This window comes from Oncorhynchus keta, chromosome 16 (assembly GCF_023373465.1).
Source record: "Oncorhynchus keta strain PuntledgeMale-10-30-2019 chromosome 16, Oket_V2, whole genome shotgun sequence".
Lineage (NCBI taxonomy): Eukaryota > Metazoa > Chordata > Actinopteri > Salmoniformes > Salmonidae > Oncorhynchus > Oncorhynchus keta.
The window spans coordinates 16505563-16577651 of NC_068436.1; the positions used below are offsets into that span (position 1 = coordinate 16505563).

Consider the following 72089-nt stretch of genomic DNA (forward strand, 5'->3'; position numbering starts at 1 on the left):
AGTCCACTCTCTCTACTGTAGTGTATAGTGTATAGTCCACTCTCTCTACTGTAGTGTATAGTCCTCTCTCTACTATAGTGTATAGTGTATAGTCCACTCTCTACTATAGTGTATAGTCCACTCTCTCTACTATAGTGTATAGTCCACTCTCTCTACTATAGTGTATAGTCCATTCTCTCTACTGTAGTGTATTGTCCACTCTCTCTACTGTAGTGTATTGTCCCTCTCTCTACTGTAGTGTATTGTCCACTCTCTCTACTGTAGTGTATAGTCCACTCTCTCTACTGTAGTGTATTGTCCACTCTCTCTACTGTAGTGTATAGTCCACTCTCTACTGTAGTGTATTGTCCACTCTCTCTACTGTAGTGTATAGTCCACTCTCTCTACTTTAGTGTATTGTCCACTCTCTCTACTGTAGTGTATATGTGTCCACTCTCTCTACTGTAGTGTATAGTGTATGTCCACTCTCTCTACTGTAGTGTATTGTCCACTCTCTCTACTATAGTGTATAGTCCACTCTCTCTACTGTAGTGTATAGTCCATTCTCTCTACTGTAGTGTATATTGTCCACTCTCTCTACTGTAGTGTATAGTGTATTGTCCACTCTCTCTACTGTAGTGTATTATGTCCACTCTCTCTCTACTGTAGTGTATTGTCATTACTACTGTAGTGTATAGTCCATTCTCTACTGTAGTGTATTGTCCACTCTCTCTACTGTAGTGTATAGTGTATTCTCTCTACTGTAGTGTATAGTGTATAGTCCACTCTCTCTACTGTAGTGTATAGTCCATTCTCTCTACTGTAGTGTATAGTCCACTCTCTCTACTGTAGTGTATAGTCCATTCTCTCTACTGTAGTGTATTGTCCACTCTCTCTACTGTAGTGTATAGTCCACTCTCTCTACTGTAGTGTATAGTCCACTCTCTCTACTGTAGTGTATAGTCCACTCTCTCTACTGTAGTGTATAGTCCACTCTCTCTACTGTAGTGTAGTGTATAGTCCACTCTCTCTACTGTAGTGTAGTGTATAGTCCACTCTCTCTACTGTAGTGTATAGTCCACTCTCTCTACTGTATAGTGTATAGTCCACTCTCTCTACTGTAGTGTATAGTCCACTCTCTCTACTGTAGTGTATAGTCCACTCTCTCTACTGTAGTGTATAGTCCACTCTCTCTACTGTAGTGTATAGTCCACTCTCTCTACTGTAGTGTATAGTCCACTCTCTCTACTTTAGTGTATAGTCCACTCTCTCTACTGTAGTGTATAGTCCATTCTCTCTACTGTAGTGTATTGTCCACTCTCTCTACTGTAGTAGTGTATTGTCCACTCTCTCTACTGTAGTGTATTGTCCATTCTCTACTGTAGTGTATTGTCCACTCTCTCTACTGTAGTGTATAGTCCATTCTCTCTCTACTGTAGTGTATTGTCCATTCTCTCTACTGTAGTGTATAGTCCACTCTCTCTACTGTAGTGTATTGTCCACTCTCTCTCTACTGTAGTGTATTGTCCACTCTCTCTACTGTAGTGTATAGTCCACTCTCTCTACTGTAGTGTATAGTCCACTCTCTCTACTGTAGTGTATTGTCCACTCTCTCTACTGTAGTGTATTGTCCATTCTCTCTACTGTAGTGTATTGTCCACTCTCTCTACTGTAGTGTATAGTCCACTCTCTCTACTGTAGTGTATAGTCCACTCTCTCTACTGTAGTGTATTGTCCACTCTCTACTGCAGTGTATAGTCCACTCTCTCTACTGCAGTGTATAGTCCACTCTCTACTGTAGTGTATAGTCCACTCTCTCTCTACTGTGTAGTGTATAGTCCACTCTCTCTACTGTAGTGTATAGTCCACTCTCTCTACTGTAGTGTATAGTCCACTCTCTCTACTGTAGTGTATAGTCCACTCTCTCTACTGTAGTGTATTGTCCACTCTCTACTGCAGTGTATAGTCCACTCTCTCTACTGTAGTGTATAGTCCACTCTCTCTACTGTAGTGTATAGTCCACTCTCTCTACTGTAGTGTATTGTCCACTCTCTCTACTGCAGTGTATAGTCCACTCTCTCTACTGTAGTGTATAGTCCACTCTCTACTGTAGTGTATAGTGTATAGTGTACTCTCTCTCTACTGTAGTGTATTGTCCACTCTCTCTACTGTAGTGTATAGTCCATTCTCTATACTGTAGTGTATAGTCCACTCTCTCTACTGTAGTGTATAGTGTATTGTCCACTCTCTCTACTGTAGTGTATAGTGTCCTTCTGTAGCTCAGTTGGTAGAGCATGGCGCTTGTAACGCCAGGGTAGTGGGTCGATTCCGGGACCACCCATACGTAGAATGTATGCACACATGACTGTAAGTCGCTTTGGATAAAAGTGTCTGCTAAATGGCATTATTATTATTATAGTGTATAGTGTATAGTCCACTCTCTCTACTGTAGTGTGTAGTGTATAGTCCTTCTCTACTGTAGTGTATAGTGTATAGTCCACTCTCTCTCTACTGTAGTGTATAGTGTATAGTCCACTCTCTCTACTGTAGTGTATAGTGTATTGTCCACTCTCTCTACTGTAGTGTATTGTCCACTTTTACTGTAGTGTATTGTCCACTCTCTCTACTGTAGTGTATTGTCCACTTCTCTACTGTAGTGTATAGTGTATTGTCCACTCTCTCTCTACTGTAGTGTATAGTCCACTCTCTCTACTGTAGTGTATAGTGTATTGTCCACTCTCTCTACTGTAGTGTATAGTGTATTGTCCACTCTCTCTACTGTAGTGTATAGTGTATTGTCCACTCTCTCTACTGTAGTGTATAGTCCACTTCTCTCTACTGTAGTGTGTAGTGTATAGTCCACTCTCTCTACTGTAGTGTATAGTCCACTTCTCTACTGTAGTGTATAGTGTATTGTCCACTCTCTCTACTGTAGTGTATAGTGTATTGTCCACTCTCTCTACTGTAGTGTATAGTGTATTGTCCACTCTCTCTACTGTAGTGTATAGTCCACTCTCTCTACTGTAGTGTATAGTCCACTCTCTCTACTGTAGTGTATAGTGTATAGTCCACTCTTCTACTGTAGTGTATAGTCCACTCTCTCTACTGTAGTGTATAGTCCACTCTCTCTACTGTAGTGTATAGTGTATAGTCCACTCTCTCTACTGTAGTGTATAGTCCACTCTCTCTACTGTAGTGTATAGTCCACTCTCTCTACTGTAGTGTATAGTGTATAGTCCACTCTCTCTACTGTAGTGTATTGTCCACTCTCTCTACTGTAGTGTATTGTCCACTCTCTCTACTGTAGTGTATTGTCCACTCTCTCTACTGTAGTGTATTGTCCACTCTCTCTACTGTGGTGTATTGTCCACTCTCTCTACTGTAGTGTATTGTCCACTCTCTCTACTGTAGTGTATAGTCCACTCTCTCTACTGTAGTGTATAGTCCACTCTCTCTACTGTAGTGTATAGTGTATAGTCCACTCTCTACTATAGTGTAGTGTATAGTCCACTCTCTCTACTTTAGTGTATAGTGTATAGTCCACTCTCTCTACTATAGTGTATAGTCCACTCTCTCTACTGTAGTGTATAGTGTATAGTCTCTCTACTTTAGTGTATAGTGTACAGTCCACTCTCTCTACTTTAGTGTATAGTGTATAGTCCACTCTCTCTACTATAGTGTATAGTCCACTCTCTCTACTGTAGTGTATATAGTCCACTCTCTCTACTTTAGTGTATAGTCCACTCTCTCTACTGTAGTGTATAGTGTATAGTCCACTCTCTCTACTGTAGTGTATAGTGTATAGTCCACTCTCTCTACTGTAGTGTATAGTGTATAGTCCACTCTCTCTACTGTAGTGTATAGTGTATAGTCCACTCTCTCTACTGTATAGTGTATAGTCCACTCTCTCTACTGTAGTGTATAGTCCCTCTCTCTACTTTAGTGTATAGTGTATAGTCCACTCTCTCTACTATAGTGTATAGTCCACTCTCTCTACTATAGTGTATAGTCCACTCTCTACTATAGTGTATAGTCCATCTCTCTACTGTAGTGTATTGTCCACTCTCTCTACTGTAGTGTATAGTGTATTGTCCACTCTCTCTACTGTAGTGTATTGTCCACTCTCTCTACTGTAGTGTATAGTCCACTCTCTACTGTAGTGTATTGTCCACTCTCTCTACTGTAGTGTATATAGTCTCTACTGTAGTGTATTGTCCACTCTCTACTGTAGTGTATAGTCCACTCTCTACTTTAGTGTATTGTCCACTCTCTCTACTGTAGTGTATTGTCCACTCTCTCTACTGTAGTGTATAGTGTATTGTCCACTCTCTCTACTGTAGTGTATTGTCCACTCTCTCTACTATAGTGTATAGTCCACTCTCTCTACTGTAGTGTATAGTCCATTCTCTCTACTGTAGTGTATTGTCCACTCTCTACTGTAGTGTATAGTGTATTGTCCACTCTCTCTACTGTAGTGTATTGTCCACTCTCTACTGTAGTGTATTGTCTACTACTGTAGTGTATAGTCCATTCTCTCTACTGTAGTGTATTGTCCACTCTCTCTACTGTAGTGTATAGTCCATTCTCTCTACTGTAGTGTATATATAGTCCACTCTCTCTACTGTAGTGTATAGTCCATTCTCTCTACTGTAGTGTATAGTCCATTCTCTCTACTGTAGTGTATTGTCCACTTCTCTACTGTAGTGTATAGTCCATTCTCTCTACTGTAGTGTATTGTCCACTCTCTCTACTGTAGTGTATAGTCCACTCTACTGTAGTGTATAGTGTATAGTCCACTCTCTCTACTGTAGTGTATAGTCCACTCTCTCTACTGTAGTGTATAGTCCACTCTCTCTACTGTAGTGTATAGTCCACTCTCTCTACTGTATAGTGTATAGTCCACTCCTCTCTACTGTAGTGTATAGTCCACTCTCTCGTAGTGTATAGTGTATAGTCCACTCTACTGTAGTGTATAGTGTATAGTCCATTCTCTACTGTACTGTATAGTCCATTCTCTACTGTAGTGTATAGTCCACTCTCTCTACTGTAGTGTATAGTCCACTCTCTCTACTGTAGTGTATTGTCCACTCTCTCTACTGTAGTGTATAGTCCTCTCTACTATAGTGTATAGTGTATAGTCCACTCTCTCTACTGTAGTGTATTGTCCACTCTCTCTACTGTAGTGTATTGTCCACTCTACTGTAGTGTATAGTCCACTCTCTACTTTAGTGTATAGTGTATAGTCCACTCTCTCTACTGTAGTGTATAGTCCACTCTCTCTACTGTAGTGTATAGTCTCTCTACTATAGTGTATAGTGTATAGTCCACTCTCTACTATAGTGTATAGTCCACTCTCTACTATAGTGTATAGTCCACTCTCTCTACTATAGTGTATAGTCCACTCTCTCTACTATAGTGTATAGTCCACTCTCTCTACTATAGTGTATAGTCCACTCTCTCTACTGTAGTGTATTGTCCACTCTCTCTACTGTAGTGTATAGTCCACTCTACTGTAGTGTATAGTGTATAGTCCACTCTCTACTTTAGTGTACTTTAGTGTATTGTCCACTCTCTCTACTGTACTGTAGTGTATTGTCCACTCTCTCTACTGTATAGTGTATTGTCCACTCTCTCTACTGTAGTGTATAGTCCACTCTCTCTACTATAGTGTATAGTCCACTCTCTCTACTATAGTGTATAGTCCACTCTCTCTACTGTAGTGTATAGTCCATTCTCTCTACTGTGTATTGTCCACTCTCTCTACTGTAGTGTATTGTCCATTCTCTCTACTGTGGTGTGGTATTGTCCATTCTCTCTACTGTAGTGTATTGTCCATTCTCTCTACTGTAGTATAGTCCATTCTCTCTACTGTAGTGTATAGTCCATCTCTCTACTGTAGTGTATAGTCCATTCTCTCTACTGTAGTGTATTGTCCATTCTCTCTACTGTAGTGTATTGTCCACTCTCTCTACTGTAGTGTATAGTCCATTCTCTCTACTGTAGTGTATTGTCCACTCTCTCTACTGTAGTGTATTGTCCACTCTCTCTCTACTGTAGTGTATAGTCCACTCTCTCTACTGTAGTGCATAGTCCACTCTCTCACTGTAGTGTATTGTCCACTCTCTACTGTAGTGTATAGTCCACTCTCTCTACTGTAGTGTATAGTCCACTCTCTACTGTAGTGTATAGTCCACTCTCTCTACTGTAGTGTATAGTCCACTCTCTACTGTAGTGTATTGTCCACTCTCTCTACTGCAGTGTATAGTCCACTCTCTCTACTGTAGTGTATAGTCCACTCTCTCTACTATAGTGTATAGTCCACTCTCTCTACTGTAGTGTATAGTCCACTCTCTCTACTGTAGTAGTATAGTCCACTCTCTACTATAGTGTATAGTCCACTCTCTCTACTATAGTGTATAGTCCACTCTCTCTACTGTAGTGTATAGTCCACTCTCTCTACTGTAGTGTATAGTCCACTCTCTCTACTGTAGTGTATAGTCCACTCTCTCTACTGTAGTGTATAGTCCACTCTCTACTGTAGTGTATAGTCCACTCTCTCTACTGTAGTGTATAGTCCACTCTCTCTACTGTAGTGTATAGTGTATAGTCCACTCTCTCTACTGTAGTGTATAGTCCCTCTCTACTGTAGTGTATAGTCCACTCTCTCTACTGCAGTGTATAGTCCACTCTCTCTACTGTAGTGTATAGTCCACTCTCTCTACTGTAGTGTATTGTCCACTCTCTCTACTGCAGTGTATAGTCTACTGTAGTGTATAGTCCACTCTCTCTACTGTAGTGTATAGTGTATAGTGTATAGTCCACTCTCTCTACTGTAGTGTATTGTCCACTCTCTACTGTAGTGTATAGTCCATTCTCTAATAGAGTGTATAGTCCACTCTCTCTACTGTAGTGTATAGTGTATTGTCCACTCTCTCTACTGTAGTGTATAGTGTCCTTCTGTAGCTCAGTTGGTAGAGCATGGCGCTTGTAACGCCAGGGTAGTGGGTTCGATTCCGGGACCACCCATACGTAGAATGTATGCACACATGACTGTAAGTCGCTTTGGATAAAAGCGTCTGCTAAATGGCATATATTATTATTATTATAGTGTATAGTGTATAGTCCACTCTCTCTACTGTAGTGTGTAGTGTATAGTCCACTCTCTCTACTGTAGTGTATAGTGTATAGTCCACTCTCTCTACTGTAGTGTATAGTGTATAGTCCACTCTCTCTACTGTAGTGTATAGTGTATTGTCCACTCTCTACTGTAGTGTATTGTCCACTCTCTTTACTGTAGTGTATTGTCCACTTTCTCTACTGTAGTGTATAGTGTATTGTCCACTCTCTCTACTGTAGTGTATAGTCCACTCTCTACTGTAGTGTATAGTGTATTGTCCACTCTCTCTACTGTAGTGTATAGTGTATTGTCCACTCTCTCTACTGTAGTGTATAGTGTATTGTCCACTTTCTCTACTGTAGTGTATAGTCCACTCTCTCTGCTGTAGTGTAGTGTATAGTCCACTCTCTCTACTGTAGTGTATAGTCCACTCTCTCTACTGTAGTGTATAGTGTATTGTCCACTCTCTCTACTGTAGTGTATATTGTCCACTCTCTCTACTGTAGTGTATAGTGTATTGTCCACTCTCTCTACTGTAGTGTATAGTCCACTCTCTCTACTGTACTGTAGTGTATAGTCCACTCTCTCTACTGTATAGTGTATAGTCCACTCTCTCTACTGTAGTGTATAGTCCACTCTCTCTACTGTAGTGTATAGTCCACTCTCTCTACTGTAGTGTATAGTGTATAGTCCACTCTCTCTACTGTAGTGTATAGTCCACTCTCTCTACTGTAGTGTATAGTCCACTCTCTACTGTACTGTATAGTGTATAGTCCCTCTCTCTACTGTAGTGTATAGTGTATAGTCCACTCTCTCTACTGTAGTGTATTGTACTGTAGTGTATTGTCCACTCTCTCTACTGTAGTGTATTGTCCACTCTCTCTACTGTAGTGTATTGTCCACTCTCTCTACTGTAGTGTATTGTCCACTCTCTCTACTGTAGTGTATTGTCCACTCTCTCTACTGTAGTGTATTGTCCACTCTCTCTACTGTAGTGTATAGTCCACTCTCTCTACTGTAGTGTATAGTCCACTTCTCTCTACTGTAGTGTATAGTGTATTGTCCACTCTCTCTACTGTAGTGTATAGTGTATAGTCCTCTCTCTCTCTACTGTAGTGTATTGTCCACTCTCTTTACTGTAGTGTATTGTCCACTCTCTCTCTCCGTCTCTCTCTCTCACACACAGATCAGGCACTGCCTTTCTTATCACCTCTCTATCACTCTGCACGCTGCTGCACAGAGGAATGTACCCCCCCCACACTCAGACAATCACGTGGACACACACTCACAGAGATGATTCACCCTCTACATAAACCAAGATAAGAGCAGGAACGTCCCTCGTCAAGCCCCGAGAGTCACACTGTCATTACCCAGAGACCACAGTCGCGTGGTCGGGGGTGTGTGGGAGAGAGATAGTATGTTTACAGTCTGTGTGTGCACATGAATGTGTGTGTATGCTTGCGTGTGTGTTTGTTCACAGTTTAGCATGCCACCAGCGTCCCCCACCATGTGAGCTCACCAGTGTCTATGTCAGAGAGAGAGGTGTTAAACACCTTTCCTCCCACTCTGCAAAACACAACGCCACTTCCTGTGATAAACATATAGCCACAGCATACGGATCTGACAGTGACTTAACAATGTGATTATTACAACACCCAACCCATGAAGTGCCAACAGCTACTGACTGTATTGACACATTGAAATTCCCTCCCAATCAACTCCAGGAGTCGCTATGAGTAGAAACCACACAGCCATCCCAGCCCTGTTGATGTGTGTAGAACTCTGTCTCACCCCTCGCCCCTGATCCTTGACAAAACCCACGCCCATTCAAGTGACAAACTACAAAGCGCTTCTCGTCAAGACGCTAGTTCTCCGCTGTGCTACTGTGCCGTGTCCCGCCAAATCTAATTACAGACTAGTGAATTTCCGGGATCACTTTCAGATCCAGTCTCCTTAATTCTGGAAGCCCTGCTCCCAGTATCCCCCCAGGTTAGGAGGTTCGTCACATTTGGATTTCTCTCACATTCCCGAGGTTTAAAGCACAGGGAATCCTAGAGAGGCTTTGTCTCACTCATTGCCTTTCAGTGAGGCTTGTCGAGGAGTCAGTTAGAAGACAATTATACCATAGAAAGTGTTGTTCGGCTCGACCTGTGAAAGGGTGTGTGTGTGTGTGTGTGTGTGTTTGTGTGTGTGCGTTAGATCTCGTTACTTATGCGTTATTCACAAGTCTTTTAGCAGCCTTAGTCCTTGGTGTGTATCCACCAAAATCTGCCAGTAGTGACATTGAGAACTCAACATGCTTGTATTCACGTTACAAGGCTCAATCTATGATTGATTAAAGACATGCAAAACAAACCCAACACACACAGAGACACATTATGTATGTGGGTATGTGCTGGGGCGTGAGCAAGTCAAAAACCATGATCTCATCAAAGATGTTTAAAGTCTCCCAAGAGTGAGTATTCCTCTTTTGTGGATTGACTGTTCCTCTCAGTTCCCACTGGCGGTGTAACGCTGGAATGTCTCCCCCTCCCCCCCGTCATTCCATAGCATTGTGACTGCATCACTTAGTTCCCTCTGAGTTGAGGGAGCAGCCTTAGAGAAATATGTTTGGGCCAGAAGTCTGTGCTGTTATCAGAGATGGAGACGCGTCCACCTTCCCCTTTAAGGGCATGTTTAGCCAATCTCACTTCTGGCCCCGCTTTTAAGTCAAAACAGGTGTTGCGCTGCTAATGCTACGCTAACCGCCATCAGCAAGCACTTCACCCCAAAGTCCTCTTCTCATTGTTTTCTTTTCAGATTCCACCATGTTGTTTGACTAAGGGGCTGAAACTATAAACTCCTCTGTTGATTTGAGAGTTGTTGAAGTGAGTTTTTTTAAAGATCTTAAGTGTATTGATAAGAGATGTCTCTTCACAGTAGCAGTCTAAAGTGCTGTTGTTTTGTGAGGGACCTTTAGGGGCCTGGCTTGGTTCTACAGCGTGGCTCTTTAGGTTCCCCGTGGGCGTACATAGAAGACGTTACGATGACGTTGTTCGTGTCTTCAGACACCTGAAGACGTTACGATGTGCCACGGGCCGGTTTAAGTTCACAGGCAACAAATGCACCGTGGGAGAGAGGGAGCGAGTGTCTGGACTCAGGGCTGCATGTTACACACATGTGGGGAACACCCTGTGAGCGCTGGGTTCAATTTGAAGCCAGAGCCCCGATAAGAACTGATCACCATTTATGTGTGTGTGTGTGTGTGTGTGTGTGTGTGTGTGTGTGTGTGTGTGTGTGTGTGTGTGCGTCTGAGAGAAAGTGCAGCCTGGCTGTAAAAGTGATATAAAGCAAAAATCTATCCGGCACGCTAACCCACCCGGTCCCCGGTCCCCTCTCTCCTCCTCCTTGTCTGAGCATAGACAGATTAAAGGAGCGGCCGTGTATGAACAGTGAAAAGACACCATCTCTCAGGGATGAGGAGTGCCAAGCTCCACACCCCGGCCAGACTCTAGTCGTCCAATCTCTGTCTCACTCACCTCTCTTTCACTACCTCTATGACCGTCTCTCTTTCTCTCTCCCTCTGTCCCCCTCCTGTCTCCCCCTTGGTACATGCCCTCCTCAACCCCCAAGCTCTCCCATCCATCCAGGTCCTGAGCTGAGCTTCCTGGCCCCATCCCCAGGACCCTGGTCCCCAGCCCAAATGGGAGGCCTCCAGTTAGCCCCCCTTGAGAGCCCATTTGGCCCCCATCCACATCCCAGGCCTCAGCCCACTCATAAGCCCACATTACACCTTGATTTACTGTTATTCCTCCTGGAGGTATGTGCGGCGACATCAAAAAGCCTGAGCCCCCCCCCCCCCTCTAACCACGTCCAAGTCTTACATAGAAAAGAAGGAAAAGATTAAATAACTAAAAACAAAAGACCAGGGCTTAAGACTTCCATACTGAGTCTGTGTGTGTGTATATGCATGCCTGTCTGGGAGTCCATCTCTCTGGACAGAAACACGTCCTCTGGGTCGGCCGGTCCGACGGACTTGGAAACAGTAGAGACGAATGTGACACGGCGGTGGAAATTTATACGGCAGGTTTAGGGAGCGTTGTCTCATGGACAGTAAATCTGGAGCGGGGAACACCGTTACCTCTCTTCTCTCCTCCATCTCTTTTCTCTGTGTTTTTAATCTCTGCTTTTCTTAAGCCTTTGTTGTAGTCGTGATATGACTGACACCTCTCACCTCACTGCTGACCCCACTGCAGACAGAGAGAGAGAGAGAGAGAGAGAGAGAGAGAGAGAGAGAGAGAGAGAGAGAGAGAGAGAGAGAGAGAGAGAGAGAGAGAGAGAGAGAGAGAGAGAGAGATATTGTGTGTGTGCAGCAGCATGTGTGTGATTCACTAGTTTGTGTGTGAGGCGATAGTGTTAAGAGAGAGAGACTGGAAGTGTGTCATGATGCCTGCCCTCATAATGTTTTACAAGTTGTAATGATTTGGCATTGGCGAGCAATAATGAAAAACAAATGAAAGGCAGTGAAACATTTATTACAAATACAATTATCTTTCCAGTAAAACAAAAATAACTGGAAAAGATATGCTTTGATAAAGTATGTGAACTCAACACACATAATGAAGTGACCCTGCCTATGCGCTTCACAAAGTGTGTTGTGATTGAGGCTATCCACCACGGGTGTCATGTGACTTTAGCTGTATAGCTAATGTGCTCTGCGCTTGCCTATCTAAATCAGCATGGCTTGTGTTTGTGATCCGAGGTGAGGCGCCAGTGGTTTAGTGTTGCTGTAGATTATAAATGTCTTCAATGGCACTGCCTTCATTAATAATGCAGTAACCCCCACCCCCTCCTCACCCCCTCCTGATGTGGAGTGAGTGGCCCCGTCAGTCCAGTGAGGGCTGATGGGAGTGACAGGTAAAATTAGCCACCATACTGGATCCATTTCCCTGTGTCCGCCCCAGGTCACCCCAGCCACTGAGAGGACAGGAGAGAGGAGAGCGTGGAGCAGGGCAGGTACTGGAAGGGCAAGACAGGGAGAGGTGGAAAGAGAGAATGGAAGGAAGAAAGGGATTGGAGGAGGGTTTGGACAGTCAACCTCCACCTGCCCGTTGCCCATAATTCATGTCCCGACAGTGAACACCAGTAAGATGACAGGGCTGTGTGTGTGTGTGTGTGTGTGTGTGTGTGTGTGTGTGTGTGCCTTGCGTTTATGTCACTGTGTGTAACATGATGACAGCCCTATACGTCAGCTGGGTCAGATAAGGAGTGTGCATCTCAGGTTTGTTGGCCAGGGTAGTGTGTGTGTGTGTGTTTGTTGGCCAGGGTAGTGTGTGTGTTGGCCGGGGTAGTGTGTGTGTGTGTGTGTTGGGGGGGTAGTGTGTGTGTGTTGGCCGGGGCAGTGTGTGTGTGTGTGTTGGCCGGGTAGTGTGTGTGTTTGTTGGGGGTGACAGGTGAAGGGTGAAGATAGCGTCTTGTACAGTAATCAACGCTGCTCATCTCGCCACTTCATCGGCAAGTCGTGGGGACATCTGGTCTGTGTTTCTCCCACCAGCGCTGCTGCACACCAAATGAGAGCCGACAGATGCCGGGGCCACCGGGGCCTCTCTCTTTCTCTCTCCACCCCAAGTTAAATGACTTACATTGTCTCAATTCCATTCAGTAGAACTTTATTAACAATAAGGCATCAATACTAATAGTAGTTAAATGATTACTATCAACACATAAGGCATGTCAGTAAGTGGAAATGGGATTACTATCAACAGCAATAAGGCATCAATACTAATAGTAGTAGTGGAAATGGGATTACTATCAACAGCAATAAGGCATCAATACTAATAGTAGTAGTGGAAATGGGATTACTATCAACAGCAGGCATCAATTAATGAGAATGGGATTACTATCAACAGCAATAAGGCATCAATACTAATAGTAGTAGTGGAAATGGGATTACTATCAACAGCAATAAGGCATCAATACTAATAGTAGTAGTGGAAATGGGATTACTATCAACAGCAATAAGGCATCAATACTAATAGTAGTAGTGGAAATGGGATTACTATCAACAGCAACATTAATGAGAATAACTATACATTAAAACAATAGTAGTAGACCAGTCTCAACCTGACTGAGAAGACACATGACATGAAAGACAAAACCTAAAAGAGAAATATTATTGACATTACATCTCTCTCTCTCTCTCTCTCTCTCTCTCTCTCTCTCTCTCTCTCTCTCTCTCTCTCTCTCTCTCTCTCTCTCTCTCTCTCTCTCTCTCTCTCTCTCTCTCTCTCTCTCTCTCTCTCTCTCTCTCTCTCTCTCTCTCTCTCTCTCTCTCTCTCTCTCTCTCTCTCTCTGTGTGTGTGTCAGAATCAGGCCTGCGTCTTGCTGTCACATCTGGGTGATAGAGAGAAGGAGAGGAGTGCATCCAGAGCTTGTGTTTTCTTTCTTTTTGTTACAGTGAAAAAGGAGTGAGCCTCTCTTTGAGGGAGGGAGAGAGAGAGGGACTCGACACGTGTGAGTGTGTGATCTGTCACAGCGCTACAGAGAGCCGCTGCTAGGGTAAAGCCCCTTTAGGGTGACAGCATGATGAGAGGGGTATGAGTGTTACCAACGAGGGGTACCAACGCACCCCTCCCTGCTCTGCCTCTCCTTTCCGCTCCAGCTCTCATTAACCCCGAACACTGATTGCCCCGAGGACTCCCTTCCACTAATTAGAGGAGAGAAATATGTCTGTCTCCGCACACACACACTGTGATGCTGACAGACAGCTTGCTATAGGTGTGACAGAGAATGAAAGCCTTGTCTACTGTATGTCTACTGTTGTTCAGTTCAGACATGTTAGCATCCGCCGGGAGAGGCCCAGCAGGCGACAGCTAACAGCTAGCAAGACTGACACAACCATCACACAACCATGATCATCCTTTTAATGGAGACAGTCCATTTACCACCCCCTTTTAATGGAGACAGTCCATTACCACCCCCTTTTAATGGAGACAGTCCATTACCACCCCCTTTTAATGGAGACAGTCCATTACCACCCCTTTTAATGGAGACAGTCCATTCCCACCCCCTTTTAATGGAGACAGTCCATTCCACCCCCTTTAATGGAGACAGTCCATTACCCACCCCTTTAATGGAGACAGTCCATTACCACCCCCTTTTAATGGAGACAGTCCATTACCACCCCTTTTAATGGAGACAGTCCATTACCCACCCCTTTTAATGGAGACAGTCCATTCCCACCCCTTTAATGGAGACAGTCCATTCCCACCCCCTTTTAATGGAGACAGTCCATTCCCACCCCCTTTTAATGGAGACAGTCCATTACCACCCCTTTTAATGACAGTCCATTACCACCCCTTTTAATGGAGACAGTCCATTACCACCCCCTTTTAATGGAGACAGTCCATTCCCACCCCTTTTAATGGAGACAGTCCACCACCCCTTTTAATGGAGACAGTCCATTACCACCCCCTTTTCATGGAGACAGTCCATTACCACCCCCTTTTAATGGAGACAGTCCATTACCACCCCCTTTTAATGGAGACAGTCCATTACCACCCCCTTTTAATGGAGACAGTCCATTACCACCCCCTTTTAATGGAGACAGTCCATTACCACCCCTTTTAATGGAGACAGTCCATTACCACCCCTTTTAATGGAGACAGTCCATTTTAATGGAGACTTTTAATGGAGACAGTCTTTTAATGGAGACAGTCCATTACCACCCCTTTTAATGGAGAAAGTCCATTACCACCCCCTTTTAATGGAGACAGTCCATTACCACCCCTTTTAATGGAGACAGTCCATTACCACCCCTTTTAATGGAGACAGTCCATTACCACCCCCTTTAATGGAGACAGTCCATTACCACCCCCTTTTAATGGAGATGGAGAAGTCCATTGGAGACACCACCACCCCTTTTAATGGAGACAGTCCATTACCATTACCACCCCTTTTAATGGAGAAAGTCCATTACCCCCCTTTTAATGGAGACAGTCCATTACCACCCCCCTTTAATGGAGACAGTCCAGTATTCCAGTCCATTCCCACCCCCTTTTAATGGAGACAGTCCTTTTAATTACCATTCCCCCCTTTTAATGGAGACAGTCCATTACCACCCCCTTTAATGGAGACAGTCCATTACCACCCCCCCTTTTAAATGGAGACAGTCCATTACCACCCCTTTTTAATGGAGACAGTCCATTACCACCCCTTTTAAATAGTCCATTACCCCCCTTTTAATGCCTACTTCTTCATTTAGCCGTACTCTCACCACGACATCATAAGAAGGGAATGTGAGACAATAAAATAAATTGTGTCTTGCCTCAGCAGCTACTTCCTATTATTTAAAGGTGATTCTTTGTTGCAGTTTATGGAACGTTGTGTTGTGATTGGAAGGTAGATTTATCTGAAGGCTGCAGTTTAACATCTGCTTCTTTGTTTTGATCAGTTAGGACTCTCTCTGCAGTGGATCATCTATTCCCTTTGAATGTGTCTTTAAAAAGTGGTGAGTGTGTGTGTGTGTGTGTGTGTGTGTGTGTGTGTGTGTGTGTGTGTGTGTGTGTGTGTGTGTGTGAGGTGTGTTTATGTCGATGTGTGGGCGTGTGTGTGTGAGCCAGAGAGTGTCCATACTCTACGTTCACGAGGCTAAAACGACACACACGACACACACAATGGCTCTTCCGGAGCTCCTCGGCGCATTAAGGTTCTATTGACAGGGGAGACTCGTGTCTGCGCTTCTCTTTCAGCACGGCCGTCCTAATAGCACTTTGACATCTCCGTTCTCCATTCAGAAAGCTTTTGTGTTCCGGGGGGACTTTGTGAATAGAGAAAAGGGCCCTCTCTCTTTCTCTCTGTCTCTTTGTGTTTTACACGCTGTTAGGGTCTTGTGCTAGCAGACACAAACATGTTGTGGGAGTTGTACAGCAAATAGCCATTTGTACCTGGCCTGGACCTGGGGAGTTAGTAGAGAGAGGAGGAGGAAGGGGGAGTTAGTAGAGAGAGGAGGAGGAAGGGGGAGTTAGTAGAGAGAGGAGGAGGAAGGGGGAGTTAGTAGAGAGAGGAGGAGGAAGGGGGAGTTAGTAGAGAGAGGAGGAGGAAGGGGAGTTAGTAGAGAGAGGAGGAGGAAGGGGAGTTAGTAGAGAGAGGAGGAGGAAGGAGGGGAGTTAGTAGACTTGAGTAGGAAGGGGATAGAGTTAGTAGCCATCGAGGAGGTGGAGGAGAGGGGAGGTGTGGCATGACTTTTCACTTTAGCTAACCATAGATCCTAGCCATCCCTCCCTCCCCCTTGGACTCCTCTCACCCCCTTTCTGCACCTTGGCATGACTTTTCCCTTTCCTCCCCCCTTTCTCCTCCTCTCATCCCTCCCTCCCCTCTCTCCTCCTCTCACCCCCTTTCTCCTCCTCTCATCCCTCCCTCCCTCCCCCCTTCTCCTCCTCTCACCCCCTGCTACTCCTCTCATCCCTCCCTCCCCCTTCTCCTCCTCTCACCCCCCCTTGTCCTCCTCTCATCCCTCCCTCCCCCTCTCCTCCTCCTCTCATCCCCCTTTCTCCTCTCATCCCTCCCTTCCCTCCCCCTCCCCCCTTCTCCTCCTCTCATCCCTCCCTCCCCCTTCTCCCCTCTCCTCCCTCCCTCTTCCTTTCTGCCACTGTGTGCTTCAGTGACTCCATCTTTCTCTCTCATCACACAAAACACAACCGCCCCCCAGAGAGCAGGGAGTAGAATTATTATTTGACGGTGCCGGTTAGACTGTTGGGTGGATGGGTGCTGTGGTCGACCCAGCCATGGGATCTGGGGTCATAAATATTTCCATCAGTGTGACAGAGAGCTACTTTAGAGTGTTAGGAACCAGCTAGCAGGGTCAAGGAAAGAGTCAGGTGGGTCATTAGACAATTTGTCAAGTAAATATGTGTGATTATGTGTTTCTATATGATATAGTTTAGATATTATAGAAATATGTCATGGGATAGTGATGAGGATAAACCTAAACCACCCATGCATAAAAATACATCATGCTTTGACAATGAGCCTGAGGTCACTTTCCAATACTCATTTGGCTTGAAAGAGTCAACTTACATGGATTCAGTCCTGTGGTTTTTATGGAATTCTCAAGTACATTAGTATTGACAGATAAAAACACATGTAGCCAGTTGTATACTCAAGGGTCAATGTAAAGGTATTATAGACCAGTATACAGTATATTTCCATATATCTTCGACATGTTTGTCTCTGCTCTGTGACCAAATATTGAGGTCATGAACAGACTCGAGAGACACACACACACACACACACACACACCAAGATTGTAGAGCAGGAATGTTTTCCTCCCAGGTAAACCTGCCAAGCTGTAATGACCACCAGACCCAGAACCAAACTCTCTCTCATGGTTGTTTAGATCTCAAGACATCCCATATAGGACGTGTAGGAGAGAAATATAGCATTTAGGGAGGAACCAGAGCCAAGCAGCTTTGTTTGCCTAGTACCGTTCACACGCCAAACAAAATAATGTCTATAAGTTTGTGTTTATGGGTTGGCAAGGCTTGAGGTGTTTGAGGAGATGAGAGAGAGTGTGTGTGTGTGTCCTAGCGTGCATGCATTTGTGTGTGTGAGACAGAGAGAGAGCTGGACCAGGAGGAATGCAGTCTAGCGGTACACCTTACATGGCTGCTGTGCTTACAGGCCTGGTGCTGGTCTGACCTACCCTCTGAAGAATGCCCCCTGACTGTCAACCAACCCACCAGCCAGACAAAACCTAACGGGGAGACTGACTTTCATTAAGCAATGCTCAGTGTGTTGAAGTGTGTGTGTGTGTGTGTATGGCGTCACGGTTAGCACCCGCTCCCATATGCTTTTACCTGTGGACACAGCAGCTGGCCTTCAGAGCCTTTTGAGTCAGACGGACGGACGGACGGACAGTCAGAGAGGATTCCTTATATTTCTCCATGGTGTTTAAAGGGATTACATCGCCGGGCGCAGTACTGCTCACTGCCCCTCCACTTCAAAGCAGCGAGCAGGCTGTGCCAGGGGCACACTGGCCCTTTCTCACTGCACGGCCCTGGCACACACCCCACATCTGCCCAGAGGGACTGCCAACGGCACACACATAGCCAGACCTGGCCCAGCATACCCTGTGTGTGTGTGTGTGTGTGTGTGTGTGTGTGTGTGTGTGTGTGTGTGTGTGTGTGTGTGTGTGTGTGTGTGTGTGTGTGTGTGTGTGTGTGTGTGTGTGTGTGTGTGTGTGTGTGTGTGTGTGTGTGTGTGAATGAGAGACTCAATTATCATTGAGGATTGTTTTTTATCTCTCCAAACCTTGTGCTTTTCTCCAAAGTCAACCACCTGCACACAGTAGTCCCTCCTCATCTGTAGGAGTATGTTCAACCTGTCCTTAGATCAGCGATTAAAATAGCTTACTGTCACTAAGCCCTCATTTATCTTCACTGGCCCCAGACCAGTTGTCAAATCAACTCAGTTCCACTGAACCAGCCAGTCACGTCATGTTCCAAAAAACTTTATTGTCCATTTAAGGTCAATTGGTATTTTGTCTTTGGCTTCCATGACAGGAAAGCTAAAAGTGGCAGTCAGACATGAGCTAAGGGTGCCAGTGAGGGACAAACAGTGCTTGGTACCTCAGCCAATGGGCTCCCAGCCATGTATCCAGTGACTCCACACGACTTCTGACTCTAATAGAGTTCATACACGTACCAAATGTGTCATGACACATACACAGATTCCCAGATGATTCATTTGGGCTGTTATGTGTTGACACGGTGTGATTCCTGACTAGAATCGATCCATATGTTCTCTATAGCACCGCTACTAAAACCTGCTAAATCAAGCTAAGCTCTTGGTGAAACTACCAAAACAAAGTAACAGTGAGAAGAAAAAGTGAGAGATATTCTTGGCTATGTACATTGACCTGTATTGAGTTTGGATGAATTTACATTAGGAGGAGATACGTTTACAGACATTCCCCTGAATAACTAAAACACCTAGTCAGATACCAGAAGGTAGTAAATCTGATTTGTGAACAAGCTAGATCAATATATGTCCATTGTGTTATAGTGGAAACGTTGCCCCCCCCTCTTGACCTCATCCTCACCTCACCTCTCCCTCCACCTCTCCTTTCATCCAAAGCTGTGCTCCCATCCCACTCTCTCTGTCAGGGTCCTGCCGTACACACAGACCAGCCATACCACCGTAATAGAATCAATCACACACAACTCAGACAGGGTGAGCAGCACGACATTTGACCCATAAACCCACCAACCCTCCGGCTGGTCAATATTCAAATAAAAAACACCATCACCTCATTCTCTCTTCCATTATCCACTAATTGTTTTCTAAATGATATCCACCCTCCTCTCCCTCTCTCTCCTCCTCTCCCCATTTACATTAGTCAGTATATTTAAAGGAAGCAGGGAGTTCATTTCCCAGAACTCACCAGGAGCTCCCGTGAGGCTTCAATTCCCCTCTCCCCCGCCACCTCTAAGCCGCAGACAGACCCCTTCCTTTAGCGGCTATCGCTAACACTAACACTAGCCACCCCGACAAACCTGAGAGGACCTGGACATTAGCTAATCCATATTTATTGCATCTGGTCCCTCTTCCCCCGGCTTGTAATTTGTATGGAGAGACATATTAGCACTAACACGCTAGCTCTGGCAACAACAGGTTCAGACTGGCGTGAGATGCTACACGTCTGAATTGACTTAGCGTTAGCCTCGCGGGACCTAGCGGGAGGGAAGGTACTGGCTAGCAGGACTTGTCTGGCCGTATTGAGTTTCTGTGATGGCTGTTTAGCTTGTAGCTATGTGGGGGCAGAGGGGGGGAACAGAGGGTGCCCCGGCTCAATGAGTTTACTGACAGGAACCCTTAGACCACAGGGCCAGGGATCGATAGTCCCTGCACTGAACTACACAGCACCGCCAGACGAGACAGACCCAAACAATGGGGGATAGTATTACATTACACACAGTCACTCACAGACGTGTACTTACAGACACATACATGTACTTGCACACACTTACATACCGGTACATGTGTGTTCATACTGGATTTATTGATATGAAAATGCTTATGTCTCTGAGTAACACACACACACACACACACACACACACACACACACACACACACACACACACACACACACACACACACACACACACACACACACACACACACACACACACACACACGTCACCTCTGGAGGTTGTTTTCCTCCCTTGGTCCTGGAACCTGGTCTCCAGGTGGTCCCATGTGTCCCTCTGAACAAACACTGTCTCCCTCTCCACTTCCTCCTGTGTCACAGGGCCAGCCCCAGACATTGTGTGGCCGCCGCCCACCGTGCAGCCCCGTGATTGGCCAGAGGGTCACGGAGTTGACATTTATTAAAGGAAGTTACACGGCCGGTTATGGGGAGCTGACAGTCCTCTCGTCACGTCTCTGGTCCCGCCAGGAATCACAGGGGTTTGGGTTTCTGCCTCCCAACAATAAAATAAACAATGAACTTGTTAAGGGCCTGTATGACCCTCTCAGGGCTCCCTATTGAACCAAAATGACAGCTCTCGTTTTGCAGCTCTGTGCCACTGGGATCTGTAGTTCTACCGGAGTAGAGTAGGAGAGCTAAGGCAGTGGAGCTGAGGTGGACTACATGTCGTCTGCCATAAAAACACATGTTGGGGGAAAGGAGAACATTTGAAGTATTTCAAGGTAGTCCTTGAAAACCACAGAGAGTGGAACGCACACCACAAACCTGTGTATTATAGCAGCCTGTCATTTTTCACATATTGTAGCGCGAGGGAACGAAGGAGGAATGGTGAAGCTTGGGGCTCTCCAGGGAGAAGAGGGTTTACTAGACTGTGAGGAACAATGAAAATCAGAAAGTAGAAAAGTCCAGTGAAATGGACAGAGTGTTGCAGACCAGATGTGTGTGTGCATGGATGGCTCAAACGCACACATACACACACAGGTCTACAAGGGCTCCACAATCTCCACCTCCCCACGCCTGGCGTCCCCCGGCCTTCTAAAACCTTTGTTTTCCTCTCCTCTATCAGAGTCCTGATACATTCCAGTCTTTCTTTTCTCTCTACCTTTCAAAGCCACTTGGGTTTCATTTGAAGCGTCCAAAACTAAAGCTATTCATCCAAATGTATTACATGTGCTGACACGCACGCAAATGGCAAAACAACATGTTTGGCTTGATTTTATTTTGGGGGTCTTGTGTGTTTTGATGGTCTATAGCGTTTCTTCATGTATACGTTACAGTGCAGAGAGGCTGGGCACATGGGGATGATGTTTATTCTTGCAGTAAGTAATCACCACTATGGTACTTATGACAGTAGACAGGCCCAGGGACCTGGAACAGTGCCCTGCGAGACCCGCGCACACACCAAGTATGTACACTAACACACAAAAGAAAACACACATTGTGGCCCAAATGCATACTAACAGTTACTTACTCCACACACACCGAACACACACACACACATTCTCCAGGCGCCGCTGGCTATGTGAACTGCTATGCCACAGGGATAGATGTGTTCTGGCACTCAGGTGGGGTAGTGTAAATCACACTGCAGCAACAGTGCCACCCACCTCTTCAAAGATGAATGGGCCGACCCACATGCCAAGCAACAATCCCAATGAGGCCATTTAAAACCAGAGAGGCTGAACCATTGTAATTTGAAACAGGGGGGGGGCGACAATTTCCTACTTAAGTATACCTTTTACTTTCCTCGTGGACACTTGAACAGAATCCTGTTCATGTTAGTCGTTTCAAAGCAAACAGCAACAATTAGATTTCCCCCCGTCAAACATGCAATACAATCGATCTGATCTATTGTTCCTTGATGGACCAGTCATGTTTACAGCTTGTTATTGCTCTGTCATTTCAAGTGGATTAGAGTGAACAGATAGATGTACTGCACTACTTCTACATGTATGTCTTGTTGCCGGGGGGCCAGTGTGCTCTGATAAGCCAGTGTGCTCTGATAAGCCAGTGTGCTCTGATAAGCCAGTGTGCTCTGATAAGCCAGTGTGCTCTGATAAGCCAGTGTGCTCTGATAAGCCAGTGTGCTCTGATAAGCCAGTGTGCTCTGATAAGCCAGTGTGCTCTGATAAGCCAGTGTGCTCTGATAAGCCAGTGTGCTCTGATAAGCCAGTGTACTCTGATAAGCCAGTGTGCTCTGATAAGCCAGTGTGCTCTGATAAGCCAGTGTGCTCTGATAAGCCAGTGTGCTCTGATAAGCCAGTGTGCTCTGATAAGCCAGTGTGCTCTGATAAGCCAGTGTGCTCTGATAAGCCAGTGTGCTCTGATAAGCCAGTGTGCTCTGATAAGCCAGTGTGCTCTGATAAGCCAGTGTGCTCTGATAAGCCAGTGTGCTCTGATAAGCCAGTGTACTCTGATAAGCCAGTGTGCTCTGATAAGCCAGTGTGCTCTGATAAGCCAGTGTGCTCTGATAAGCCAGTAAGCCAGTGCTCTGATAAGCCAGTGTGCTCTGATAAGCCAGTGTGCTCTGATAAGCCAGTGTGCTCTGATAAGCCAGTGTGCTCTGATAAGCCAGTGTGCTCTGATAAGCCAGTGTGCTCTGATAAGCCAGTGTGCTCTGATAAGCCAGTGTGCTCTGATAAGCCAGTGTGCTCTGATAAGCCAGTGTGCTCTGATAAGCCTGATAAGCCAGTGTGCTCTGATAAGCCAGTGTGCTCTGATAAGCCAGTGTGCTCTGATAAGCCAGTGTGCTCTGATAAGCCAGTGTGCTCTGATAAGCCAGTGTGCTCTGATAAGCCAGTAAGCTCTGATAAGCCAGTGTGCTCTGATAAGCCAGCTCTGATAAGCCAGTGTGCTCTGATAAGCCAGTGTGCTCTGATAAGCCAGCCAGTGTGCTCTGATAAGCCAGCGTGCTCTGATAAGCCAAGCCTGATAAGCGTGCTCTGATAAGCCAGTGTACTCTGATAAGCCAGTGTGCTCTGATAAGCCAGTGTGCTCTGATAAGCCAGTGTGCTCTGATAAGCCAGTGTGCTCTGATAAGCCAGTGTACTCTGATAAGCCAGTGTGCTCTGATAAGCCAGTGTGCTCTGATAAGCCAGTGTGCTCTGATAAGCCAGTGTGCTCTGATAAGCCAGTGTGCTCTGATAAGCCAGTGTGCTCTCAGTGTGCTCTGATAAGCCAGTGTGCTCTGATGCCAGTGTGCTCTGATAAGCCAGTGTGCTCTGATAAGCCAGTGTGCTCTGATAAGCCAGTGTGCTCTGATAAGCCAGTGTGCTCTGATAAGCCAGTGTGCTCTGATAAGCCAGCATGCTCTGATAAGCCAGTGTGCTCTGATAAGCCAGTGTACTCTGATAAGCCAGTGTGCTCTGATAAGCCAGTGTACTGTGCTGTAAAGCGTTTTGGGATTTTGCGAGACGCTACAATGACTCCCAGGAACAACGATAAAAACATGTGCAGTACTTCTCTAGGGGCCCCTGTGTGTGACAGCAGGAAGAGAGGCAGGCAGGCAGGGCAAGGCAGGGAAGTAGGCAGGGAGGCAGGCAGGCAGTGAAATAGGGTACAGAGCTGCCGTGGAACCAGGGGGGTGGAGGAGTGGTGAGAGTTGAGTTAATGGTCTTGCATCTTCCTGGCAGCATGTCAATAATGGCTCTAATCACATTAAGTAAAGAGTCCATTAGCTCATTCTCTCCTCTCTCTGCTGCATGCTAGCCCAGTAAAACACAGTAGGCAGAGAGCTCCCCTAATGGTGTGTTATAGACACCACTACTCCTGCAGGATGATGATGGGAGACACTGGAAAATCACCATGTGCAGATAGGAGTCAGTACATTTGTGTGTTTTTGTCTATTTTTATCAGTCAGTCTCGTGCTCAGTTATTTCAGCTTACAATGAGCACTGTGTAGGGAATTGGTGTATCTGTGTATTAAATTAGTTGTGGTTGATCACAGGTAAGAATGGAATAAGAAATCATATTTGATGCATTTTTACATAAATGGCAAGACGTAGGAGTTGATGTTTATTGGCTTTGAAGAATTGTATTAAATTATAATTCATTACACCTCTGCTTTCTCTGTTGTAAAATATGCGCAGACACAGACTATGAGATTAAGTTGATGATTAGTGAAGGTTGGAACCTCATTCTCAAGTGTCATTAGTCCATATTAGGTAGAAAACACAACAAATATCAAGTATCAATGTTTTACTTGTCCTCGCTCCAGCGGGGCTAATCTTCAAACAGATCAGACTTGTTTCTCTCCGTCAACTGTTAGAGGGGGACAGGTATTACACTGAGGGAGAACAGAAACAACACATACATACATCAGAATACAACAGAAACATACTGTAAGCCAACGAGCAGAGCCAAGGAGCAAATGGTGAGCACATGTTAATGCACCTTTCCTCCCGTGGTCCTTGCCAAAATAGTAATCAAGACAAAGGAGATGTGATATAAGAGGGAGAGAAAAGCAGGACATCACACCAAAGCAGCCCCTTCCCTCCACCCCCCTGGACAGACAGGCCATTTCTCAGCCGCCTCACTGCTCCTTTCAGCCCCTGGAGGAGGAACAGCGGCCCCCACATCTGTCTCCCAGGCCCAGGACAGACCGGCCTGGCCGCGTCCAAACGCTGCACATCACACGAATCATCCTCAATTAATGTGAACCATCAGGCGCTCCCTCCTTCCCTCCTTTCTCTCCCTCCTCTCTTTTCTCTCATTTATTGCTCCCTCACTTCTCAGAGGAGTCCCCCCTGGGTGCATTCTGGGTCCGCTGTGTTTTACACTGTAGACCGAGGACACGGCTGCTTAGCACAGCGGGGCTAGCTAGCCAAAACGTTAGCTTGGATGCCTTGTGAAAAAGACAGCGAAATCAATAGATCAGTCCAAGCCCGACCAGACGGTGCTAAGATTTAACTGCTGCGGGCGCATCTTGAAAGGTTCTGAACTGATCTGAAGCCTGGGCAGCTCCAAAGATTTTTTTTTCTAATCCACTGCGGCGCAGAGGCCCCCGAAATGGCTTCCATGTGCCGTCCCATCTGCACCTCTGCTGGGCTGTGGCCAAAGGACCGTCCTCCTTCCCTTTGAAGGGTTGCGGAGGGACAGCTTTAAAACAACCAGAGGTTACCAGACACTCTTTAGGGGCAGAAAGGGAGAGACCCTGGGAAAAAGAGGGGGAACAGCTCGCCCTGGGCCACTTAGATGGTAAGGAGTGCCAGAGAGTGACTCACCCTATCTGTCCTGGTAGAAAGGCCCTAAACCGCCTGCATGCAACCACCACTATAAATTTCACTCCACTCGATTAGCGCCCTAAGCAACAACCGACACGTCGTCATGAATATTTTACCAAAGCCTTGAGTTAAATCAGGTTGGAGAGCAACCAGGGAGGCAGAGCCAGGGTATCTCTGGGCTAGTCTGCTTGAATTGCTTGATCACTGTGTCTGGTTCTCAGTGAAAAAGCAGTCACATTCACTCACACTGCAGAGAGAGCAGACCCCAGTCATTCTGGCTCTGAAGGAGTCTCTGGCCCTGATGAGCATCATATTGACCACGACCTGCAGTGCCTGGGTTTAATTGAATAACGGAAAAGGCATCAACCCAGATTCCATATCTGCTCTGCCTCCCCCTCCCAAATTCTAGTAAGAATGATGAACGCGCCGCAGCAGAAGGGCCATGTGTAGACTTTTATTGAATCCCACCTGGTTTAGACGTCAGGGTGTCTTTTTAAGGGACGGCTGGGATGTTATATGGAAAACAGGATGATTCTCCAGGCCTGGGCTGGGTGAATCGCACTCCCCTCAGGGGGTCATCATGAGTCCTTTAAGATCACCCAACCCCACCCGCTCTCTCTCTCCCTCCAGACTGTTTGATTGTTTCCTCTAAGACAGTGTCAGTGTCTTGTTTCCTTTGAGTGTTGTAATACATGACACCATTATCTAATAGCACTACTGTATAACTTCAATTGGAAGTAAACATTTAAAAATGCCCTTTTACCAATCAGATATAGTTATGTAGAATAATGCAGTAAATAATGTAAAACGTTCGCCATCTTTAAAGTATGTTCTCTCACATACAAAACATTCAGTTTAAATGAGAACATGGTGTTAGCAAAGCGAGATCGCAGAGTACCGGTTCCTTACAAATGTCCTCCGCCCACGTCTGGGTCGACCCACTCCCCTGTGACCCATCATCACCATGCAGGAAGTGGTGCTGGTTGTTCAACCAATGATCTCCGACCTTGCCAATGGGAGCGGAGCAGGGGCTGGAGACAGCCCTAGCCCTCTGACTTGATGGCTCCAGGCACTGAGCTTTTGTGAACCCCATCCCCCATGGCACCCTTCTCGCCACCACCACTACCCAAATACATTATTCATGGAGCGATAGAAAGAGAAAAGAATTATGGGAGAAAGGGAGGGAGAGAAACAGAACATGGAGGAGGGAAGCCACAAGGTTCAAGACCTTCTCAGATCACAAGGAACTCGTCCTTAACCTCCCTTGAAGTTGCGAGCGTGGGGATAGAGGCCGTTTCTTTTTCACGTTGGGGATGAGAGAGCGGCCGAGAGGGATCAATAGGGGATTCCCTGGTGTCTTCTGGGGGAACGCGGCACTGCAAGCCGATTGGTGGATCAATGTGGTTCCCAGGGTTCAACTCCAACGCCACGGCCAGCCAGTAGTCTCCTTCGCGGCGATAGGGTAATACATACAGCCGTGTGGTTGGCTGGTCGCATTGCTCTGCCCTTGGTGAAGCTGCCTCAAGCGTAGCCAGCCTATGCATTGTAACCTACATCTATTAGGGCCAAGATGCACTTACTGGATATAATGTATATATCTATTGAATGGCATTATCATAAAGCCTAGAAAGACGATAACCCCCATTATGACATCTTTAGTTATATCTGGGTCACAGATCCCCTATTCCACAAACCCCAGAACACGACTGTCGACTGTACAGCTAACAGCCCATAGATATTAATGGTTGATATTAGCTTTGTTTGCCTTGCGTGAGGAGTGCAGGATCTCTCTCCATTCCCTGCCAAATAGACTGGGTCATTGGTTATGATAGGTGATGATTAGTAATGTATGTGTATGTTTTCCTTCTAGTCCTCTATGTTAAACCTCCCAGCTTCTCTCTCAGCGCAGCCTGTTAATACTAGCGCTACAGCTAATTGTATAATTGTCTGTTTTGTTTTAATCTGACAGCGTTGCCCCGGCCCCATAACAAGACCATCTTCTCCTGTCAGCCATCATTTAACACGGCAGGTTGCTGGGCCGGGCGCCCCCGCTACTAGCAAACATTACCAGGGAACGCAGCTAGCGAGCCAACCGGTTGCAAGATAAATAAACACAGCCGTCGTCGGGCGGATGAATTCCGAGTGACACGGACACGGTGGATAAAGTAATAACGTAGAGGGGGTAGAGGGCCGTCCACTAGATGAAGTATCCTACCGCCGCGTCTCTGATGTAATTATTGTTTCATTGTCATTAACCTCACAAACGGAGGTTTATCCGCACTGTTTAAAGGACTCTGGGATGTGTAGTGACAGGGTGATCTGTCATACCTCTGGAGGGAGGAGGAACGGGGCGTGGGGGAGGGATTAATGAGGTATTACTTGGGGTTGGATGGAGGGGTGGAGGGGGCAGTGCTGGAAAATACATGGGAACGAGAGGGCCAACATTAGGCTAATTGGGAGATGAGTGCCTCCTTGTAAAAAGTGCTTCTAATGGCACATTTGTTACTCACGCTGTGGCGGCGGCGCTAGACTAATGCGCTAATGCAGAGTGGGCTGCAAGAGGTGGTTAACACTACAGGGACTTTGTGTTTGTGTGCAAATATGTACATCAGCTGTCTCGGAATTCAAGATATGATATGTACACAGTGTGTATATACACACACACACTAGCTATTGTGGTGTTAGACGTCATTTCTCATCTTCTAGGAAGTTAGCATTCAATTAACAAGCAGAGTTTGATTTACAAGTGGGTTTATCATTGCATATCTTTGTGTTTGAACGTGGATCGAGTCTCACAGTTTAAGTCTATTTACAGAAAAGTGCTAAAGAGTTGTTTTTGTATATAAAATACATGAAGCCCAGTCATGATACCATCAAATAGCATTGCTTTGACTGAAATATGCAATGAAACATGTTCTTGTTCATTGTCGAATATGTTATGTTTTATTATCTGTTAATATTTATTTAGAATTGTTGGTTGCCCAGCTCTTGTGGTCTGTACTTTGATAGTGTTACCATAAAACACGTTAAACATCTACTGTTACACAGCGTAAACAGAGAGGGGTTATAAAATGGCCGAATAATAATGAGGAGTTTCTGAGATAAAAAGCACATGAGGTTTCCCCCTGGACCAGGAACTGTAGTCAAGCTAATCCCCTCATATTGTTCACTCACTCTGGTTGGTGTGGGGTTCAGTAAATGCAAGCTGGAGTTTCTCCCTCACCCTCTCTCTCTTCCTGTCTGTGTTTCTACCCCCCCTCTCTCTCCATCTATCTATCTCTCCCCTTCCGTGGCCTAAGCCCCTGTTGACTGTGCTTCAGGAGCATCTGGAGCAGAGCAGAACAGTGGACGGAGGCTGGGCCGTGTGTTTTCCTAGCCCCCACTGCAGTACGGGCCCTCTCTCTCCATAGCCGTAGTACTGACCTGTATCGTGATTGAACAACAAGCAGGGATGAAGGGATGGGAGGGAAGAATATGATAAGAACATAAGCCATACTTGTCTGTGTCCGGACAGTGTTCTGAAAAGCACAAGGATAAATTGCGTGTGATGGGTTTTTAAGGGGACTTGGACTGCCAAGTGGTGGTGTGACCTTTGAACCTTTGAAACAGCAATGTCTGACTCTCTCCTCAGTGGTTAGGGTAAGTGAGGAACATTTATTGTTGATTGATCTGCACAGTGTAGGCCTACCTTTTTATTGGGCATCTTCTAATCCATAACCTACCTCTGATCAAATTTGCTGTATTGTATTTCATTAGTGTCACTTTGTAACAGTAAACAGATCCAAAATAGTACCACGTATATTGGAATGTGTCATAGCTATTCCATTCTGCACCAATCATTTGGTGAGTTTGTGTCCCTTGTGCGTACGTGCCTGTTATGTACTTGTCAGTTTATTAACGTATGTGACCCTTATTCTACGACTCGCGTTGTACATTTCAAAGTTACTATTTCTGAGCAATTCTCTCCATTTCTTATATTCCTGCCTAATTATACACTTTCTAATTTAACTTTTTTCAATGTAATCCGATGGAAATCCACATGCCCCAACGGCCGTGCAGCTATGAAATAATAGTGCCCAGGCTACAATTTAAAGTCATATACCTCCAAGCGAAAAACTCACACACACAGAATGAAAGTGTAAAATGTTTTTTAAATTTATATTTAACAACAAATAACCCCAGTTACTATTGATGTTCCGTCTCCCAAGGATTCATTTGGCTTCTATGTCTAAGGGCATGATGTGAAAACACTCTATATCTACCCCCCTCACTCTCACACACGCACGCAGACACACACACACACACGCATGCAGACACACATGAACACACACACACGCATGCAGACACACATGAACACACACACACGCATGCACACACACACACACACACACACACACACACACACACACACACACACACACACACACACACACACACACACACACACACACACACACACACACACACACACACACGCATGCAGACACATGAACACACACACACTTCCTTTTCCATTCTCTCTCTCCCTCTGTCTTGTTAAACATTTATCTTGTGTTTTTCCCTTTAAGGCCCTTTGTGATGTATTTTTACCCCCTCTTAGACTGTTGTATCTCTGATAGATTCTGCCAGGCAGTAGAGAAGGAGTGGGGTGTGAACGGGGAACCCTAGCGTTGCTTCTAATTGTTGTGGTTGCACTGTCCTTCCCTTGAAGTCACACTTGACTGGGCTGCAGAGGTCCCACAGGACCATGCAGAGTAAACTGTAGTGTTTATCCCCACCACTCATATAATAAACACACACACACACACTCATGCATATATACATACATATATGCACACACACTCACACCATTCACAAAGTAGCAGCTCTGTAGTGCACACAGCCCCGTTTTCTTCCCGTGTGAACAAGCAATGTGGGACTTAAATTTAAAATTAAATGTCTAGATAATTGATTAGCACTAATGTTGAATCTCATACTAACACCTGTTAAAGTCTGTCAATCAAATAAGTTGTTTAGTTGACAGGATGTGCCAATCTCTGTTAGTGATTTGCTGGGTTCCACCCTCCCAGTACACAGTCAGAGCACCAGTGGGTTCAGAGTCTGAGACAACAGAACTGGGTCAGTATTCTGTGTATCAAAGCTCTGAGCTCGACCGCAAACTCCTTCAGTTCAGGTCCAGGTCTTGCCAAGATTCCTTTCCCAGAATCCATTGCCATGTCTCGACGTTTGGCAATTGACACGCATGTTTGTTCAAAACTCGAGGCGTTTTATTTTTCTGTGGTTAATAGCACCATCTCCAAAAGAGACGGCCGCCAAGGAAAGTGCTCCTCTTGGAATAATGCTGAGAGCTCTCCCATCGGAGTCATTCTTTTCTCCCAGGATGGAAACTTTGTTTCCCACGCTTCCACAGGGCTCCACAAGCACAGGGTTGGGAAACACCAAGGCCCATGTAAAATATGTCCTGTCAACATTTACTTCATTACATTTCCCATTCCCTCCCGCCTTCTCTCCATAGGCAGTGTAAATGCAAGCACATGCGTTTTCCTCTTGACACGGTCACGCTGATAAAGTATGGCTGCTTCTTTAATATTGAATCTGATGGGAGATATACATCCCGTAAACCTCATTAACATAAAAACTGATCCCAGGTCTGTTCTTAATGAGCGTGATGCCAGATCGGTGTCACCTCCAAAGACGCACTTAAATTAACATGGATGTTCTTATTTTAATGTCAAAGTCGACTTAACCCCCATAGACTAATATTCCTAACTCCATTTTACTTTGTTCATTAGATTCCCTCAGAGATAAGAGGAAACTATGAAAATGGCTGCCAAGTAGCAAGGTACGATTAGTGGTTCGCGCTAATTAATCCATTCTTTCTTTTAGCAGCCTTTTTTCTCCCGGCTGTCATCGCGGCAGTAAACATAGCGGAGCTGCGTGCCGTGCGCTGTTCTGAGGGACTCTCAGCGAGAGTTCACATCTTTCACGGGCTGTTTTGTTAAACAGTCTCACAGCGAATAGATCAACGTCCCCAGAAATGGTTAGAATTCACAGGTACCCACTAATAGCCCACCAGCCCCACCGGCCCCAGCGGTCTCCATTTGTTTGCTTTTAGACTTTATTAAACTCTTCCTGTTCCTCTCGCTGTGTGCCTAATGACTGTGTATGCATAGCTGATGAAAGGTAAAGAAGGAAGGAGAGAAAGGGTGAAGGGAAAGAGGGACAGGGAAGAGGAGGAGGGTTATTATCAGAGCTCTATTATCAATCTTTACTTGTCGCTTCAGGGGCCTCTGAATTTCATGAGCCGATAACAACACCCCTTCCCTACCCCCTTCCACCCCGCTCCCTCTCGACCTCAGACCGACCACGGTGATTATGCACAATCAATAACTTTTGTGTGTTTTGTCTATTCTCTCTCGTCTTTCCATTGGGCCTCTAGGATGCTGCGGGCAAGGTGCTGGACCGCTGGTCCATTATGTCTCGGGAAGAGGAGATCATCACCCTGCAGCAGTTCCTTCGTTTCGGAGAGACCAAGTCCATCGTGGAGCTGATGGCCATCCAGGAGAAGGAGGGTCAGGCGGTCACCGTGCCCTCCTCCAAGACCGACTCAGGCATCCGGACGTTCATCGAGAGCAACAGCACTGGACGCGGTCGAAGCCCAGGCCTCCTCAACCACATGGAGACCAGCAGCCCGTCCAGCATCCACCACTTTGAGAACATCCCTAACAGTCTTGCCTTCCTGCTGCCGTTCCAGTACATCAACCCTGTGTCGGCCCCCATGCTGGGACTGCCCCCCAATGGCCTGGCGCTGGAGCAGTCGGGCCTCCGGGGCCTCCACGACCGGGATCGCGAGGCCAGCCTACCCAACCAGGGCGAGACGGTGGAGAGCAGCGAGTCCGAAGTATCCCTCAGCCCTTTCCGCAGCAGCGGTCAGAGCCCCAGCCGCATCGGAGCCCTGGGGGGCATGAACAACGCCATCGAGCCCAAACAGGAGCCCAACAACCGGGCATCACCCATCTCGCCCACTCCTTCCAACCATCCGTCCCAGCAGCAGACGGAACAGCAGCAGCAAGGCCAGCAGCAGCAAGGCCAGGGGCAACCCGGGACCCCACGGCCTAGGTCCAACTCCCTTAACGACCACCAGGCCCACCACCACTTTGTGAAGAGCGAGCAGTCCAAGAGCATTACCCACTCATCCTTCTCCTCCAAGATGCACCGCATGCGCCGCATGGGAGCCACCTCACGCAAGGGCCGTGTGTGCTGCAACTCGTGCGGCAAGACCTTCTACGACAAAGGTACGCTGAAGATCCACTACAACGCCGTACACCTCAAGATCAAGCACCGCTGCACCATCGAGGGCTGCAACATGGTGTTCAGCTCGCTGCGCAGCCGCAACCGCCACAGCGCCAACCCCAATCCACGCCTGCACATGCCCATGCTGAGGAACAACCGCGACAAGGACCTCATCCGTGGGTCGGGCCCCGGCACGCCCGTCATCTCCAGCGCCAAGAGCGGCTTCACCCTCACCAGTCCCGGACGGCCGCCTCTGGGTTTCGCCACCCCGCCCCTGGACACCATGCTCCAGTCACCCCTGCAGAGCCCACTGGTCTTCCCCTCCCTGAAGTCGGTGCAGCCCATCCAGCCGGTGCCCCCATTCTACCGTACGCTGCTGTCCCCACAGCACCTGGTCAGTCCTCCAGTGTCACTGCCCACCAGCCCCATCCTGCCCTCCACCACCAACAACACCTCTCTGATGGACCAGCAGCATCAGCTCCTGGCTGCCACCGCAGCCGCAGCCTCCCACAACGCCCACAATATGTCTTCTGAAGGTGGGCTAATGTCCCACCACAGGCTGCCCACCCCCAGTATCCCCCAGCAGGATCCAGCTGCTGCCACCAACACGGACCCCACCCCCAAGAAGAAGCCCCGTAAGTCCAGCATGCCGGTGAAGATCGAGAAGGAGGTGATTGACGTGGCGGACGAGTACGATGAGGACAAAGATGACGATGATGACGACAGTTGTCACCACCACCACCACCACCACCACCCCTCCTCCCACCTCCACCACAACAACATCAATGGAAACCGCAACAACAACAACAACAACAGCAGAGGAGGGAACAACAACGGCCACCACAGCGGCGGAAGCGGGCACCAGTCCCCCTCCCAGGATGAGATGAGCCCAGGCCTGATGAGGGGACACCTGATGAGGCACAACCAGGATGACTGCCGGGGAGAGGGACCCGGAGGCGAGGGCGGCAGGGGCGAGAGAGGAGGCCCAGGCGGTGAGCTCCGCTGCATGGACAGCTTCACCTCCGAGGACCAGGACCACGAGAGAGACTTTGAGAACGATTCTGAGACTTCGGACTCCAAGATGTTCTACCGCGAGGAGATGATGGAGGTGGAGGAGCAGCACCAGAGGCTGAGGCTCAACTCCTCCAGGAGCTCCAGAGTAGGAGGAGGCAACAACCTGGAAAAGGACCAGGAGGACCTGGAGGCCAGAGATGAGGAGGCGCAGCTGAGGAAGGAGATGGAAGACCCCAAGAGCCGCTCCTCACCCTCACCCCACCAGCCCGCCATCAAGATTAAGGAGGAGCTCAACGACCCCACCTACGACATGTTCTGCATGAGCCAGTACGGCCTCTACAACGGGGGCATGGCGGCTGCTGCAGCCGCCGCCGCCAGCATGGCTGCCCTTCACGAGAGCTTCATCTCCTCCATGAGCTACGGCGCCAGCCCGCCCAAGTTCCCCTCCTCGCACTCCCCCGAGGGAGAACTGTGCACCAGCCCCAACTCCAATGACCCCAAGATCTGCTACGTGTGCAAGAAGAGCTTCAAGAGCTCCTACAGTGTCAAACTGCACTACAAGAACGTGCATCTCAAAGAGATGCACGTGTGCACCGTGTCCGGCTGCAACGCCGCCTTCCCCTCCCGACGGAGCAGAGACAGGTGAGTGTCGTACAACACACACACATATATACACACTAACAGTGTCTTTTTTCTTGGCTTACAATTGGTTCTTAATTTGACTGCCTCAAATTTTCTGACTAATTATTTAAATATCAGTAGAGTATGAATGAATACTATGATACAACTGGTGTTATTAATTCATTTGTTTACTTGGAAACCCAGTAGCTTTTGCGGAGGCAGCAGCTATTCTCCTGGAGTCCACAAAAAACATTACAAGTAACAAAACAAGAATTTGAGATAAACAATATATATATATATATATATATACATACATACACACACACACACACACACACACACACACACACACACGTAACATCATCATTTGTGGGTTCAATTACAGGCTCAAAATTACCTTTCTTCTAAAACTTGTCTGTCTAATCTTGTTCTGAGAAATTAAGGCTATTCTATACGAGGAATTGCCAAGAAACTGAAGATCTTGTACAACGCTGTGTACTACTCCTTCACAGAACAGCACAAACTGGCCCTAACCAGAATAGAAAGAGGAGTGGGAGGCCCCGGTGCACAACTGAGCAAGAGGACAAGTATTTAAGAGTTTCTAGTTTGAGAAACAGATGCCTCCCAAGTCCTCAAATGGCAGCTTCATTAAATTGTACATGCAAAACACCAGTCTCAATGTCAACAGTGAAGAGGAAACTCCGGGATGCTGGTCTTCTAGGCAGAGTTCCTCTGTCCAGTGTCTGTGTTCTTTTGCCCATCTTAATCTTTTCTTTTCATTGGCCAGTCTGAGATATGCCTTTTTCTTTGCCTAGAAGGCCAGCATCCCGGAGTCGCCTATTCACTGTGCACCGGGGCCTCCCACTCCTCTTTCTATTCTGGTTAGAGCCAGTTAGCGCTGTTCTGTGAAGGGAGTAGTACACAGCGTTGTATGAGATCTTCAGTTTCTTGTCAATTTCTCGCATGGAATAGTCTTCATTTCTCAGAAGAATGTCTTTGTTTCTGGACATTTTGAACCTGTAATCGAACCCACAAATGCTGATGCTCCAGATACTCAACTAGTCTAAAGAAGGCCAGTTGTATTGCTTCTTTAATTAGAACAACAGTTTTCAGCTGTGCTAACATAACTGCAAAAGGGTTTTCTAATGATCAATTAGCCTTTTAAAATTATAAACTTGGATTAGCTAACACAACATGACATTGGAACACAGAAGTGATGGTTACTGATAATGTACCTCTGTGCGCCTATGTAGATATTGCATAAAAATATATAATAAATATATAACATTCGGCAATTTCCAGCTGCAATAGTCATTTACAACATTAATAATGTCTACACTCTATTTCTGATCAATTTGATGTTAAATTTTAGTGGACAAAAAATGTGCTTTTCTTTCAAAAACAAGGACATTTCTAAGTGAACCCAACTTTTGAACGGTAGTGTGTATATATATATATATATAAAATATATTTTGATTTGTTTAACACTTTGTTGGTTACTACATGAATCCATGTGTTATATCATAGTACAAAGCTGTACAATGTAGAATAATAGTAAAAATAAAACCCTTGAATTAGGTGTCCAAACTTTTGACTGGTACTGTGTATATATATATAAAATATATATAGATATATATATATATGTGTATATGTATGTATATGTATATATATATAAAATACTAACAATTCAGGCATTCATTACAGGTAGGTTCATTACATATGTTTTGTCATTACACGACGTAATTAGAAACATTGACAATGTTGTGGATGTATGTATGGCGCATGTATCGTTTTATTTGATATTTCATCATATCAGTAATTGTGGAATTAGTAACGGGGAAGTTTAGGACAGTAGATGAGTTTTCTTGATGAGCTACTCAACTGCAGTGAAGTCTTTTTTCTTACTTAGATGGAGTGAAATGATTAAGGCGTCACCTACCATATGTTAAGTGAAATGCACCATTAGCAGAGATACACTTTATAATGTAGCAGGTATACAGTGGCATCTGTTGACTGTCATGTCAAAGTTCAGAGAAGTAGGGTGTCATCGCCAGAACACACACACAATCTTCCACTCTGAGATATACCCCTGTTTACCTCCCCTCACTCACCTCGTTACTGACAGGTGAGGTAGCATACATTAACGTAGACAGCGGTCTGTCAAGCCACTGCATGTATTAGCGCCCTGCTCCAGGAGGTGAGGCTAGCCACGCTCTACCTACCTGGGCTTGTTAGCACATCCACCCTATCCAAACACACCCTCCCAGAACACACAACCTCCCACACACACCCTCCCAGAATACACACACCCACTAAAGCTAGCAGCAGGTTGACGCCAGAACACAACACATGCTGAGGCTACACAACATCAGAGTGCCCTGGGCTAGCAACTAGCATTTAGCTCTCCAAGGAATTGCTAATAATTGTTTTTTTTTTTTGTATGAGGGGATGTTTGAAGTTAGACTTCGACTGGCCTAAGAGTGGTTTGAAAATAGCCTATCAAATGTGTCCGGATATTAGGGTAATTTAGGGAATTGAAACTCTCAACAACGACCCCATGGTAGCATCGATAGTGACTCATTAGCATTGTTATTAGCATCATAAAAAACCCAAAGTAAAGGCCTTGTGTGTGACATTGCCAGGTCTATTCCCCTGACCACCGTGTAAACAAGCATGTCCATTTGACTGAACGGTCCAGTCTGTCTTCACAGTGGGGTGTCGGTGGAAAAAGGGCCCTTGAAAGGAAATGTAAATTCATCTCCTCCCCAACGCCCCTCGAAAATAGACATGACTTCAAGTGTAACAAATGCACCCCCCCCCACACACACACACACCCCACACACACACACACACACACACACCCCCACACACACACACACACACACACACACACACACACACACACACACACACACACACACACACACACACACACACACACCATGCCTTTGCTCCCAGTATAATGACATATGCCACATTCTAGAGCTCTAGAAGAGGGGAAGCCTCAGTCAACCAGCTCCTCTGAAGAAAGAGATAAAAACATGTTTTGTTGTGTTAGAGCACGCCGTGGTGACAAGTGACACTTTTTTATTTAGATAAAGAGCGAGTGTGTTTTCTCCCCCTCCTAATCTAATTTGCTTCTCTGAGGAGTTTTTTTCTCTAGTTTTTCTCAGTTGTTTTGTCTCAACAGCAACCCTCCACCCGCCTCCCCTCTTCACCCGGGGCCTTTATTAAGTTCCTTGTTTCAGTGGCATCTGTTCATTCTGTTCCTGTTTGTTCATTAGCACCAAGTAAATAGAGCAGGTGACTCTGGCACTTGTTCAGGGAGAGAGGGATGGAGGCAGGGATAGAGGGAGGGGATGGAGTAGGTGGATGAGAGGGAAAAAAGAGAGATGGGTTATAGAGTTAGTGGAGGAGAGAGGGGGAAAGGGGGGGGGGTTGGAGGAGAAGAGACAGGTAAAATAGAGTTAGCAGAGGAGAGAGGGAAAGGGGGATGGAGGAGAAGAGACAGGTAAAATAGAGTTAGCGGAGGAGAAGAGAAGGTGAAATCATGCCGCTCACCTGACGCAGCTGGTGCCGACAGCAGGGAGATGACAGGAAGTGTTATTAAAGGATGCGTTGCCGTGCCGATGCGTGTGTTTGACATAGCCGCGGATGATGCGTTAGTTCGTTACCCTCTTTGACAAGGCTTTAGGGACAGGGAGCGCCCGGGGCACGAGAGGCCTGCTGTCTCGCATAACCACACACACAAACACATGCTTGTGCACGTATAAAATCACACAAACTCAAAAGCTGATGCGTTCCTACAGATGCATATAGTCTTACAGAGACTCACTCATTCATTGTAATGTACACAGTATTTTTAATTTGTCTCTTTATTGCACTAAAATAAAATATGATATTAAACAAATAGCCCTGACCTTATGGTTTGATACGATCCAAATAACAGCTTCCCCACAGCGAACAGACATCTCAACAAATGTTTAGATACTAAATTACCATGACAGAAACTCCAATGGTATCGAGGCATCCCAAAGACTCACCTCACACATTTCTGAATGAGTGGCGAGTAAGCCGACCAATACCTGCTCAGGAGCTGGACACACATGGCCAAACTGACCAATGAGGAGGCCTAATTCAGCGGCCTACTTCCTTATTTAGTGGAAGTCAAGGTAGAACTATGAATCAGAGCCCTCCCCCACCCGTCATCCTTCCCGACCACTGCCCCAGCTTGTCTCCCAACTATATAATTTAGCCGTCCATCTTTTTTATTGGGCGCTCTCCGACATTAGCGCTCCCCACTTGTATTAGCATCTGCCGCCACGACCCCGTAATGGCCTTTAAAAAAACACTTAACTCCGGCACTAAACGACGAAGGGATGACAGTGGTGGGAAAAACGAATCAGTGAAAAACAGCACTAGTTAGGATCCTCTGACTCACTCACAGTAAAGGATTTGGTTTCCAAGAGGCAGTGGGTGCTGTAGTATAGAGAGGTGTAACTGTGAGGGAGCGAGGTCAAATTAGACTGTGTTTCGTCTTCCATCTTGGCTCAAAAATGAACCCAAATGTCTTCCACAGGCTTATAGTGAAGCATGAACCTCAACCCACGGTCACAGACACGGTGTCACAGTGACTGTGGAATCTTGCCCTAGTGATGTGCGTGTGACAGTTTGACTCGATTACCAGAAACACAAGCGTATAAATTCCAGAAGCGCTTTAACATAAGGCACTGATGAATAGATAGGTGTGTAGCAGGAAGAGAGGACAACCACTGCTGTGAACATATGGATCTTAGAAGGAAGACGGTTTTAGACCAAGATGTGGGTGAGTTACACCTAAGTACACTATTGTTTCCATACTTTGAGTGTGTCCCAAATGGCAACCTATACCTATATAGTGCACTACTTGTGATCAGAACCCTGGTCAAAAGTAGTGCACTATATGGTAAATAGGGTGCCATTCGGGACGGATCTTTGTGTGGCGCATAAATTCCTGGTAGCATATGGGATGTATTACTGAGCCTGCCGCTCCTATGGAATAAGGAGAGAAGCGTAACAACAGAGGGGTATCGTGGGGCCAAAGGAATTGTGGGTTATTGAAGATATAGTCAGGACTCTGGCCGAACACCAATCAGATGTGTCCCTGGGTAATCCCTTAACTACATAATGCATGCTGCAGTGTAATTGTAGTTGTAACATGGGAAAATAATTTGGTCGTTTTCATAAGGACTTTTCCCCTCTGATAATATTATTGTGGAGGAAGGATTGGGAAACCACAACGCCTCAGACATTGGTTTGCTGCTACATAAAGTTTGAGTAGTTTCAAATGACATTTTTCACAAGATTCACTACAAATTCCACAGCTAATAACATATTATTTCTGATATTATGAAACCAATCATTATTATATTTTAGCACAAATTCAAATAATATTTAAAATAATCTGATAAGTAACTGCATGATTAATTAAATACATTTAATGCAATATAACCTGTAATTATAATAATCTATTCATTGTATCACAGAATAATGATACTTAATCTCAGTAAACCAAACCGTATGCCTTCTCGTCATCCCTTGTATTTGAGCTTTAGAATGTCAAATTTCTGTAACAACAGAAACCGTATCTGAGCCTAAATCTGCTGGGACACCCAGACATTTGTTTCCAACCAGATAATGTATGCAAAATCCAGGTCTGTAATATGCAGTGCTAATAACCAGCTTCCTCCTCTCCCCCACCACCTCTCCTCTCTCTCCTCACAGCGAGATGTTGACGTCTATACCAACAACAGGAGGTTGTCCAGGTACCTCAGCATATCCCATTAGTCAATTATTTCTCTACAGTGGAGTGACACCCCAGAGGATCGTAGGTAGGCGCATCAAACAAACGCTACCTTCAAAAGCCCCGATGTCAGAGTCAATTAGAGGGGAGGACAAGGACATTTGATCTACGGTATCATATTAATATTTGAGGGAAACAACAAAAGACAATGGAAAATGACAATAGTGTCACAAGCGTTTGAAGAGAGAGAGGGGGGGGGCATTTTGTATCTACATGGTGACGTAGATGTAAAGATACAGATCAATGGCGGTGGTTAACTAACAGGATAAACATAGCATACTGTTGTTTTACACGCACGCACGCGCGCACACACACACACACACACGCACACACACACACACACACACACACACACACACACACACACACACACACACACACACACACACACACACACACACACACACACACACACACACACACACACACACACACACACACACACACACACACACACACACACACACACACACACACACACACACACACACACGGCTAATAGAGTACAGAGAGTCCTCTAACATCTAGCTGCTAGTTATACATCAATACAGTAACAGTACAGTGTTTCCCTCCAGCCCCCTGGCCACCAGGCGCTCAGCTCAGAGGTAAATGATTGCATATTTATTGTGGAGGGCGGCACACACACACACAGCGGTGGCAGCAGCGGTAGTATGATTAACGTCTGAAAGGCGTGCCGACCAGTAATCATCGGACTTATTATCCTCGTTAATCATATTTTCCTAAATCAACGACAGGGCCTCCCTCTCTCTTTTCTACATGTTTATATTAAGACTCTTCCTTGTTTTATTCATTTTCATCGGAGGACTCTGTCACCAGGTGCTTTCCCACACTTATTTCCCATGATGCACCAGTGTGCAGCGGACCCTCGTCCCCACATGGATGGAGGGATGCAGAGAGTGAAGGTTAATTACATTTGAGAGCCACTCTCTCTCATCCTCCTGACCCTCTCTCTCCTCCCCCTCTCCTCCTCCTCCCCCCTCTCTCCCCTCCTCCCCCTCTCTCCTCCTCTCTCTCCTCCTCCTCCCCCTCCTCCTCCTCCCCCTCTCTCCCCTCCTCCTCCCCCTCTCTCTCCCTCCTCCTCCCCTCTCTCCCCTCCTCCTCCCCCTCTCTCCCCTCCTCCCCCCCTCTCTCCCTCCTCCCTCCCCCTCTCTCCTCCCCCCCCTCCTCCTCCTCCCCCCTCTCTCCCTCCCCCTCTCTCTCCTCCCTACCCCTCTCTCCCTCCTCCCCCTCTCTCTCCTCCTCCCCCTCTCTCTCCTCCTCCTCTCTCCCCTCCTCTCTCCCCTCCTCTCTCCCCCCTCCTCCTCCTCCTCCTCCTCCTCTCTCTCCTCCCCCTCCTCCCCTCCTCTCTCCCCTCCTCCCCTCCTCTCTCCCCTCCTCCTCCTCCCTCTCTCTCCCCCTCCTCCCCCTCCTCTCCCCCCTCCTCCTCCTCTCTCCCCTCCTCCTCCCCCTCTCCCTCCTCCTCTCTCTCCCCTCTCCCTCCTCCCCCTCTCTCCCCCTCCTCCTCCTCCCCTCTCTCCCCTCCTCCTCCTCTCCCCTCCCCTCCTCCCTCTCTCTCCCCTCCTCCTCCCCCCCCTCTCCTCCCCTCCTCCTCCTCTCTCTCCTCTCCCTCCTCCTCCTCCTCCCCTCCTCCCCCTCTCCCCCCTCCTCCCCCCTCTCCCCTCCTCCCCCTCTCTCCCCTCCTCCCCTCCTCCCCTCCTCCCTCTCTCTCCTCCTCCCCCTCTCTCCCCTCCTCCTCCCCCTCTCCCCTCCTCCCCCCCTCTCTCCCTCCTCCTCCCCCTCTCTCTCCTCCTCCTCCCCCTCTCTCTCCTCCTCCTCCCCCCTCTCTCTCCTCCTCCCCCCTCTCTCTCCTCCTCCTCTCCCCCTCCCCTCCTCCCTCTCCCCCCCTCCTCCCCCTCTCCCTCCTCTCCCCCTCCCCCTCCCCTCCTTCTCCCCTGCTCCCTTCAAGCCATGTGGACCCAGTCTCTGGTAGAACTTGGTGAAGCTGCAGTCTCTTGATTTGCCATGCTTAAACAAAGGCCTGATCATTTATAGAGAGAATGTGTTATTTAATTTAGCCACAGATCCCGAGTTCGAAATACAAAATATCTACTGATGAACAGTATGTTAATGACATTACACTATGAAAGGGGACTTTTATGTTAATTTATCTTTGATACATTTGGGTTTTGTGGATAAAGACAAAAAGATAATCAGAGAATCACTTTCAGAAGGCTTTCGTTTGGAACAATAAGCGTTGCAAATATTTCACATTCTGTAAGTAAATGTAGGCTAATGACAGGGCTTTGTTGATGTGATCTGTAACTTAGCCTTCCATCTAAACCTCCATGGTGTGTCTATGGAGTCTGTGTAACCAACCCCTGAGAGAAATATTCCTTTTATGAACTTTTTGATCAAGTTTCTCCAGCTACGTCTGAACTGAACTTCAGTGTGTGTTGCTGAGGTAGTACAGCTAGTAGAGAATAAAGACAGATAATGATGAATGTGTTACCCAACCCCTCGATCATCCTCCCACCTCTCCACTCCAAACCTCATCACATAGCAACCCCACATGACAGCAGAGGCAAAGAACCATCAGCGTCAGTTTAATATGACTTCACTTTGCTCATTACGACTCATTTAGACAGTGCGTGCACACACACACACACACACACACACACACACACACACACACACACACACACACACACACACACACACACACACACACACACACACACACACACACACACACACACACACACAACAGAGGGAAGGACAGGGCCATTGGAGGAGAGACGGGAGCCTAAAGATGATTAACGTTGGCTGGGACAGACGCGTTAGCTAGCTAGCTAGCCTCTCTCTCTCTCCATCTCCTCCTACTCTGCACAAACAAAATGGCCTCTCAAGAGGCCTCCCCGTCTTTGGGCGAAGATGAGACTGTCAATTTGGTTTTCCTGCCACGTTACTGGTCATCAGGGAGGGAGAGGTGGAGAAGGGAGTGAGGAACGAAGGAGTTTGGTTTGGGGGTAGAGGAATGGGGAAGAGGGGTGTGAAATAGTGGTGACAGAGTGATGGAGACAGGGAGATGGGGCAGAGAGGCTAAATCTGATAAATGAAGGAATCTGTGTATGGCCTCTAAATGAGGAAAATATAACCCCAAGAATATAACTGCAGCCTGACACACTTCCAGTGAATATGTTTAGAGATCGGGAGGAGATGCATCTGTCACCGGTGCAGGTGACTTCCTCCGCAAAGTCCATTCGAGCACCACCATATTACTCACACCATATTACTCACACCATATTACTCACACCATATTACTCACACCATATTACATATTACTCACACCATATTACTCATCACACCATACCATATTACTCACACCATATTCCACAGGCTTGAATTGTTCCAAAGATGCACATGAACAATCTATTCATTTATTTTAAACAGTAATCACTAATTGTTTGATTTCTCAACACATCTTGTTTTTCTCAGGGTAAGAATGTGGACTTTGTGAATGACAGTATAAGGACCAGAAGGGACATATAAATGTAGAATGTAGATGGGCTGTGTGTTAGTTATTCAGTTGTGGTCTTGATATTGTGATCTAGTATAAATGCTGATATCACAGTAATGACATATGGCTGATGCAGTAGTACTTAGTAATACTGTAGTAATTCAGGGTACTTACTGCATGGCACTTTAGCATGTGTTTTAACCTCATCAGTTAGGGAGCCATGGCAGACTGGAGCTTATGAGCAGTGTGTGGGGTGTGGCTTTAGGGGTGGAGACATGTTGCAAAGGACCCGCCTACCTGAGCATCATCAACAGCATACAGCCCAATCACATCAGCTAATGCCATAGCCTGTTTGCATCCCCACTATAAACACTCAACAAACCAATCAAATTGAATGTAATCGATGTAGCAAAATATCTAGACCCAATTGTTTGTTTATTGGTTGTGGAAACAGTCATTTCTCCATCTACACAGGGATACATTAGGAGAGACAATGAGTCATGATTATTTGGACCATAAGATAACAGCATCTGTGTATCAGACTGTTATCATAGGTTAAAAGAAGAGAGATAAGAATTTCCATGAGTCTCAGAACATGGATGTACTGTATATTTTCTCTCTCTCTCTTTCACACACATACACACACACACACACACACAAGCTTGCGCGCAAAGGCACACATGCGGCAGTGACAACCACGGCCAATCGATTCTCCCCGCTCCTCGATGCTGACAATGCTCAAGTGGACGGTGCTCCTGTTTGCTTCCTCTTGTAACACAGAAAGAAAGGGGTCCCTCCATTCCAATGAATGTATACTATTTTTACCCTCTTGCAGGAGAATGTCCGATAGGGAACTAAATAATTAAAGGCCAGGGACCCTTTTTGACTGCATCAACCATGGCACTGCTGGTAAGCTCTACTATACATTGTGAATCCATTTGCCCTCGTCCTGTCCTGCTAAGGACGTCTGTTTTTAGTTTGTCCCACCCTCCACCGTGCCCCTTGCCTTGCATGAAACACCCTCATATTTAAAAGCACTGCTTGATATTCCTTAGTCATTGCTTACTTTTGTTTCATTTCACTTTAAAAGTCTTGATTTCATTTGAAAAGTCCCCTAACATGTTGTATTGTGGACAGTGGGATGTGTATACTGTGCCACTTCCATATCTGGCACCAGTTATTACACACTTATGTTTACCTTTCTTTGTCCATTTTATTGTGACATTTGCTGTGGTGGAGCCTGCATCCCTCCCAGTCTGAAATGGCAACTGTGGAATTGGAGGGAAGAGGCATTGAATTTGAGCTGTCAAAACACATTTTACCTCACATCTTTTGGCATGGATTTGCAATGCAGACTGCAACACTTCACAAACAATACCCTTTAGCTCTAGCTAGCTTTAGCACGACACCAGATCCAGGCTTACACTTCCTTGTTGTGAATTCGATGGCGGTGGCTATGCGTTATGAGATACTACTGCTCTCTGTGTGAAAAAGCGGACATTTTTATTTCTTATTAAAGCGAAGGGGATACATGGGGATCATATGTTTAAAAGGGGGGCCTGATTAAGCCACTTCCAATAGGGAGCCAGTGTGATAATGCTGTCGGAGATCTAAACGCTATCCACTTTCCCTCCATTATCGCATTACCACAGCTCCAATCAATTGATAAACTCTCATTCAATATGGTGGAGTATTTAATTGAGTCAGAGTCTATTGGATTTGCAGCGGAGCTGTGCTAGACGTGCTGACTGTGGTAAACACTGTGGCGGGATGCTCTCGCCACACCGCGTTAGACCAGTTAGGGGAACGTTAAGAGAAGGACTGGGTAGACTCTCTCTCACCTAAAAGGGAGGGCATTGGAAGCCATTTCAACGTAGCTTCCTCTTGATAGGTTAAGTAAGTAAGGTGAAGAGTGAGGAGAGGTTCTAGAACAAGGTGAATCGTTTAGTAGTTATTTTGTCTGGCGTGAGGTCAGGGGTTAGTGAAGAGGACAGGAAGAGAGGAGCGTTATTGAAAATGTAGTGACTGATACAATATCATTCAAATACTTAGAACTCCAAGCATAGGTGCATGTGTTGGGCGAGACAGAACACATGTTTTGGAATGCAAAATGTATCATCTTTCTAAAAGGATCTGAGAATGTTACCATTCCAGTCATTGTTTAAAGCGCTGAAACACCATTTTGCTTGATTTGACAACTTGTTTAGCCATTTTCTTATGAAAACGATCTCTCTCTACCTCCCCCTTCATTATGTCTTTCCACCAGGCACAGCTCCAACATCAACCTGCATCGCAAACTTCTTACCAAAGAGCTGGACGACATTGTCCTGGACCCCCAACTCACGCCGCTGCCCAAGGACCTGCGCGCCGAGTTCCTGGCTAAGATCTACGCCGGGCACCACTTGGGCCTGGACGCCATGGCAGGGGCGGGCATTGGCGGCGCCAGCCTGGGGGGAGGAGGGCTGAACCGTGACGCCAGCTCCCCGGCAGGCACCGATTACCCCCACCCCCACCACCACCCTAAACCATCACCACCACCACCACCCCTCCACCACCCCTCACCAACGGCTTCTACCACCGCAGTGGCCCCCAGACGACTACATGGTGCTGGACCTGAGCACCGCGTCCAGCGTTCAGTCCAGCGGGTCAGTCCATTCATCACGCCAGTCGGACGAGGGCAGCGACGAGGGCATCCTATTGGATGACCTGGAGGAGGAGGGGTCAGCGGAGGGGAGGACTGCTCCCAGCATGCCCCGGGGCAGGCAGAGGCCGGGAGGCGGCGGGACCAGGTCGGCGAGGGAGGAGTCGGAGGAAGATCGGAAGAAGGTCTGACCGGCGCCGACCCCTCCTCCTCGCCGACCGTCCTGTCTTCCACCGGTGGCAGTGGTGGGATCCTGTGCAGCATCTGCCACAAAGTGTACAGCAACAAAGGGACCCTACGCGTGCACTACAAGACTGTGCACCTGCGCGAGATGCACAAGTGCAAAGTGGCCGGCTGCAACATGATGTTCTCCTCGGTGCGCAGCCGCAACCGCCACTCTCAGAACCCCAACCTCCACAAAAACAACGTGCCCTTCACCACCATGGTAGACTAGCCCAACCCCCTGGCCCTCGTCTGGCCAACTCTACCCCCTTCCTCGACTCCCTTCTCACCCCAAACCATGAGCTCTTACCCCCAGGAACTACACCTTACCACCCCTAGACGTCATGCACCACAGTTCTCTTTCCCTTCGATGAGATCCAGTGACTATATACAGTAAGCGTTGTGACTTTTGACCTTTCCTTCTTTGGAAGAACGAGGATGAGACACTTGAAGTGTCTTTATTCCAAAAACTGGCCCTGCCGGTTTCCCATAAACCCCATTTCCTATTTCCCATATGTCTTTGTTTTTGTCCATCTCCAAAGAATCTATTCAAACTCTTATTTGTGACTGTTGCCTGCAGAAATGATAAAAATATAAATCTTCTTGTTGTATTTGTGTAATGATAGCTTTTAAAGGAAACCCCATACAAGAGCATGACTGCTTCATTTGTAAATAATATGTCCCAAGAGGCTATTGGTGTAAAACAATTGTATTTGATGGTTGTTAGCTATTTTTTTGTTTCTCTTTTTGGTTTTATGTTACAGTACAATACTTCCAGCGCTAAGGTAGGCAAGAAAGAGGTAGCATCTTTACTAGCTTGACTCATTTATGTTAGTTTAAAAACATTTTTAAACTGAGAAGGAGAAGAACTAATGATCATGTGACTTGTTGTATCTACTTGTTAGATATGCGGAGTCGCCGGCATGCTTTGTTTTTTGGGCTCCTACACCAATATCATTCTCTGTTCTTTTGTTTTTGTTATCATTTATAGCTTTTACTATACCAAGTCAGTTTTTCGCACTTTGCAACTATACAAGAGGGATGTGTAATATTATTACAAGGACTTTGCAATGGTTTTGGTTTCCGCGATGTTCGGGGTCTGAGACGGCCACAGTGCCAAGGGGAAATGACATACTTGTGGAAGGTTTATTTTTTTTTGCACGTGTTCAGTTTCAAAAATGCTATTTCACAACAAAAGACCCATATTTCTCCTGAACGAATCCAAACATCCGGCCCATTTACTCAAATAATCGTATTCAGAAAAAGCCTAAGTATTTCTACTCTACCAGATACAGTAACTGACTACAATAGAGCTGCTGTTTTTCAAGGCAGAATATTTAAGTATTGAGGAATTTAGTTTGTGTTATTTTCATTTCAAGGAGTGTAAACCCAGTGTGTGACTGTAATATCACAGTACAACACAGAGGTTGAAGTAGGCTAATCTTTCTACTGCATGTGGTATTTGTGACCTAAAACAAGCGTTGGTTGAGTGTCCTATTATTTTATACACGTTTCCATGCAAAAAATGGCCATCCTATCAGAAGTATTGTGAATGTCACATTGATTATAAAACAAAGAAATAGTCCTTAAACTGTGACCAAAACAAAAAGAAGCATTAGTTTTTAAAACATCTATATTTTCCGCCATACAGTTGTACTTTAACTTACACCCCATAAGTTGATATGATGCACTTGAGTCTTAAGCCTTTTGCTATATTTTTTCAGTATTGATTTCCATTGCTGATTGTCAGCTTCAAAGGTGAACTCTGTGAAACTCTGTCACCATTGCCTGGCTGTTTTCAGAGTTATTTGCAGCCATTTTCCTTGTTTCCATACACATCTTAAGGTACAAATGTTTCAGATAACGAGGCAATGTAGCCAGGGGAAGGGGTATTTATTGGCGGGTGATGTCATCTTGATGCAGATGTCTTGTCCAATATCAATTCCTTTTTTTTCAAGAAAAGAAAAAAAGAAAGACAGATCGGTCTTCATTTTGAGTCTGTGCCCTTGAGTTGATGGTTATTATTGTGTTTTTGTCGTGTTACTATGGATGTGAAAAAATTGAGAGCTCCTCTTTCTTGATTGGTGCTTATCTAAAGGGGATAAAAACGCACAGTGTTACGTGGTATACAGTATTCAAACCCCCGTTATAACCATGAAAGTGTTGGACAGTTTGTTTTTTTATGACTATTTTGCAATGGGCATGATGGACCCTTTGATGGACACGTTGGTGTCAACTCTTAAGACTTAGCTTCTCCTCTCTCTACCAACCTCCACGACACTGGCAGCAGGCTTCACCCCTCTCCTCTCTCTACCAACCTCCACGACACTGGCAGCAGGCTTCACCCCTCTCCTCTCTCTACCAACCTCCACGACACTGGCAGCAGGCTTCACCCCTCTCCTCTCTCTACCAACCTCCACGACACTGGCAGCAGGCTTCACCCCTCTCCTCTCTCTACCAACCTCCACGACACTGGCAGCAGGCTTCACCCCTCTCCTCTCTCTACCAACCTCCACGACACTGGCAGCAGGCTTCACCCCTCTCCTCTCTCTACCAACCTCCACGACACTGGCAGCAGGCTTCACCCCTCTCCTCTCTCTACCAACCTCCACGACACTGGCAGCAGGCTTCACCCCTCTCCTCTCTCTACCAACCTCCACGACACTGGCAGCAGGCTTCACCCCTCTCCTCTCTCTACCAACCTCCACGACACTGGCAGCAGGCTTCACCCCTCTCCACTCTGAAGAGAGAGAGAAAGAGCTGAGTGAAAGGGGTTGCGGAGGTGGAGGGCTGACTTGAGAGGAAGGAGGGATGACAGTGAGTATCATTAAAAATGTGCTGTTCCACCGTTACCTGGAGGCCTTCTGACGCTGATCTGTCTAATAACTCACTTGTCACTTCATTACACCACCAGACGTGAATGTTGCTGACAGGACTGTGACGCCGACAGAGATCCAAACCGGTCTCTCTCTCTTTCACCGCTCTCTCTCCCTGAGAGAAACCACCCCCGCCCCCTCTTCCCCCTCAACCCACTACTCACCCCCCTCCCCTCGCCCCTTCCCGGGTCCTTTAGGGACACCGACTAATAGTGTACTCTTAAGTTCACAAAATGGCCATCGCCGTAGAAAAAGGATGTGTAATTGCCTGTTTATCCCAGGTGAAGGAAAAACTTTGTACAGGAACCTTCGGCAACACCCTGGAGTGGCACTGAGGCGCAGCCTGCCTCATTTGCTCAGTGCACCGTACTGCACCTTACCGCCACGGGCCCAGCCGGAGAAGTACAGAAGTGTCACTCCAGGAACCCTGCTGACAGCTGTCTCTCTTTCACACACACACACACACACACACACACACACACACACACACACACACACACACACACACACACACACACACACACACACACACACACACACACACACACACACACACACACACACACACACACACACTCTCTCTTCCTGCTAACAGGCCAGTGGGATGACAGCAACAAGAGGACTCTGGTGATGGGCGGGAAACAAGGACACCCGAGGCAGAGAGGGGAAAAGAGAGAGCTCATCCACGGTCCATCACTATGTAATAAAGCAGTCTGTCCAACGTTAGCATACAGCCTTGTCACTGCAGGGCACGCTAGCGTTTCATTATGGAGAACAGTGGAATGTAGCATTGAGTTGGACCGCAATGGACTGCCATGGAATGCACTCAGAGAGAAGGTGGAAAGGGAAACCTAGTCAGTTGTCCAACTGAACGTATTCAAGTTGTGCGGAAGTATTCAAGGTGCGGAAGCCCCTCTTGAAAGTGTTTGATGGCTTATGATGAATACCGTGGATATTAAAGAACTGGGAGAATGCTTGGGAAGGCCAATTCAGTCTGGTTTGGAATCAACACGCAGTCTATTGAGGAACGTGAGACTGTAACAAGCTAAGAGTAGTCTTAACTATCGCTGCTGTAGCCAGTGACCTTCGCCTGCGCGGTTAAACCTCACAACCTGATCTGATGAGAAAGACAGCAAAACCCAAAAGCTTAAACATTCCTCTTGTCCTATTCAATGTTGTAGACCTCTCAAGCAGCCAGGGAGCTCAATCAGTGACCTGTGTGTGTTAGTGTGTGTGTTAGTTAGTGTGTGTATGTTAGTGTGCATGTGTTAGTGTATGTATGTTAGTTTGTGTGTATGTTAGTTTGTGTGTATGTTAGTGTGTGTGTTAGTGTGTGTATGTTAGTGTGCATGTGTTAGTGTGTGTGTTAGTGTGTATGTTAGTGTGTGTTTATGTTAGTGTGTGTGTGTGTTAGTGTGTGTATGTTAGTGTGTGTGTTAGTGTGCCAGAGAGAGATTAAATTCCCTTACACTGACTCCTCATCTCTAGCCCCTCTGTCTCTTACTCGATGGCCATGCCAGCACGCCACGGCTCCTAGAGAGAGCTTGCAAATGAGCTGAGAAAACTGCCCTGACACGGAACAGACTGTCCAGAACAGAATAGCCAGACTAGAGGATAGGGAGAGAGAAAGGAGAGCAGAGGGACCGGTCTGAGAACGAAAGTGGTCTGGCAGGGACCTGCGGCAGTCACTTAACAAGGCAGGAGAGATGGAGAGAAGCAGAGAGAGCGAGAAAGCCGTGCCAGCCTTCTTGACTGTCTGGCTGGAAAGTGATGGAGCCCCCTGACCTTTCCACTCTTCTCCTTCACGGGAGACATTACAGCACATTTTCTCCTCTCTCCTTTAAGAGGGCCTGACCCCTCAATCTCCCTCCCTCCCTCTTTCTTACCATCTTTAGCCCACTAGGATCCAGGACAGAGGCCAGTTGTCAGGCCGATGGGACCATTACTGTCCTGGCTCGGTCCCCAGGAGGAGAAGGCCTCTTAAAACCCTCACTGGCCAGCTTGAGTGGAGTGAGCCTTTAATATTTCATTAGTGGACTCTTGACTGCCAAATGCCAGTTTCCCACAACACACCATCACTGAGAGAAAGAGAGAGAGCGATGGAGAGAGGGAAGGAGAGAGATGACAATGGAGCAGGTGGGGTTGTCTAGTGATCCGTTATGAATCGTATACCTCTGTCCACTTTGTTTAAGTCTGTGGAGAGCAGGGTAGGACGTTGACCCAGTGTAAGAGAGGGGGATGTTTGCGAGCTGTCTGGTTAACGTCATCCATCTTGAAAAAATACATGTGGCAAGGCTCAAAAGACACATGGGAAGATTGGTGGTTTTACAGATGATACGCTGTGGTCCAACATTACCCTCCGAACTTGGTAACAGCAATTCTACAGTAAATGATCCTGGAACAAATAAAAAACATGCAGAAAATGTGCTTTTTACCCATTTGACAAAATAACATCTTTACAATCCTTAACATTATAGCAAGTCACCCCAAACTATTTACCAACATGCCAATCTTACTTTTTATATATAAATAATCTCAAAAAGACTGTGTACATTTTCTTTTCCACAGTGATGTTTTTGTGTAGCTGTCTGGTTCTCTTTGTGCTAAACGGCTGTGTTTCCGCCCTGCAACCAGAGGCCTGCATCTCAATCAACTCTTATTTTCACTGCCTGGCAGAGCAGCATTGCTACAGAGTCACACCGCAAACTGCAGCATCTACAACAGGGGAAGCTTGCATCACTCTTGGTTTCATAATGGTGACATTGGCAGCTTCATGAATACTGTATGTCTCCTAAACAGGTTTTCCCATTAGCAGACTGGAGGAGAAAACAAGGTCCTCTTTCTTAATTGATTTTGTTTTGTTGCTTTCCTTGTATTTTTCTGTATCATAACGGTCTATGGTTTTTGCATAAAATGCATATGGGTTTTGGGATGTAAATGGAATTTTATTCATATTTTGTCCAAATACCTCTTGTAATTTGTATCAGAATTCTTGTACAATTTTTATATTAAAGATTTATCAGTCACTGGCAATCCGACGCCACGTTGCTTGTCTTTGAAAGGGATTATTATTTTGTGTGTGTGTGTGTCTGTGTGTCTGTGTGTGTGTGTGTGTGTTCTTTTCTCGGGGTAAAGGGAGGACATCTTATGAGTGGCTGGAATTGAACACCGACAGGCACAGGGACAGTCTGTCAATCAAGCCGGTCAGACAAGACAATTTCAGCAGTTTTGCTGGCCTGTTTTAATTAAGCTGTGATAAAAATCATTGGGGGAAAGGCTATCTTGACCAATTAGTGGACGATTAGATTAATGAAGTCATTTAAAGATGTACCAGTGTGAGCACACGGGGCCAGTTTCCCAGACACTTATTAGGCCTAGTCCTGGACTGAAAACAGTCCTACGATTTGCTGGCGTTATCATATTAGTGGAATGGAGATGCATGTGCTTTAAAAGGGCAATGTGCTTGTCAACAATAATATTATACAGTTGGGTCTGAAATTGACACCCTTGATAAAGATGAGCAATGACGACTGTATAAAATAAATGATTCAAACACTAAGCTATATTGTATGGCCCAAAACATTTGGAAATTATATTATTTTATAATAATACTATTGTTCAGATAAAGAGATGTTTAACAAACAAAAACATATCAAAAGGTCAACATTATCAACACTAAAGATTCATACAAATCAAGTAGTCAAAAGTTTTGTTTTTGGTCCCATGTTCATAGCAACCAATGACTCCATCAAGCTTGTGACTCTACTAACTTGTTGGATTCATTTTCCATTTGTTTTGGTTGTTTCAGATTATTTTGTGCCCAATAGAAACAGATGGTAAATCATGTAGTGTGTCATTGTAGATAAATCATGTAGAGTCACTTTTATGACAAACAAGAATGTTTTCTAAACACTTCTACATTCATGTGAATGCTACCATGATTACTGATTATCCTGAATCAATCGTGAATAATGATGAGTGAGAAAGTTACAAAGGGTCAAATATAATGCGATTGGTTGAATGAAAGTTCAGTGGGCAGAGCTCAGAGTGACACGTTAGTGGGTTGAGTTTACGGGTGAGAGTGGATGGGGGCGTTACACATGGGTTGAGTTTACGGGTGAGAGTAAATGGGGGCGTGGATGGGGGCGTTACACATGGGTTGAGTTTACGGGTGAGAGTAAATGGGGGCGTGGATGGGGGCGTTACACATGGGTTGAGTTTACGGGTGAGAGTAAATGGGGGCGTGGATGTGGGCGTTACACATGGGTTGAGTTTACGGGTGAGAGTAAATGGGGGCGTGGATGGGGCGTTACACATGGGTTGAGTTTACGGGTGAGAGAGTAAATGGGGAGTTTACGTGGATGGATGGGGCGTTACACATGGGTTGAGTTTACGGGTGAGAGTATATGGGGTCGTGGATGGGGGCGTTACACATGGGTTGAGTTTACGGGTGAGAGTAAATGGGGGCGTGGATGGGGGCGTTACACATGGGTTGAGTTTACGGGTGAGAGTATATGGGGTCGTGGATGGGGGCGTTACACATGGGTTGAGTTTACGGGTGAGAGTATATGGGGTCGTGGATGGGGGCGTTACACATGGGTTGAGTTTACGGGTGAGAGTATATGGGGTCGTGGATGGGGGCGTTACACATGGGTTGAGTTTACGGGTGAGAGTATATGGGGTCGTGGATGGGGGCGTTACACATGGGTTGAGTTTATGGGTGAGAGTATATGGGGGCGTGGATGGGGGCGTTACACATGGGTTGAGTTTACGGGTGAGAGTATATGGGGGCGTGGATGGGGGCGTTACACATGGGTTGAGTTTACGGGTGAGAGTAAATGGGGTCGTGGATGGGGGCGTTACACATGGGTTGAGTTTACGGGTGAGAGTAAATGGGGCGTGGATGGGGCGTTACACATGGGTTGAGTTTACGGGTGAGAGTATATGGGGTCGTGGATGGGGGCGTTACACATGGGTTGAGTTTACGGGTGAGAGTATATGGGGCGTGGATGGGGGCGTTACACATGGGTTGAGTTTACGGGTGAGAGTAAATGGGGCGTGGATGGGGCGTTACACATGGGTTGAGTTTACGGGTGAGAGGGTGAGAGTAAATGGGGGCGTGGATGGGGGCGTTACACATGGGTTGAGTTTACGGGGGTGAGAGTAAATGGGTTGAGTTTACGGGTGAGTAAATGGGGGCGTGGATGGGGCGTTACATGGGTTGAGTTTACGGGTGAGAGTATATGGGGTCGTGGATGGGGGCGTTACACATGGGTTGAGTTTACGGGTGAGAGTATATGGGGGCGTGGATGGGGGCGTTACACATGGGTTGAGTTTACGGGTGAGAGTATATGGGGTCGTGGATGGGGGCGTTACACATGGGTTGAGTTTACGGGACCCAATATGGGGTCGTAAATGGGGGCGTGGATGGGGGCGTTACACATGGGTTGAGTTTACTGGCTGGTGAGAGTATATGGGGTCGTGGATGGGGGCGTTACACATGGGTTGAGTTTACGGGTGAGAGTACCCCCTCAATGGGGGGGGCGTGGATGGATGGGGGCGTTACACATGGGTTGAGTTTACGGGTGAGAGTATATGGGGTCGTGGATGGGGGGCGTTACACATGGGTTGAGTTTACGGGTGAGAGTATATGGGGGCGTGGATGGGGGCGTTACACATGGGTTGAGTTGAGTAAATGGGGCGTGGATGGGAGATCCACCCATGGGTTGATACGGGTGAGAGTAAATGGGGGCGTGGATGGGGGCGTTACACATGGGTTGAGTTTACGGGTGAGAGTAAATGGGGGCGTGGATGGGGGCGTTACACATGGGTTGAGTTTACATGGGGGCGTTACATGGGTTGAGTTACGGGTGAGAGTATATGGGGGCGTGGATGGGGCGTTACATGGGTTCAGACACATGGGTTGAGTTTACGGGTGAGAGTAAATGGGGGCGTGGATGGGGGCGTTACACATGGGTTGAGTTTACGGTGAGAGTATGGGGGCGTGGATGGGGGCGTTCACATGGGTTGAGTTTACGTGAGAGTAAATGGGGGCGTGGATGGGGCGTTACACATGGGTTGAGTTTACGGGTGAGAGTAAATGGGGGCGTGGATCAAAGTCCTTCAGACAATGGGGCGTTACATGGGTTGAGTTTACGGGTGAGAGTAAATGGGGGCGTGGATGGGGGCGTTACACATGGGTTGAGTTTACGGGTGAGAGTATATGGGGGCGTGGATGGGGCGTTACACATGGGTTGAGTTTACGGGTGAGAGTAAATGGGGGCGTGGATGGGGGCGTTACACATGGGTTGAGTTTACGGGTGAGAGTAAATGGGGGCGTGGATGGGGGGTTGAACATGGGTTGAGTTTACGGGTGAGAGTAAATGGGGGCGTGATGGGGGCGTTACAAACATGGGTTGAGTTTACGGGTGAGAGTATATGGGGGCGTGGATGGGGGCGTTACACATGGGTTGAGTTTACGGGTGAGAGTATATGGGGTCGTGGATGGGGGCGTTACACATGGGTTGAGTTTACGGGTGAGAGTATATGGGGTCGTGGATGGGGGCGTTACACATGGGTTGTGATCTGCACGTTTCCTGGTTCGCATCCCGACTGATTGTTTGTTTAGTCACCCAACATTCTAAACTAATTACATTTCTAATCTACTAACGTTGACTGAATACATTTACATATGTGGACAAAACAGACTTGTACCTTCTCCCCTTCTGGCTGATTGGACTAGGCACTGGGATAGGGACCAGAAGGTCCTAGGTTCAAATCTTGCCAATGCCCATTCTCCAAAAAGGTACTTTCCCTAGCGCGGAATTCACCCCCTCAACCCCCAAACCATACCTCAACTTTTGTTAGTAGGGCTGGCTGGAGGATTTTCACTATTCGGTAATACTTTTGAGGGTAATTGATCCCAAGGTCTTAAGTTCCTCCCCAATAAGAAGTTTCTCCAATGCATTTTGAGGAAGAAGGAGATAGGATGTGAGGAATCAAGGAAATACGATTGGAGATCCACCCATACACTAAAGCACAAGAGAGTCATGACCTTTGATCACATTATTTATGTAAAGTTCATGTAAAGTTCATGTAAAGTTCACGCCACACAGACAATTGTTCATCCCATAATGCAATAAACTTTGAAAGGTGGTGACCAACGATAGTCACCGACTTGACAAAAGTGACCTGCTCGAATGCACCCAATGATACTTCTTTCTGAAAGGCAGGCAGACAAGGTTGCACTTTACCAAAACGTGCTTCAATGACCTTCTACAATCACAGTTGGAAATTACGCACAAATCACACTGTCGGCAAAATAAACAAGCATAACAAAGGCCACTTACATTTCAAACAAACTCCTATTATTCCAGTCAAAGTCCTTCAGACAATGGCTCCTCTTCAGACTGGCCTATTCTGGCCCTGAGGTTGACTAAATCAAATCAAATCAAATGTATTTATATAGCCCTTCGTACATCAGCTGATATCTCAAAGTGCTGTACAGAAACCCAGCCTAAAACCCCAAACAGCAAGCAATGCAGGTGTAGAAGCACGGTGCTTAGTAAAGGAGAAACGTCCTCTCACTGTCAACTGCGTTTATTTTCAGCAAACCTAACATGTGTAAATATTTGTATGAACATAAGATTCAACAACCGAGACAAACTGAACAAGTTCCACAAACATGTGACTAACATGAATCGAAAATTGTGTCCCTGAACAAAGGGGGAGGGTCAAAATCAAAAGTAACAGTATCTGGTGTGGCCAGCTGCATTCAGTACTGCACTGCATCTCCTCCTCATGGACTGCACCAGATTTGCCAGTTCTTGCTGTGAGATGTTCTGGTCTTTCTAGGGAGTTTTTCCTAGCCACCGTGCTTCCACACCTGCATTGCTTGCTGTCTGGGGTTTTTGGCTGGGTTTCTGTACAGCACTTTGAGATATCAGCTGATGTAAGAAGGGCTTTATAAATACATTTGATTTGATTTACCCCACTCTTCCACCAAGGCACCTGCAAGTTCCCGGACATTTCTGGGTGGAATGGCCCCAGCCCTCACCCTCCGATCCAGCAGGTCCCAGACGTGCTCAATGGGATTGAGATCCGGGCTCTTCTCTGACAGTGGCAGAACACTGACATTCCTGTCTTGCAGGAATCACGCACAGATCGAGCAGTATGGCTGGTGGCATTGTCATGCTGAAGGTCATGTCAGGATGAGCCTGCAGGAAGGGTACCACATATCAGGGAGGAGGATGTCTTCCCTGTAACGCACAGCGTTGAGATTGCCTGCAATGACAACAAGCTCAGTCCAATGATGCTGTGACACGTCGCCCCAGACCATGACAGAACCTTCACCTCCAAATCGATCCCGCTCCAGACTACAGGCCTCGGTGTTAAGGCTCATTCCTTCGACAATAAACGTAAATCCGACCATCTCCCCTGGTGAGACAAAACCGCGACTCATCAGTGAAGAGCACTTTTTTTCGGTCCTGTCTGGTCCAGCGACAGTGAGTTTGTGCCCTTAGGTAATATTGGCGGTGATGTCTGGTGAGGACCTGCCTTACAACAGGCCTACAAGCCCTCAGTACAGCCTCTCTCAGCCTATTGCGGACAGTCTGAGCACTGATGGAGTGATTGTATGTTCCTGGTGTAACTCGGGCAGTTGTTGCCATCCTGTACTTGTCCCGCAGGTGTGATGTTCAGATGTACCGATCCTGTGCAGGTATTGTTACACGTGTTCTGTCACTGTGAGGACGATCAACTGTCCATCCTGTCTCCCTGTAGTGCTGTCTTAAGCATCTCACAGCACGGTCATTGCTTGCCCTAGTCACATCTGCATCCTCATGCCTCCTTGCAGCATGCCTAATGCACATTCATGCAGATGAGCAGGGACCCTGGGCATCTTTCTTTTGGTGTTTTTCAGAGTCAGTAGAAAGGCCTCTTTGGTGTCCTAAGTTTTCATAACTGTGACCTTAAGACACTAACAGCTTACAGACGGTAGGCAGTTAATGACCGTTCCACAGGTGCATGTTCATTAATTGTTTATGGTTCATTGATCAAGCATGGGAAACAGTGTTTAAACCCGTTACAATGAAGATCTGTGAAGTTATTTGGATTTTTACGACTTATCTTTGAAAGACAGGGTCCTGAAAAAGTTTAGTTTATATCAAACACATGGTTTCCAGCCGTGCGCCGCTCCGACCATTGTTATGAGCCGTTCTTCCCTGAATTTGCAGCTCTGAATTCCTCTTTTCAAATCAACACTAAACCCAAAGGGCTCGATTCAATCTGTATTACCAAAGTTCAGCACTATAGCGCGATTGAAATTTAAAGGCAATGTTCCTGCTTTTGCGGGGACTGCATTAGCTGTAAACACCAAATGACCTTCAAAATATTTGTCAAGTTAAGCAGCAGAGAACATGAAATCAGGAAGGCTTCAAACATGACAGACATGAACTGGACACCATGGATCTAATCGAACAAAAACTAAACCATTTTAGTTATGAGAAACATACTATAACAGTCAACATGAGGGTCCGTCAGTCTCTGGATAAAAGCCATCACCCGCTTACATCATTATCTCCGGCGGCGGTCATATTACACATTGATAGGAATGGCACCGGGGATGTTTTCTTTGGTAAGAAACAGGAACATAATGATGGCCCTTTTGAAAGTGAAGAAGCAACTGTCGGGAGGCGAGGAGGCTTAATGACCTTGAATTAAACAACATTCCTCACTGTCACACGCCGGCTGCTCATCCAGCCGCTGTCGATACGCCGTGGCCCCGTGGCAGAATAATAGTGCTGCTGGTATTGATTACCCAGGGAGGGGGGGGGCAGTAAAATATATTTCCCACAGCATCAGGGCCCATGGCCCCCGCAGCCCCATCAGTGATGTTCCTCACTGGAGACCCTGGGAGCTACAGAACTGCCTGGCAGTCTGCGGCTGGCTCACCTGCTACATAACCTACCGTGTAGTGTTCCTGACAGGCGCCGCCATCAATTGGTCCTGACAAAAACACAGCCCCTCCGCTGACCTTTGAGAGGTAGGAGAGGAGGAGAATAGTCGGACGGACGCAGCTGCCCATGGACTGTCTGTCCTGTCTGATGGGTGAGGTTTTGGAATTACGCTGGTGTTGGTCTAGTCCACTGAGTAGACTCAGGCCTCTTGTCAATGAAGGGAGTTTCTCTCTCTGCTTGGATAAATGCTTGTACGTATACTGCATGCATGCTGACAAACAACCTGTATTGAAGTATTGCAAAAAAACTACTCATAGTTTGCCTAATGTCAGTTTATGTAACAAAATAAGATAGTATAGTGTAGAGAATCATTGTATCATCTAAACCGCTGTGAAATATATTTTCCATAACCAAAAATATAGTATTTTCAGCTGTTTAAAGCTGGTGTGCAAAATTGAAAGTAAAAGACGCAAAAATGAAACTTAAGAACAGGATGCATAAAAATAGTGCACATCGAACAGATCTACCACCTCTTGGACTTGCTTTCAATGAGAATGACAGATCTATAACTAACATTTCTATGTGAATTTGGTCAGGTCGCCCAAAAAGTTACATATTGCAGCTTTAATTGGTCCTCTGAAGCCCAGGAAGGTCACTGGAGTCTGGGGAGAGGGCGAGAGGCGAGCGAGAGCGAGAGCGAGAGAGAGAGAGAGAGAGAGAGAGAGAGAGAGAGAGAGAGAGAGAGAGAGAGAGAGAGAGAGAGAGAGAGAGAGAGAGAGAGAGAGAGGAGAGAGAGAGAGAGGACCTGACAGGAGCTGCCTGTTCAGCAGGACTGTCATAATTAGTGCCTGGCCCTGGCCATTCCAGAGAGTTCTTTAAAGAAGCACTTCATCAATAGTGACACGAGCAGGGGGGAACATCTGCCACTGGAGCCACTACTGCCTGCAGCCAGGCAGTCTCAGTCAGTGACACAGGAAAGGAGAGGAGAAGAGGTGTAATCTCTGCTCTATGTTCAAACAACATATTAGTCGTTTTTATTAGCAGACTGTGAAAAGGCTGGTTGTTGAAACTGTTTCAACTTCAATTAAAAATACAGTATTTATTTGTAATTAATAGATATATACAAAAACAAGATAAAATGGCTGAACTTTTGTAGTCCATTTGCTCAATTGGTGGGAGGGGCTTACAGTTAGCTCTAGAGGTCGACCGATTATGATTTTTCAACGCCGGTACCGATACCGATTATTGGGGGACCAAAAAAGTCCGATGCCGATTAATCGGCTGATTTAAAAAAAAAAAAATTGTAATAATGACAATTACAACAATACTGAATGAACACTTATTTTAACTTAATATAGTACACCAATAAAAATCTATTTAGCCTCAAATAAATAATGAAACATGTTCAATTTGGTTTAAATAATGCAAAAACAAAGTGTTGGAGAAGAAAGTAAAAGTGCAATATGTGCCATGTAAGAAAGCTAACGTTTAAGTTCCTTGCTCAGAACATGAGAACATATGAAAGCTGGTGGTTCCTTTTAACATGAGTCTTCAATATTCCCAGGTAAGAGGTTTTAGGTTGTAGTTAATTTAGTATTTTTAGGACTATTTCTCTCTATCAAATCATAGACTTAATTATAACATAATAACACACAGAAATACGAGCCTTTGGTCATTAATATGGTCGAATCCGGAAACTATCATTTCGAGAAAAAAAAAAAGTTTATTATTTCAGTGAAATACGGAACCGTTCGGTATTTTATCTAACCGTTGGCATCCCTAAATCTAAATATTGCTGTTACATTGTACAACCTTCAATGTTATGTCATAATTACATACAATTCTGGCAAATTAGTTCGCAACGAGCCAGGCGGCCCAAACTGTTGCATATACACTGACTCTGCGTGCAATGAACGTGACACAAATTGGAAATAAGAATGTGTTCTTAACTGACTAGTTAAATAAAGGTGTAAAAAATTAAAAACATTTAAAAATTGGCCAAATCGTTGTCCAAAAATATCGATTTCCGATTGTTATGAAAACTTGAAATCGGCCCTAATTAATCGGACATTCCCATTAATTGGTCGACCTCTCTTCAGCCAATACCTGTACAGCCTCAAGACAATATATATTTTTATTTCAGTTTTATTTTGGAAATGAATAATGTAATGCCAAACACGGTCTTGCCACACACACACACACACACACACACACACACACACACACACACACACACACACACACACACACACACACACACACACACACACACACACACACACACGCACACGCACACGCACACGCACACGCACACGCACACACACACGCACACACAGTTCCAATCATTTGGCAGAGGCAGCCTTACATTGCAGAAGAACAATTACTGTTCATTGAGGACTAATTGATTTTAATTGTGTTCTGTAATTGGAGGGAAAATGACCAGAATGAAGAGAAGCAGAAAAGCTTTTATGTGCCAATGCTTTATCGGTCCCTGAAGCTACCAGCTTCATCAGATCAGGGCTAAAACGCCTCCTGTGAGCCGTCGACCAGGGAATGTCCGTCCGGGGAAAAAAAACATATGCATAAATATACTTTAAACGTAATAAATCTTAGTCAAGTGTTGGGAACCAGGTGGATGAGACTAAACAAACCGGCGACTGGATGATTCCTTATAAAAACTCATTTCTGGTAACATGAGCCCTGGCTAGGATGGGCTTGTCAATGTATTAGACTTTTACTGGGGCCATATCGATTCTGTTCTACACCAGTGAGGCCTGCATTGCTGGCTAATGCTATTGACGAGCCATCAGTCTTGTCCAAAAGTGTGGAGGCATGCGGCTCTTTTCTGAGGCTGAACAGAGGGAGAGGAGAGAGAGGGAGGGGGAGAGAGAGAGAGAGAGAGAGAGAGAGAGGGAGAGAGAGAGAGAAGGGGAAGAGAGGAAGAAACATCAATGGACAGTGATGGAGAGCAGGGAGGAGAGGGCGAGCGCAGCAGCTGCAAGCGCAGCATACACACACAGACCCTTGTCCGTGGTTTGGGAACACTAAATTAGAAAGAAGACAAAAGGGATGAGAGAGGGAGAAACAGTAAACAGCCGCATCGATCCAACTAGCGTTGGGCAAATCAAACCATTACTGCCTTAGTCTGGACTGTGTCCGTCGGTCGGATAGACCCCGGGGCGGAGGGGAGAGTGCCTGTAGAACAGTGTCAGTATGCACCAAGGGTCACCCACTGGGTTACAAACTTTTCTCCTGCAACACATCGCTTTTTGTTGCCTGCGTTGGACCGCCGTCCTCACCAGCACTGCTCAAACAAATGTGTTGTGTCGTCGTCAGATCACAGATATCCCTTTACTGTCCCTTTAGAGAAATGTGTCTTAGACATTCGAGTGCTTCTGCTACCCACAAGGTGCATCAAAAGGTGAAAGAGGAGTCTGGTCAGGAAGGAGTTAACTCCGAGTGGCGGTTAGAAGACAATTCAACCTGGCTGTCAAGAGGCAACCCAGGGACAAGAGGGAATGGCTGAACTCATCACAAACGCCTCTCCTGGCGTCCGCCGCCTCAGCGCAGCCCGCCGCGTAATGACTCCAACAACACGAGGATTCCGTTTAATTAAAATGAAGGCAGATCAGTTAAGCAGATGGTTGCCGCACAAATATTAGGCGAAGTAGAAGTGTTTAATGGTCGGCACTTATCTCCACCCTCCTTTTTTTTTCTCTGCTTTCTGCAGCGCCGCCCAGCCCAACCCTGATAAACAGGACAGGGGGCTCTGTGTTAATCAACCTTAGAACCTTTAAAGCCGCCAGATAAGGAATAATTTTGGATCTTTGTAAATTAGCTTGAGATGTGGCTAAGACTCTGGCCCCCATCTGCCGCAGAGCGCTCACTCGGCCAGACTAGCAGAGGGAGTGAGGTAGGAGTGGAGGAGGGGAGGGGGGTGTTCGCGGTCTATCAGCGTAATAGCCTAGGTGCCATGGTGGATGGCAGTGGGGAAGTTTGGGAGTAAAAAGTAATTTTTTCTCCAACGGAGGAGAATAGAGAGATATTATTTTTTTTGCTTTTCTCTTGTGTTTTTCTTTATCCCTTCTGTGGGTTGACCTCCCTTGCCACCGCCCTGGCGATCAGCGCTCCTTATCAGTGACACTGGAGAGCCACCCGCTCGGCTGCAATCATCTAAACAGGAAGACTGGGAGTGGGTCGGCAGCAGGCGGCAGCCCCGCAGAGTGGCCTCTCTGAGCAGGTCAACGGGGGCCTTCACCCCTTTTAAGTCGGGCACAAGCAGGGGCAGCCCCGTGTTTATTTTGCAGATGAGGGGTTGCAGGAGAGAGTGGAGGGGAAGATAGGTCAATCGATCATTGCAGTGCCATTGGACCTTGTCAAAGACGTGCCCAGAATGTCAACATAATGTTCTCTGTGTTATCATCATTATGTTTTAGAATGTTTACTGTTCTATGTGTTATCATTATGTTTAAGAATGTTGACTGTTCTATGTGTTATCATTATGTTTTAGAATGTTTACTGTTCTATGTGTTATCATTATGTTTAAGAATGTTGACTGTTCTATGTGTTATCATTATCATTATGTTTTAGAATGTTTCCTGTTCTGTGTGTTATTATCATCATTATGTTTTAGAATGTTTACTGTTCTCTGTGTTATCATCATCATTATGTTTTAGAATGTTTACTGTTCTCTGTGTTATCATCATCATTATGTTTTAGAATGTTTCCTGTTCTGTGTGTTATTATCATCATTATGTTTTAGAATGTTTACTGTTCTCTGTGTTATCATCATCATTATGTTTTAGAATGTTTCCTGTTCTCTGTGTTATCATCATCATTATGTTTAAGAATGTTTCCTGTTCTCTGTGTTATCATCATCATTATGTTTTAGAATGTTTCTGTGTTATCATGTTATCATTATGTTTTAGAATGTTTACTGTTCTCTGTGTTATCATCATCATTATGTTTTAGAATGTTTACTGTTCTATGTGTTATCATTATGTCATGATCATTATGTTTTAGAATGTTTACTGTTCTATCGTGTTATCATTATCATCATTATGTTTTAGAATGTTTACTGTTCTTATCATGTGTTATCGTCAACGACCCCCCGATTGTGGCCTCCTGTTCTATTCATTCTATTTCTATCCCATTAATCCGATCCGATAGCTGAAATCTAGATAGATTACTATTGAAAACGAGGGTACAGTTGAAGTCGGAAGTTTTACGTACACTTAGGTTGGAGTCATTAAAACTCATTTTTCAACCACTCTTCTTGTTAACAAACTATAGTTTTGGCAAGTCGGTTATGACATCTACTTTGTGCATGACAAGTCATTTTTCCAACAATTGTTTACTGACAGATTATTTCACTTATAATTCACTGTATCACAATTCAAGTGGGTCAGACGTTTACATACACTAAGTTGACTGTGCCTTTAAACAGCTTGAAAATTCCTGAAAATTATGTCATGGCTATAGAAGATTCTTATAGGCTAATTTACATAATTGGAGGTGTACCTGGGATGTTTTTCAAGGCCTACCTTCACACTCAGTGCCTCTTTGCTTGATATCATGGGAAAATCAAAAGATATCAGCCAAGACCTCAGAAAGAAAATTGTTGACCTCCACAAGTCTAGTTCATCCTTGGGAGCAATTTCCAAATGCCTGAAGGTACCACGTTCATCTGTACAAACAAGAGTACGCAAGTATAAACCCCATGGGACCACGCAGCCATTTTCCGCTCAGGAAGGAGACGTGTTCTGCCTCCTAGAGATGAATGTACTTTGGTGCGAAAAGTGCAAATCAATCCCAGAACAACAGCAAAGAACCTTGTGAAGATGCTGGATGAAACCGATACAAAAGTATCTATATCCACAGTAAAACGAGTCCTATATCGTCATAACCCGAAAGGCCGCTCAGCAAGGAAGAAGCTACTGCTCCAAAACCAACATAAAAAAGCCAGACTACGGTTTGCAACTGCACATGGGGACAAAGATCATACTTTTTGGAGAAATATCCTCTGGTCTGATGAAACAAAAATAGAACTGTTTGGCCATAATGACTATCAACAAGTTTGGAGGAAAAAGTGGGAGGCTTGCAAGTCGAAGAACATCATCCCAACTGTGAAGCATGGGGGTGGCAGCATCATGTTGTGGGGGTGCTTTGCTGCAGGAGGGACTGGTGCACTTCACAAAATAGATGGCATCATGAGGATGGAAAATTACGTGGATATGTTGAAGCAACATCTCAAGACATCAGTCAGGAAGTTAAAGCTTGGTCACAAATGGGCCTTCCAAATGGACAATGACCCCAAGCATACTTCCAAGTTGTGGAAAAATGGCTTAAGGACAACAAAGTCAAGGTATTGGAGTGGCCATCACAAAGCCCTGACCTCAATCCTATAGACAATTTGTGGGCAAAACTGAAAAGCATGTGAGAGCAAGGAGGCCTACAAACCTGACTCAGTTACACCAGCTCTGTCAGGAGGAATGGGCCAAAATTCACCCAACTTATTGTGGGAAGCTTGTGGAAGGCTACCCAAAACGTTTGACCCAAGTTAAGCAATTTAAAGGCAATGCTACCAAATATTAATTGAGTATATGTAAACTTCTGACCCACTGGGAATGTGATGAAAGAAATAAAAGCTGAAATATATCATTCTCTCTACTATTATTATGACATTTCACATTCTTAAAATAAAGTGGTGATCCTGAATGACCTAAGACAGGACATTTTTACTAGGATTAAATGTCAGGAATTGTGAAAACTGAGTTGAAATGTATTTGGCTGAGGTGTATGTAAACTTCTGATTGAACTGTATGAGAAGCGGGTAAACAGGGAAAGTGGGTAAACAGTATTCTATGGTGACCACATGGTGTAAGATATTGGAGCATCCAAATATAGGTTTGAAAATGTGAGCAATTATTAAAGGCCCAGTGCAGTCCAAAACAATATTTTCCTGTGTTTTATATATATTTCCACACTACCAGGTTGGAATAATACAGTTAAATTGTGAAAATTATGGAAATGCCCTTTTAGTGTAAGAGCTGTTTGAAAAGACTGCCTGACATTGCAGCCTGCCTGGTGAATTAGTTCATAGATTCATAAAAAAAAAGAGTTCCAAATCTTTGAACTTGCTCTTTGCTAAGAAGCTATTTTTGTTTGTTTAAAAAAAAACTATTTTAATTGAAACAATCACAGTAAGGTACTTAATTGTTACCCAGAAATGATTTGATATTGAGATGAAAACGGCTGCATTGAACCTTGATGACGACCCATTGAAGTAGGAGCCAACACCAAACGACATCTAGTTTTCATTTACATGTGTTGAGTTGTCAACTAACGTGAATTCAATGTGAAATCAACCAAAACATTTACCATATCATTCGATTTTGGTTAAAAGTTAGATGGAAAAAAAGCCAGAATTCCATTACATTGATGACGTTTTAAAAATCCAACCAGTTCAGTTTTCCACACTGATTCAACATCATCTCAATGAATTAAATGAAGTGGAAACAACACTGATTCAACATCATCTCAATGAATTAAATGAAGTTGATTCAACCAACAACATTGAGTTCAACACATTAATCAATTAAATGAAGTAGAAACAACACTGATTCAACATCATCTCAATTAATTAGATGAAGTGGAAACAACATTGATTCAACATCATCTCAATGAATTAAATGAAGTGGAAACAACACTGATTCAACATCATCTCAATGAATTAAATGAAGTGGAAACAACACAGATTCAACATCATCTCAATGAATTAAATGAAGTGGAAACAACATTGATTCAACCAGTTTTTGCCCAGGTGGTATGGAGTTCTGACATTAATGCATTATTAAATGGTATCGCTGTTTTACATCCTCTTACCTGGCTGGAACCAAAACACCGTCATCTCATAACCTTCTAGTAACTCTTGAGCATCACACAGATCAACCCATTTTTCCACACAGATCAACCCATTTTTCCACACAGATCAACCCATTTTTTCCACACAGGTCAACCCATTTTTTCACACAGATCAACCCATTTTTCCACACAGATCAACCCATTTTTTCCACACAGATCAACCCATTTTTTCCACACAGGTCAACCCATTTTCATCCACAGACCATAGAATCTTAAACAAAAACAAATTGAGCAAAATCTGATTTATCCCCCTCATACATTTGAACTTTCCTCAAATGAAAAGCACATTGACTGAACTCGGCCCTACCTCTTCTCTTCCCACAACCTTTCTCTCTCTCTCCTTTTTCCCCTTCAAGAACATACTGTAAGACAAAAACATACTTCACTATTCACCAGACAGTTGGAATGTATTGTAGTCTGTTTTACAGGTTAGCTTCGCTACCTTGTTCTGTTAACCTTCTCTGTTGTTTCCTTCCTGCCATTTGGAGAAAGGGACACCGGATTGAAGGTAATTACATTCAGAAATGCTGCAGACGTTTATCTGTGCTTGTGGGTTGGGACTTCACAATTGGGATTGGGGCCTGCTGACGATTTTCCCCTTAAAGTAGGCCACTGTGGAGCTACCTAGCTAGCAGGTTGGGTACTGGGCCTGATACTGGGGCTATGAGGCTGAGAGTGAGTCCAAAATGGCACCCTACTACCTACTGTACATAATGCACAACTGTAGGTCTCTGGTCAAAAGTAGTGCACTATGTACGGTGCTGTTTAGGACACAACCTGGTGCTGTAGACTGAGAGTGTTGCCACATGTTGGAGTCGGCCGGTGCCAGGAGCAAATGTGCTGAACAACGGGACTGAAACCATGAACTCCGTGCCTTGGCAGTGGTCGTGCTGCGGAGGCTACTCACAGGGGTAGACCAACAGCACTTACAGTACCAAGTGACGTGTGTAAGTGCGGGTGTGTAATTGTCTTAAGTGTGTATGTGTGTGTGTGTCCATTTGACCTGTGTCAGATTACTGACAGTCTGTCCCATCATCTGTTCCCTCCTATTCTTCAAGTCGTCTCCGTAAAAGTTAGAGCGCGACCCACACAGACACACAGTCTCAAAGCATGGACATCTCCACAGACATCATCTCAGATCATGATGGGTCACACCTGGCTACGCTTCCTCCCTCTCTCCATCTCCCTCCCTCCATCCTCCATCTCTCCCTCAATCTCTCCATCTCTCCCCTTCCTCCCTCCATCTCTCCTCCCTCCCATCTCTCTCCTCCTCTCTCCCTCCATCTCTCTCCATCCCTCTCTCCCTCCCTCCATCCATCTCTCCCTCCCTCCATCTCTCCTCCATCTCCCTTCCTCCATCTCCCTCCCTTCCTCCATCTCTCACCCTCCACCCTCCATCTCTCCACCCTCCCTCTCTCACCCTCCTCTCACCCCCTCCCTCCCTCTCTCACCCTCCCTCCCTCCCTCCCTCCCTGTCTCACCCTCCCTCCCTCCCTCCCCCTCACCCTCCCTCTCCATCCCTCCCTCCCTCCCTCCCTCTCCACCCTCCCTCCCTCCTCACCTCCCTCCCTCACCCTCTCACCCTCCCTCCCTCCCTCTCTCCCTCCCTCCCTCCCTCCCCTCCCTCCCCTCCCCCCTCCCTCCCTCATCTCTCACCCTCCCTCCCTCCCTCTCTCACTCCCTCCCTCCCCCTCCCTCTCTCACCCCTCCCTCCCTCCTCTCACCCTCCCTCCCTCCCTCTCTCACCCTCCCTCCCTCCCTCTCTCACCCTCCCTCCCTCCCTCTCTCACCCTCCCCCTCCCTCCCTCCCTCTCACCCTCCCTCCCTCCCTCCCTCCTCTCACCCTCCCTCCCTCCCCTCCCTCACCCTCCCTCACCTTCCTCCCTCCTCACTCACTCACCCTCCCTCCCTCCCTCTATCACCCACCCTCCCTCCCTCTATCACTCCCTCCCTCCCTCTATCACCCTCCCCCCTCCCTCCACCCTCCCTCCCTCTATCACCCTCCCTCCCTCCCTCTATCACCCACCCTCCCTCCCTCTATCACCCTCCCTCCCTCCCTCTATCACCCTCCCTCCCTCTATCACCCACCCTCCCTCCCTCTATCACCCTCCCTCCCTCTATCACCCTCTCTCTCTTGTTCCCACACAGTCGGCATCTGGAATCTATTGGCGGCGAGAGTCACATGAAGCCATAAAGCCCTCAAAGGCCCACAAACGCACTAGGGGTGGAACGTCAAACAATGTTGGCTCAACAAGCTGCCAACAGACACAGTGCTCCGTCTCGAACCTGAACAAACTCCGACCGTGGCTCTTTTTCCCCTTCTCTCTCTCTCCTTTCGTTCTTCTTCTTCCTTCTCTGTGTTGTTGACCGACCCGCCACCTGGGAACTAGCTCGGGGGGGATTTTTACATTTTTACCCCTAAATGGAATTTTGTATCAGATCTGACTCTAGCGGGCCGAGTGGAAGCCAGGCAGGGAGGCAGAGGAACCAGAGAGACAGACAGACAGAGAAGGCCAGTGTCAGATAGATAAACAGCCGTAGAGGGAGAAGAGGTCGTCCTCCTGTAGATTGGATTGGGGATTTAATTGGGGTCTTCTCTGACCCACGGTAACCTGCTACAACAACCCTCCTCGGCCCCGGTGTCACCGCAGGGTTAATGGCCACCCGCCCGCTGTCGCTAGACAGATAATGTGACCTGCGCTGCTTGTCTCCGGTGATCTCATTGGCATGAAGTAAGCCGTTGTCACTGCGGCCCTTTAGCCAAGTGGAGAAGTGGAGGGGGTGGAGAGGCGGTGGTGCTGTCACAGCACTGTAATGCTCTATCGATTCTCCATATCTGTTACGGAGGCTGGGAAGGGCGACCCAAATTCGATATGCTTCTAAGGGGCCAAGAACTCCAAACAACGCGGTGAACGGGTTATCAAAGTGAAACGGAACCAAAGTACAATCACTCCTCCTCGTCAACCAATACATGACAGCATTAAAAAAATCCCTTTACAGTAGAACAAAGGAAAACTTGCAATTCGGTAATTATATCAAAATGGAGGTTTTGTAGTTTGTCTGGCAAGTCCCCAGCGTTTGTTTTTTCACTCCCCCCCCTTAAAAAGTGTGCTGGCCTACATGTAAGAGCAGAAATAATCTGCTTTCGGAGCAGAGTCAAAGCAGCACTTCGTTGTTAACAATGTGCTGCATTTCATAACTGTCTACAAAAGTGTCATACTTCACTGTTTGTTTGTGCTGGAGTGCTGGAGGTGAAAACGAGTTGCTAACATTGTGGGAGAAAAGCTTGTGAAATATAACAACAACAAAAAAAGATGGCGGCTGTCTTTAATGTCGTGCAGGAGCCGGTGTTGTTTTTCCACTCATTAGAAACCGCTTTGAAGTGGGCTGATGAAACCTTAGCGCTGGGAAATTTCACAGAGACGGGATTGCTGTGTGCACTTTCTTCTTCTCCAGAAACACAGTACCCACATCCTATCAGTTTGTGGTATAGTCACTTACCATATTGGGTGTAGCCTAGGCTGCAGCATTTGTCAAAGCATCAAGTTGTCTGGTTTAGAGCTGTGGTCTATATTGTATATAATTGCGCTGCATTCAGTTTAAACATCACTAACACAAGAAGAAAGCATCCAACTACAAGTCTATTAGTCAATCTCAGAATAATTCAGCTCAGCTCCTTTCAACTGGTCATGAAGACTTAATGTGGAGGTAATGAAAAGGTAATGTGGCCCAGTGAAGAGGTAATGTGAAGGTAATGTGGAGTAATGAAGATGTAACGTGGAAGAGGTAATGTGGAGGTAATGTGGAAGTAATGAAGAGGTCATGTGGAAGTAATGAAGATGTAATGTGGAGCAATGAAGAGGTAATGTGGAAGTAATGTGGAGTAATGAAGAGGTCATGTGAAGTAATGAAGATGTAATGTGGAGGTAATGTGGAGCAATGAAGAGGTAATGTGGAGCAATGAAGAGGTAATGGTGCAAATAATAGGTAATGAAGTGGTAATGTGGAGGGAATGAAGAAGTCATGTGGAAGTAATGAAGAGGTCATGTGGAGGTAATGTGGAGCAGCAGACTAAATGAATTGGGATGAGTGGACTGTAATGAATTGGGATGAATGGACTGTTGGGGGCGGACCCTGTCCCTATTTACCCCATTCTCCCTCCCACACACTCCCACCGTCAACCGCTAAGCCCGCTGTAAATCAGATAAGTACGCGGGTGGCTTCTGTGGTCAATCGTCAGCGAGGATGGCATGGCTGGTATCGGGCAGCTGCAAATCCCTCATCAGAGGGACTACAAAGTGCTCCGACTGGGCCCTGGCACCCCAGCCAACCCCTCGCCCTCCCCTGCACACCCCAGCCCCCATGCCTGGGTGATGTCATTATTAAAGTCTTTGGCGTTGATATCCGAGGAGTAAGTTGCCATTGACAGGTTCAGAGCCTCCCTGGCTCCCCCGGAGGATTCTTGACTTTGAAGCTATTTGGACTTAAGCTGTGAATGATTCTTGACAGGCTTTCCCTCTACCTACGTCGCTAATCCCCCTCCCTCTCAACCAGGCCTGGACTACACCAGCGCTGCACACTCACACACATGCATAAACACACAAGTACACGCTCACTTGCATAGCAACTGAAACAAATACTCTGGGGTACACATATACACACACACACACACACACAGATTCCTTACTAACTCCTTCCTGCTACTCCCCTTCTTGCAATGTGTGGACCCACATAAAAGGGTCTGACAGCCTAGACTAAACTACCATCCCTTCCTCTCCTTCTCTCCTCCAGTCCAGCCCAGTACAGAGGGCCTGCTCTGCTCCAGAGGTACATCGCTGTACCGGGCCCCACCACCCTCCCAGCTCAGCCAGCCCTCCCATTCATTCCTCAGGCTTCATC

The 72089-nt window shown here is 46.2% G+C and overlaps 1 protein-coding gene across 1 annotated transcript; it reads left to right on the forward strand.

The window, feature by feature from the left end:
* Positions 1–9474: 9474 nt before the first annotated feature.
* On the forward strand, positions 9475–46667 carry LOC127907888 (zinc finger protein basonuclin-2-like). The gene is made up of 7 exons (XM_052464354.1): positions 9475–9551; positions 10111–10204; positions 31725–33268; positions 33398–34234; positions 45839–46058; positions 46156–46361; positions 46457–46667. The coding sequence occupies exons 1-7, from the start codon at positions 9475–9477 to the stop codon at positions 46665–46667; spliced, it is 3189 nt and encodes a 1062-aa protein (XP_052320314.1).
* Positions 46668–72089: the final 25422 nt, after the last annotated feature.

What these genes read in the sequence shown, in the direction of transcription:
- LOC127907888 (XM_052464354.1), top strand. Translation starts at nt 9,475, where the DNA reads ATGTATGTGGGTATGTGCTGGGGCGTGAGCAAGTCAAAAACCATGATC. An exon ending in ATGTTTAAAGTCTCCCAAGA is followed by an intron (nt 9,552 to 10,110) that starts GTGAGTATTCCT and finishes GGGCGTACATAG; the next exon opens with AAGACGTTACGATGACGTTG. An exon ending in TCACAGGCAACAAATGCACC is followed by an intron (nt 10,205 to 31,724) that starts GTGGGAGAGAGG and finishes TTGGGCCTCTAG; the next exon opens with GATGCTGCGGGCAAGGTGCT.